The 71,249-nt window shown below is 47.9% G+C and overlaps 2 protein-coding genes and 1 long non-coding RNA gene across 10 annotated transcripts in view; 2 read left to right on the top strand and 1 right to left on the bottom strand.

The window, feature by feature from the left end:
• Positions 1-26,989: 26,989 nt before the first annotated feature.
• On the bottom strand, positions 26,990-47,690 carry cdk12 (cyclin dependent kinase 12). Of its 6 annotated transcripts, none has more exons than XM_023835457.2 (15): positions 46,075-47,690; positions 44,671-45,958; positions 36,542-37,258; positions 35,960-36,172; positions 35,631-35,770; positions 35,333-35,503; positions 34,506-34,695; positions 34,353-34,409; positions 34,076-34,177; positions 33,207-33,284; positions 32,978-33,094; positions 31,921-32,052; positions 31,613-31,842; positions 30,296-30,727; positions 26,990-28,561 (listed from the first exon to the last, which is right to left on the bottom strand). In XM_023835457.2, exons 2-15 carry the CDS (start codon positions 45,918-45,920, stop codon positions 28,002-28,004), a joined length of 4,389 nt encoding a protein of 1,462 aa, XP_023691225.2. In that variant the 5' UTR covers positions 45,921-45,958; positions 46,075-47,690; the 3' UTR covers positions 26,990-28,001. The 6 variants fall into 6 exon arrangements, with proteins under 6 accessions (XP_023691225.2, XP_023691227.2, XP_072561244.1 ...); XM_023835459.2 differs by having other exon boundaries at positions 46,671-47,690; XM_072705143.1 differs by having other exon boundaries at positions 47,401-47,690.
• Positions 47,691-47,744: 54 nt separating this feature from the next.
• Positions 47,745-65,038, top strand: LOC111856016 (F-box/LRR-repeat protein 20-like). Of its 3 annotated transcripts, XM_072705147.1 has the most exons (16): positions 47,745-49,168; positions 49,448-51,165; positions 52,799-52,860; positions 54,657-54,711; positions 54,902-54,976; positions 55,282-55,376; positions 55,455-55,523; positions 57,153-57,248; positions 58,420-58,546; positions 58,636-58,710; positions 59,118-59,248; positions 59,694-59,754; positions 61,324-61,368; positions 61,560-61,616; positions 62,120-62,332; positions 63,605-65,038. In XM_072705147.1, the coding sequence occupies exons 2-16, from the start codon at positions 51,124-51,126 to the stop codon at positions 63,710-63,712; spliced, it is 1,311 nt and encodes a 436-aa protein (XP_072561248.1). In that variant the 5' UTR covers positions 47,745-49,168; positions 49,448-51,123; the 3' UTR covers positions 63,713-65,038. The 3 variants fall into 3 exon arrangements, with proteins under 3 accessions (XP_072561248.1, XP_072561246.1, XP_072561247.1); XM_072705145.1 differs by lacking the exon at positions 49,448-51,165; XM_072705146.1 differs by having other exon boundaries at positions 47,745-51,165.
• A 5,657-nt stretch (positions 65,039-70,695) lies between these two features.
• LOC140581624 (uncharacterized) overlaps positions 70,696-71,249 on the top strand; it is a 1,172-nt gene continuing 618 nt past the window's right edge. The window contains exon 1 of the long non-coding RNA XR_011984727.1: positions 70,696-71,249. This exon is cut by the window's right edge and continues 101 nt beyond it. This is a non-coding gene — a long non-coding RNA (uncharacterized lncRNA).

Genomic DNA, 71,249 nt, shown 5'->3' with positions numbered 1-71,249 from the left:
ATTCACACACTTTTTAGTCGAGAAGCTAAATAATGTAACAAGATGTCTTTGAATGATTTAGTATTTTTAAACCAGTTGATAAATTATCTATTCTTTATTCATCCAGAATGGCCACTATTTACTGCAGTCTAAGCAGGCAAACAATTTCGTTATTTTACATAAGGCTTTAAGCTGAAAATAAGCAAGAAGTTCACTTGTTGTCTTGGGACAATGATCAGTCACATTTCCTTCACACCATTGGATTTGCCGTTATCCCCTGGCATAAAATTGCTGGATGGAATTCTGTATATTCAGGCATGTCGATCCTTTTGGTCAAACAGAGTTTGCGAACCACGAAAGCAAGCCAACGGAAGCGGGGAAAAGGCTTCAGCTGGGACACGACACGTGTTTGAAACTTAAGTTGTTTACAGATTTCAAACGAGCACAAACTGACTAATAGACATTGTTTACTAAAGACCATATGAACAGTGTTGCTGGCGTCCACTGGACTGACAGCTGTCAGAGAGCTCGATTAAGCGGCGATGCAGAAATTTTATCAGTTCGGCTCGTCGTACTTTCTGCTTGGGCCCCGTTTATGAGGTTAAGTACGCGTAGGTTGCGGGGGTGTGTGTGTGTTATAGAGATTGTTGCTGGTTTGCACAGATGGCTCGGATGAATTGCGTGCGTGCATCGTTGGGGGGGGGGGGGGGGTTGGCTGGCACTGGTGCATGGGCAGCGATAATTGGCCCCCATATTGACCAGTTTGCAGTGCTGCAGGGCCAGCCGACTCCCAGCTGGACCAGTCAGTTGGCATTGCATCCAACTCGCTGCTCACCCTGCGAGGGGCCTCTTTTAACCCCCTGCCTCTCTGCAGTCCTCTGTCAGTCTCCCACGTCTGCAGGACAGAGATCGCTACCTCACCACGTCTCAGGATGCGTCTACAGTCAGACCCAATCATCCATGGGAACAAGGCAAAAAAACCTTCAGACTCCATCCTTACGAAACTCCATCACTGTGAGTCAGAAACGAGTTTATGAAAACTATAAATGCCCATTACAGTCTAGTGAATGATAAAGAAGGAATTCAGACAGCAATACCATTCAAACTATCCTCTCATGCACATGGCCAAAAAAAAAAAAGACAACATATAAAAAAATAATATGCACTCATAAATCCTGACCATATATTTCTGAGGTTGATATTTTGGACTTTGTCTGAAATGCTCATGATTTCTCCATGTCCAAGTAAGGGTGCACTCCACAGAAGTGTGGGTGAGGACAGAGATACAGGCGGCCATGACACACTAGACACTAGTTACTTGCTAGAAGGGGCGGAGCTAATGAGGACCGACTGGCATCAAGTCAGGATCTCTCAGTAGAGGGTCATTACAGATCTGACCGTTAACAGGACTGACCGCACATGAAAACATGCACTATTAAACTTCCCCATTTGGTTGAGTTTTTTTTTTTTTTGAGACTAAGGAGTGCTAAGTGAGGCATTCTTGTGGGGAACTCTGGACCAGCCCCAACCCCAACCCACCTCTCACCCCACCTCTCAATGAAGGAGAGGCATCCCAGCCAGCAGCCGGAGGAAGCTAGATGTGGCCGTGGCAGGGAATCACTTGGAAAGAGGCGGTGGAACACCCCACCCCCCCCCCACGCGCCTGCGCCCTGCCGCCGTTGGCCCGAGGGGTGGCGCTGCCCGCGGCCCGGGGCTCGGGGCAGGCTCTGTGAGGATGGCCAATAAATAAATTAAACAGCTCAGGCCTGCAATAACTGGAGGTCTAAATGCACCGTGTTCCCCGTCGTCTCACAGGGACCACGGAGAGCTGGCGGCAGCCAAGGAGGAAGTGTGTGCCAAGTGAAGGGGCACCGAGAAGCTGGGGTGTGTGTGTGTGTGTGTGAGGGAGATGGGTACCTGTGCTAGCGTGAGGCTAACACCGCATGCACGTGTGGGCGTAGGTGTGCGTGACTGTGTGTGCGTAGATGCGTAGGTGTATGCGCATAAGGCAGTGCGAACCAAGGGCCGGAGGTGCCTGATGGGGGTTGTGGGGGGGGGGGGGTGTAAGTGCACGTTCAAATTCAGTGACATCTGTTCATTACAACTGGAGTGTGTTTATTTTTATACAGCCGGCCCCAACCAGATAGCTGAACTGGCACCGCTGGTTAATGTACCAGGGTACTTTCTGCTGCACACCAAATTAAATATTTAGAGCTGAGGGAACGGAAAGATGCGGTAAAGGGGGAAAGGAATAAGGGAATAAGCAGAGGATAAGACAAAGAGGGTGCAAAACAGACAAAGGAATCAGGCAAAACAGACAAAGAGTCTCATTAGCTGGGGAACACGCCATTTTCGGAAACGGAGCAGAAATTAAATTAAGAATATCTGAAATAAAAACATATGCTGAGTACATCTGGGCAGGGACAGACATGGTCTTCGCAGTCTGTCACATATCACAGTCTCCCTCTCTCTTACTCTCTCTCCCACACACATACACACATTAGTAGGCATATTTCCGCCCAGGCTCACACGTGTCCCCCAGTCCCGTCCCGTGCGGAGTGACACTGCGCAGCCAGCCGCCCGCTATCCGGACGTTGTAGGGGGATTCGTTGGTTTTTAGGAGACAGACGCGGCTTTTCCGAGGTGAACGAAGGGCAGGCGGTGACGGCTGAGTCGAAACTCGTCCTGCTAATTGCCGCAAATTCATCCAGCAGCGGCTGGCTGTAGCGAAAGTTGTAGACGCGAGGCGGGGGACGGATTGCGCGCTGCCGGTAAACCCTCAAGCCTCCTGACCTCTAAGCTTACTTTAATCTTTCCGTAACCATCCAGGTTTATATATGGAATATTTATATAATAAATAGTACGTACCTGTTTTCCTTTTTTCCTTGTTTTTAGTACACACCTTCATTGCACCGCTCCTCTGATACCAGATCGGGGGGGGTCTCCCTGCGTTCCCGCACCCGTATCCATAAGCAGACACGCTGACCCCGTTCCCAGCCAAATCGGCCTGCCAGATCATACACAGTTAACATTTAAATAGTTTTTTTTTGTCGACTCGTCGCCGTTATAATTAGGTCTCCTTGGTTGAAATAGCTTATTTTTTTGTGATCCTACAGCAATTATAGGTAATGTCAAGATGTCAAGCGAAGCTAACATAAGGGTAGTTAGGTCGTTAAGTCTCAGCTGGGGTGAAACATGTTTTAATGAGTTTGTAGCTGACTGTTAAAGGGGAACGACTGCAAGCCCTCAAACTTATGGCGGCTGAGCATGAAGGGAAGCGAAACAAAAGGAAACTTATAAAATATTATTCGTGAAAGCTTTAGAAGGGTGCAGGAACCCTGTTGCTAGACACCTCTGCTGACCAGCCCTGCAAATCCCGTCTCCAACTGGGCGGCTGAGTTTATTCCATAAATTATGGGATAAATAATTTATCGTTGAAACGCTGAACCAAAAACAATTAACACTTTTCCCCTTTTACTACACATCAGCTACATCAGCATCAGTTATAAGTGTTCCACCATTTCGATCGTATTGTGAGGGTTAGTTTCTTCGTCTCATCAGCTTGGCCGCGGACTTTGGGGTAGGGGGCGGGCCTCCCCAGGGTCACTTTGCCCACCTCCCACAAGCTCTTTAAGTGTCCCCCTCCGATTGCTCTCATCTCCTGGGGTTCGCTGTTCTGGAATTTCACTCATGGGGAAGAATCTTGCTGCAGGCAGTCAATATGTCGCCTGTGTCTGATTGCAAACGCAGGGAAGGAAAAGCGTTTTATTCCCTACCAAAGCGTCAGTTTATTAGGCAATTTTTTTTTTACACGGATGGTCAGACTTGGAATCTAACGCTCTTCCGAATAACTTTTTTAAATCACTTCTTTCGCTATAACAATCAGGGGGATACGTACAGGTCCACAAATCAGAACATATGCAGCTGCAAAACCTCCAAAACTGTCAGGTGTTTCCTTGCGCGTGGCAGCTCCGCCCACCTAACTAAGCTATGAGCCACTGCAATAGCAGGAACAGATTTTGTTGCCAAAGGGAGATATTTGTACAGCAATCCATTTTCCTGTACAGTTTCATTCACCGTTCTCTATAACGGGGTCTCAGTCAGCCAGAGGCTATCCCATGAGGCATAGGGGGTCAAGGTCCACCATAGATGGGATGTGTCCATTTCAGGGAAGATAAATGTGCATTAGTTAATCTGACCACAATAGAGTTCAATGTCTTATGAAATGCCTGTTAAAGCCATGTTGACCAATGGCTTGGTAGCCATGACCAGCAGGGAGATGAGAGGCTGCTGGAGTGGAACAGTGGAGTGTGGGGCCTCACAGCTGGCACCCCCACAGAGAGAGCCTGAGCCCCAGCCAGGATTTTCAAGCGGGGGGGCGCACCGTGGGGCTCAATCGCTTGGGTGAACCCAGCTGGGAGCAGGGGGCCGACTACTTTCGCCAGAAAAGCAGGATTAAGGGATTATGATTGGAGGCACCCCCCCCCCCCCAACCCCCCCACACACACACAAGCCAGGAAGACGTGGGGCACATGGGACTAGGAATCTCACTTTGTGGAGATGCGAGGCAAGCCTGGTCAATGTTATAGGTGACATAGGCAGCCGCCTAGGGCACCAGCTTCTCAGGGGTGCAGACGTAGCGGGCCGATTTCCCTTGTGCACGGCCTACACAACCATGCTACAATAGGCTACTAAAACAGAACAAATCTGATTTTATAATCTGTATATTCAGTATAGAAATTCAATTCTATAAACAATCTTGTTCATACTATCCTCCTGTTGGGGTATCATAATTAACACAGTTAAAGTATCAATCAAAGAAAAAATCGTGAGTTATGACTTCAAGACAACTGTTTTATTAGATACATCATCATAGTTATTTGTAGCCTAATTGTTTAATTGTTTCATTATATAAAATGTTACATATTATTTATTGCGCTGTTACACACAGTTAAACTATATTAAACGATGAACAATCTTTATTTCTCCACTCGTATCGTTTGCACATATATATTTTGGCATTGGCTGTAGCGGAAAGGGGGGGGGGGGAGATATGGCGGCGATGCCCGCCTTGGCCCACACATGGGACCGGACTGGCCCTGATGTAAGGTGAGCCTGTCGTTTTCCAACTGCGCCATTTTGATCGCCCGTCTAATCGAAGATGGCGCTCTGTCGCATCTAACGCGCCCTTTGAGTCGTGGAAAAGACCCGCTGAGGATGAGCACATGTACAGGAAACTCTCACAGCTGCTGTGGCCCCTTTCAAGTCGGCCACAAAAAAAAAGATCGGCCAAACCTCTTTTATGAATCATCTCTTATCATCTTGGATTTCAGATTTTTTTTTTGAAAAATAATAAAAAAAAAAACAGATGAGATGAAGGATGGGGATGTGGGAACATGGAGCTCCTCTTAATCACTACGAAAGAGATGACATTTTCTGGAATTTTTATACCAAACAGACTTTATTTAATTTCACAACTTTAAAATAACAGACAGATTTTTTCACGGATCATTCAGATCACTTTCTGCGTTGTTGTTTTTTTTTTTTTTTTTTTTTTAGCTTTTATGTGAGACAAAATGTCCTGAAGTGTGTTCCTAGCATCACCATGGCAACCATGCCTTCCAAAATCTTTCCCAAATAGCCACAGACACAAGTTAACACGCCATTTGACTCACACATGAATAGACCAATATGCTCTTCTTGCATTTCTATACAAACGCACCAAATCTTTGTTTTTGCCTTTCAGCTCTACATTTTTCCTGAATTCATGTCATTCAACAAGTTAAGTGTCATTCATGCTACACAATATGCAATTTTCTATGTGTTCTCTGTCTATGGTCGATGTGTAATTGAATCATTCACCTACACTGGTATTTATTACGATGCATCACAGTCTTACTCTGACTCCATCTTGTACTGACCATTTCTTGTTAATCGGTGCTTATATCCTGCATATTCTGCCAGGCTAGCTGTGGATCATAATTTCTTTGCCTGCTTATTCTTAAATGAGGTATTAGAATTCATCTAAATGCTCACCTGAAACAAAACTGACCCATCTCCCCCCTCCCCGTTCGCCACCAAATGGTCTCTCCCTCCTTCTGCCTGTGAATCTGAAGGTCACAATGAATGTCACAACCCCAGCAGAAAATTTCCAGTGGAATTCCACTACAATTTCTAGCTGCTTCCAAAAGGACTTTTCAGACTGGAGAAGGGGAAATTTTAGTCTTCGTCTTCCAGTCATTGTACTGGAGGTCTACTGACCAGTAATAATGACCAGTTTGTAATAGGTGAAATCAACTGATAATGTTTCACCTCGGATTTCCAGCAGGCTTCCAGTGTCTTATTATTATTAAAAGTCAGTTGTTATTATAAATTAAACATAAATATTGTGTAACCTTCCTATGAGCTTAACAAGAGGCCAAATAGATTAATCAAATATAAAAAAAACAGGTACACCTTCGGACACACGTGCGACGCATGTAAACTCGCATTACTGGAGTGACGTTGATCAGTGGCAGGCAATTCATTTGAAAACTGTGAGGTGAAACTTAGTATATTTATAAATGTGATGAGACAGACTTCCTGGTGTTTGCATCACTGTGATGAAGACAAGGCACTGACATTTATTAATGTCCATTTTTCATGTGGAGGACAGAATCCATCTTAAAATCTCAGAATATTAGTACCTCAGGACGCACTTGCAGGGCATCATACAAAAATTGCTATAAATGACAGATAAACCCATAATGATATTATATAAAGTTGTATTCGGCTTTGCTAGCGGTGAGCCATTAGTAATGTCTGACGCGGCACTGCGGCGCAGTGTACAGGCGCAGTGTACAGGCGCAGTGGTGTAAAAGCGGTCTCAGCTCCTATTTCAGCGGGGCGAGAGGACTGGGAAGTAGGACAGCGAACGGGAGAAGATGCCGAGGTGCGGGCCTGCTGTCAGCGGGGGACAATGTGGGGCTGGCACCGACAGAGCGTGGTGCCAAGGGGGGGGGAGGGGGGCGGAGCGCCACATGGTGCCCCCTGTGCTGGGGCCAGCGCTGTGGGGGGGGGTGGGGGTGAGGAGTGAGACAGGTCTGTGTTGGTGGTGGTGGTGGTGGTGGTGGGGGGGGGGGGGGGTTGCATCTTAAATTCCACAACATCTGTTCAGCAGAGGAAGGCTCTGGCAGACACTTTAATTAGCAGACTGAGACTCGTTTTCCGCAGCCCAGGTAACTACCTCCTCGTTATGCCCAAGGCAGCACGAGACGATCCCAGAGACAGAGGTGGGGCGGCTGCCTGAGCGCAGTTAGCCCAGACTAGGGCTACATCTGCAGTATGACTGCTGCATCTGCGTGTACAGTGCAGGAGGACATGTGTTTATGTGTATGGTCAGATTATTATGGGGTGCTACTCTGTTTTATGTAGGAAATCATTCAGTGTGATTTATTACTAATGATTGAATGGCAAATGAATTGGTTGACTGGCATCTGTATTGTTTAAAGGGTTCATTTAAATGGTGGCATGTGTTGTTGTGATTATGGGCAGCCAATGTCAAATGCTTCCATGATTCACAGAACGTGAAGGGTTTTTCTCTGAAAGGCTGCTTCCTCATGCTCCCAAACACATCCTTTTTTTTAATGTTATCACTAGGGGAGTCCCAAGGTCCTACAGTCCCCCAATTTGATGCACAGCTTTGGAAAAAATTAAGAGACCACAGAAATTTTTTTTCTGCAAACTGCAGCCTGGCTCTTCCCTGCTTCTCACTGAAGGGCTTCTTCCTTGCTTTATGGGACTTCAGTCCTGCTTCCAGGAGCCTGATATGAACTGTCCTAGCAGTGCACTTCACACCTGCACTTAATGTTTCCCATTCCTTCTGAAGGTCACTTGAGGTCATCATCCAATTTACGATGCACTGCTGGATAAGTTGACGGTCATCGCTTCCTCCCTCTACCTGACTGGTTTCTGGTCATTCCCAGTGTCTCCAGCTTCGCCTTTTTCTTGTGTGCTGCTGTCTTAGTAACTTTGAGCCTGGAAGCAGCCTGACGCGCAGTGTAGCCTCTGCCAGCAGAACCAGGATTACAAAGTTTGAAATATAGATTTATTTTCTTCCTGAGCCGTATGTTTACTGAATTTCTGACAAAGTCTTCTAGGTGACAGTCAAGGTTATGGGTTCTTACTGGAGCTTCAGGCCTAACTCTGGCCCCGGGAACATGAGGCTTATCCAGTCATTAGCACATAGCTTACATAGCAAAGCGGCTAACAGTCTTACCCGCTCATTCATAACAAAGCTCAGGTTCATGACATTTCATTGGATGGACTCGGATTACACATCAAAGGCAGCCTCTAGGGACGACAAACAGCAGCCGCCAACCGGTAACGGCCGGGTTTTCATCGGGCTTCAAGCTAGCCGTGCTGTACGAAGCCGGCCCACGTGCTAGCTTAGGTCACGCCGCTGGTCCCCCGCCCTCCCCGAACAGGCCGGCCCTCCCGGCCTCGTCATGAAGGGTGATGATTCCACTACACGCAGGGCGCTGACAGTCTCGGCACCTCTATCCCTGTGCTATTTTCCCTCCCTTATCAGAGAACATGGGCGGGGGTGGTGGTGGGGGGTTCTGGAAAAAGTCCATCGTGGTAGATCTATGAATGAGAAGCATGACTTCGAAGTGGCACCACCGGCGAACGCGGCGGTGCGCAAATTTGGCTGCAGCACCAATCAGAAGCTGCCCAGGCGGGTGACTGTCAGGCTGCAGCAGGTAGTAAGGATTTGCATTTATTATCTGAAGGTTGTGGGATCAAGACCCCACAGTGTCCCTGCCGTTAAAACCTTGCTCAAAAAATGCTGAATTGCTTGAGTAATAATATTCAGCAGGTATGTATGAATGAAATACAGTGAGAGGGATAAACAAGAATTTAATGCATTCCAAAAATTATCCAATAGCATAACGTGTTTTCTATTTATCATTATTCCATCCATCCATCCGTTCATCCATCCATCCGTTCATCCATCCATCCGTTCATCCATCCATCCACCTTCTAACCTCATATCCTAGTCTGGGTCAAGGATGTATCGCCTTACTGGTCACAATGTTTCTTGTAAACCATTAATAACCTGGCACACATTTTGAGGTCATCCGTACATTATATGCACTGTGTTTTCCTGCAGGACTCTCTAAAGCCTCAGACACACAGAACAGCTCCACAACTCAAAGTCTATCTCTGGAAAAAAAAGATAAAGCTTAAACTGAAAGTAAAACGTTTGAAAACAAAATAGCGATATATCTTATAGAAAACTAATGAATGCTAATAAAGCCACACTGCAAAGTTAAATATGACGAAAACGGAATTTTAAATGAAAATTTAAGATAATATAAAAATAACAGCTACATAAAAAATGAAAACCATAATAACAATGCCTCAGAACATGCAGTGGCATGGGGCGGGGGGGCTCCCAAACCCATAGGCACCCCTTCACTGGAACCCAGTTCACTGGAGGTGCCCAAAATTCCATAAAGCTTTTGGGGGCCGTCCTCCTCTTCCTTTTATTTATTTCTTTCTTCCACCCCCCCCCCCCCCCCGCCCCCCCAATGCCCGCTGGCACGTCGGGAACTGTGCCCCCTCCCCCCCCCCAGATGCCAGCCGATGGTCCCTCACAGTGTGGCGCACCATCTGCCATTTTCTCCCCGGCTCGGGGACCGCTACCCACAAGCCACCTCTCCCTCCGTCGCCACGCCCGCTGCAGCCAATGGGAAGCTTGTGCATGGATCACCTCGCCACCCTCCCCCCCCCCCCCCCGATACTGCTGGCAGACACGCGCACCGTGCACGCACACACACTCGCACGTGATGCACCCTGTGCACAAGTGTACGTGTGCTGTGGTTTGTGCTTCTTATCTCTGTGGCTATCAACTGTACAAAGCTACAGCCAACGGTCTAAATATCCCTTAAAGCCAGATCTGTGTCCGAACGAAGGGGGGGCGAAAGCAACAGGAGGACATTTCCCTGGTCGTCTTTGTTTACCTGCCTGTGACATGTGATCAGAGACACACAGACACACACACACACACACACACACACACACACACACACACAGAGGCGTGTTACACTGTGACATCTTTGGCCCATTGCTGTCAGGAGGATATTAAAATGAAAGAGAATCACGCTGGGAGAGTGGCACACCGCCCCACACGTAATCTCTCACATAAACACATACACTGATCCCGACATTCATTTTGGGGACGCGGGGTATGTTTGTGCACATGCAAAAGCTGCACTGCTACCCTGTCCGACAGACACACGCCCGCAGATCACACTGCTGGAATCGGCGCACATCGACATCATGAACATTTAACCCCAGGAACGCTAACACGGGGGTGCAGTCACGGAACTGCCAACAATCCCCCCTCCCCACAATCACACTTACACTCTCTCACGCACTCCACTTTTAGGAATAAAAAGATGAATGAGCGCCAAAAGGCTAATTAAATGTTTGTTAAACTGGTTTGCGCCCCACCTCCCCCCCCCCCCCAAGAGTCAAAACGTGTGGAAAGAGGCGTGTGTGTGTGCGTGTGTGTCTGGCTATTTGTACTCTGGCAAGTGTGTAAAGAACGCGGGGAAGGCAGGTGTGTGTGCGTGTGTGTGTCTGAGATCAGAGGGGCAAGACAGATAGATTGGGAGGCTCGTCTTTATTACATTGCCGCAAATTCAATTAATCTGTCCCAGAATTCAATGCCAGCGCCATTCCCGAGCAATATGGCCACCTCCCCCAGAATCCTCAGCGGCAGGGCGCTAACTTCGTTAGCCTCTCGCGCCGCCGTCAGTTTGCGGATGCTAATGAAACGTGTACCGGAGATGATCTGAATACGGGTCCTTTGTGTTCCCCTGAATCGCCCAATTTTAAGACTTGGGGGGGGGGGGATGATAATATTCTTGTACATGTATGTATGTTACTGTGTGTGTGTGTATGTGTTGGGGGGGAGGGGGGGTGGGAGCTCAGTTTTCTCACTTCACTCGTCCACCGTTCATTTTTCCTGCAGCGAGACTCTGAATCGATCCCTACATTGTTCTATGTCCAATTTAAGACGGAAACGGGGGTGTTGTGGATGAGAAGGTGCACAGCAGAGAGTGAGAGAAAGTGAGAGAGGGAGAGTGAGGGAGGGAAAGGAGAGACACAGAGTCCATAGAGACGACGAGCGAATTTTAGGCATGAAAACCACGGAAGGAAGAAAGTACGAAGAAGAAGGTGTTGCCGGGCATCCACATGGCGTTTCCGTGACATCAGCCGTCCGGGGCGGCGACAGACCGGCCAAATCCATCTCTCCATGTTGTCCTCGCCGTCTCTCTCCTCTCTGCCAGATTCTCTGCCTCCCTCCCAGTTCCCAAGGTGATCTCCTGGCACGACACTCTGCATACGGACCCAGCGCATTTTCTGTTTTCCAGTTTCTATTCTCGTTCTCCGTTCACTGCTCCTGTCCTATTATCTGCCTCCCTTTGTCTGAGTCTCGTTCGCCATCTTTCTCCACGTTAATAATTCACCCGTCTCTCCTCCACGCTCCTGGCTCCCTTCCAGGCTTCCACATGTCTCCAGCTCCGCTCTCGGTGCACCTCGGAGGATGCCGCGTGTCAGAGGTCCCAACCTCTACGCCAGGCCTCTGTGAGACTCCCTGTCAGCCATCAAATATATGCCTATGTATGTCTAGATCTCATTGGTGGGGAAACAGCCTCATCGTCAGTAAGGTGGCTTCCGATTGGGCGCCTCAGGGTGCCCCCCGAGGGTGGGTGTCATGGCCGCCATGAATACGGACCATAGCGAGTGTATTAATGCTATTTATTTTCATCCCCTTCTGTCTCATCTTTCAGATTCCACCTACCGCTTCGTATTTATATCCAGTATTATTTACTCAATGGGCAGACGCTTAATGAAGAGTGACTAACAACTCGAAAATAAAATAAACACTGAAAACAATGTGAAAGAAATAAAAGGATGTTCATCTTCCATCTTCTGGAACTCCTTATCCATTTCAGGGTCCAAGTGAAAAGAATAATCACATACCGCCGTGGAAAAAATTAAGAGACCACAGTACAATTTTTTGTTTCACTCATTTCTCAATTTATAGGTGTGCGTCTGTGAATAATGTGTTTTGTTTTTTTGCAAACTGCAGCCTGGCTCTTCCCTGCTTCTCACTGAAGGGCTTCTTCCTTGTTTTATGGGTCTGCAGTCCTGCTTCTAGGAGCCTGTTATGAACTGTCCTAGCAGTGCACTTCACACCTGCACTTGATGTTCCCCATTCCTTCTGAAGGTCAGTGTAGCTTTCTGCCAGCACAATTAAACCAATGCAGATTTGTTTAAAAATATACAGCGGTCTCTTAATTTTTTCCGCGGCTGTGTTTCCACATCCATCAAAATACTCTGTATGTCACTAATATATTGTACATAGTAAACACAGCATGATGCTGTAATCAGTTTACCTAAGAGGCAGACAGAGCTACTTCTTGGGGCCAATGGCTCTCCGAAATCTTTCTATTGAGCACATGGCCTCTAATATATTACCGACATCGTCAAATAAGGAAGCAGACGATGGGCGAAAACATCCAGAATTCGTTAAAGGAACATCAGAGGGAAATCCACGACACAAACACAGTTACCGGTAGGAACTCGACCGCTCCTCGCTAATTTGTGGTACAGTGCGACCCAGCTCTGTCAAGCACATCTCACCTCCCACTGGCACCCCGCTGCCGCCCCCTGCTGGGCCGGGTCTCTCATTACTCAGAATCTCTCACCCACGTCCCGCCGCGGCCGCCTACCGTTCGTCTCAAGCCCCACCGTAGCGCGGCGGGAGCACAAACCCGCTGAGATGCTCACCTGAAGTTCCATCCTGCTGGCTCCGGACGAAACGGCAAAGACGCTCCGGATCTTGGGACTTCCGGGCTCCCTGTCCGCTCTTGTCAGCCGACGGCCCGTTCCTGACAGGATGCGAACTTGCACCCCATCCCCAGGGAGGTGGACATTTGTTTCTGTCCCCTTCAAAAGTGGCAGAAGATCACAGAGGGCGTGCTGAGTTTGACAGGAAGGCATCCTGTAATTCCCCGTAACCTTGCTCAGGATGAGCGACTGAAAAATGGTTGGATGGATGGAAATCTGATTTAAATTAAAAGCCGACCAGTTAGATGCATCGATCCATTTGAATGAGGGAGGAATTCTACTTCAACCAAGATGGCAAGTTTTATCTCTTCATTGGTTTCCTTTACAGCAGTGGTTCGCAAACCATGGGTTACGACCCCCCTGGGGAGGGGGGTCACCAAATAATTTGGAGGGACAGCAATATGCTAACACACACCCCACCCTTGCCCAACAACTTTAGTTACTCACAGTACATCAGCAAATTTTGTCACTAGAGAATACCCCCCCCCCCTGTTTGGCGAATATTATCATATTGAAAGGGGTCATGAGTCTTCACCAGTGTTTTTTTTTGGGGGGGGGAGGGGGGGTTCCAGACAAAAGGTTTGAGAAGCACTGCTTTCCAGAACCTGGCTGCTTCATTGACCTGTTATAACATTTGAGACAATTGACTTAACCTCATCTTGCCTTTGGCGCTGAGTCTCGGGGAGTCGACCCCTGATTTCTATGACCCGCGGCAGATAAACGATGGTTGAAACTGGACAAAGGCGTCACACAGCTGAAGGGTTTAAGCAGGAAAATATATGAGAGTGAATAACAGCACACTAAGAGAGAAACGCTTATATACACATATATGTACCTTAATAGGAGGCAGGCTGAGGAAATGGACAGCGTTCTCTGACAGCAAATTCTCGACACGGACTCTAGTAATAAATCAAAGTACAGATGGGATACTCACATCCCACCATGAGCACAGGAGGAGGGAGGCAGCATTTCGCATCCACTACTGCGATCTTCTACATATTCATGATGCGGCTGGACACCAGTGGACGCTGTGGGTCTCCCAAATCCCAAGCAGACATCTTTCCTGGGTGACAGGCACGGATTGGGTGACAGGCACGGATGACTGTTCGGCTGGCTTGCATCCTGTGGAATAAAGGGCGTCTCTTCCGTGATCGGGCACAAGGAATGGGAGTGGAGGTTTTATCATAAAATTCTGCACGCTGTGTTCTGGCTCAGTTACGTCCATGATTTGTCTCATACTTCCATAGCTTCTGGAAACTTCCGATGAGAAGACATTTATGTAATTATGCCTGCTTCAGACCGGTTCGATTTGTTTCATTTTTTCGAGACCCATTCCTAATATGGTTTCCCAAAGTTCTTACAAAAGAAGCACAGTGTTATACGGTCACAAAATAATTGTATCTTATCCATGTATCTTCATCACATATATTGAACCATAAGGATCACAATGACCCAGGTGAACAAGGTATAAATCCAGAGACAGCTAAGGTGAGATAAGTAACCTTATACAATTCTGGGTAAAAGTGAAGAGCTACTTTAAAGTGGAATGTGGTCAGTGATGCTCAGACAGTCAATCAGCTGTGTTTTTGCACTACAGGCCTTGAGGTTGACACTCAGGTGGCATTTGTGCATCAAAACACATGCAAGAATGTGGCAGTAATTGAAAAAAACAAGATGTGTAACCAACCTACGCACATAGTGTACATGTGTATATATTCATGCATGCAAACATAAAGTACAAAGTATATACAGTATTATACATAAACTAAGACAAACTACATTCTGGGAATTGTTTCGATGTGGGCATCAAGTTAGGTTCGGAGCAATTAACACTCTACTCTCCTCATCTCAGTGCATCCAAATGGGATTGATCACCGCTAAGGATGGTCAACACTGTTCAAACGCCTCTCCCGGTCCGCCTGCCCCCCCGCGTCGCCAACTGAGCCACCCCCGGTGCAGCGGCACCCCCTCGCGCGCCAGGCTAGCGCTGAATCACTCCGCGCCCACGCTCCCAAACACGCCCTCGCGCACCCCTCGGGACTGGATCGCGGCTCCTCTCGTCAAGTGTCAAGTACGCCATCCGCCGCCACCGGCGCGGGCTCATCATTGCCAATTAGTGGGTGGTTAATTGTTACCCAATACCGCGCGGACAGGCGCAATTCGGGGGTGCTATGATACGGGGAACAAGCTCCGTTGCCACGCTCATCCAATGCTTTTGACTGCATTCTATTTTAAAAATAATGTTTTTGTCATTATTACGCTCATTTATTTTAGCGATGCGACTCCATCGACAAAAACAGGTTAAAAAACAATGTCGATATATGAAAATAAACCGTCATGCATGAATATGAATGCTGTATGACTGTGGATAAGTTTTGACTAGTAAGAACTCAAAACTACACAAGAATTGTTGGCAGCAAAAAGTGAATTTCCGCTTCCTGTGCAACTAGCCGCCTGGCCTGTGCCATTAGACTGTTGGAACCTTGGCAGTAATTACATTAAGTACTGTAAACACCCCACGGTGTAAAATCAAAATTATTTTTAATTCCATAGTGGAGCATTATAGGGGAACATGACACAGATTATGTTTCTGAAATTTACATTGCAAATGGGGTCAGGACCTCGTCGAAAAAAAGCTCTAAAAAGAAAGACGGGGAGGAAAACAGTGCAAAGTGAGAGTACATCAGCCAGACAAATATAATGTTTATAATTCTGTATTAAACCAATGTGTTTCGCATATCCGAATACGTTATGTTGACATAAATAGCTTATGTCCATGCATACACCCACAAGCAAAACCACTCACGCGCGCGCAAGTGCGCGCACACGCGCAGGATCGCGCACGCGGCCCTGTAACAAAGCCGCCACCGCAACCACCTCCTGGAACCCGCTCACATGCATGCGCGCAAACGCCCCGTCTGCGTGTGTTCCGCTCTGCTGTACTGAGACAGATGTCTACCCGCCTCCCCCCATCCGAAACCCCCGCGACAGTATGCAAACCCCTAACCTGCGCTGTCAGAATATTCGGAGATCGTTTGTGCGTGTGCGTGCATGTGCACGTCTGTGTGTGTGTGGGTCACCAGTGTTGACAGGTGCCTTTGGTAAAGAGAGGGCTCCAAAGCCCAAGACTGACTGAGTGTGTGTGTATGCATGTGTGCGCATGAGTGTGTGACAGAGAGTGAGGGAGAAGAAATAAAAAAATGGGCGAAAACTCCCAGCAGCTGTCGACCTAATTCCTCTAACACGGTGCTTGTGCTCCGATTAGAAAATGGATCTGACCCCTAATTTACTCCTGACACCGGCTAATGCGCTATATCTCAATCACTCCGTCCCTCATCGCCGCCACTCAGCCAGGCCCTAGCCAGGGATCCGCCTCTGACAGCAGCAGCCAGCCCCTCACCTCCCGCACACTCGCCACCGACTCTCATCACGCGCAAGGACGGTTCAGCGCGGCCGCGGGGTCGGCGCGCGCACGCTGCACACGGAGCCGGTCGGTACGGACACGCGCGTCACTCTGCATGAAGATGAACGCTGATAGGATATACGGACATAACGTCAAGCAAAACTAGTGTGATAATACTAAACACTCACTCTGATTGAGGGTCTCGTTTAAATAATGTGCAACGTGTCCACTGCAAAATCACTACAGTAATTTCTGCGCAGACAGAAAAGCGCATTTCACATGAAAACTGCATCCATCGATGGAAATGTCAATGAAAACTTTTCACATCGCCGATATAAAAATACATCTTCTCTAGCACCCCCTGATGGAGAAACATGTTAATTGCAGCGTGTTTTTAATTTCTACCTAGTGCAAATATAATTCGGGTTGCTATTTTTAATTTAACAGTTTGGACAAACACCAGCGTGAGTAGTCATTATTTTAGCGTCAGCGTGAAAGGGTCAACGTGGGAATTCACGCATGTGCAATTGTGGAGGTGTTGGCTGCCTTTTATAGCAGTACAATGCGAATGTCAAGGTGTGAAAGTGAGTGTGTCGGTTATGAATAACATTTGTGTCCGCATGTGAGTTTCAGTCCAGTCTGTGAGGTACGTCGGTGTGTAAGAGTGGTGTGTGCGAGCTGTTCAGCAGTTCACTTGTCACTATGTACGGTGACATCCGAACATGTGTGAATGCATCACGGGTGTGTCAGGATTTATGCGCATACGCTTGTGTGTATGTGTTTTCATGTGCCGTTTCAGTGCGTATGGCTCTGTTGACCTGCCAGTGTCAGAGTGTCAGTGTGTGCGTGCCGTTTCCGTGCGGCACTGTCAGTACGCGCATGTGTGTGTGTGTGTGTGTGAGTGTGTGTGTGCGCGCGCAGTGCTGTTGCTGGGGCTGCCAGCTTGTGTGCAGCCAGAGGGAGTGGCAGCAGCACCGAGCAGAGCGGGAATCAGAGGTAAGGACCAGTGCCAAGTGGGTCCCTGGAGAGAGATTGAGAGGGACAGAGAGAGAAGAAAGAGGGAATAAACAAGAGGGTTTCTCACACACACACACACACACACACACACACACAGGCACGCGCGCACGGACTGGCAGACAAAGGCACACAAAAAACGCCCAGTCAAACATGCAGTCAAACACACATTCTGACACAAACCCACCCCACGTGTGCGAAAGGAAGGAGACCGCAAAAACAAACACACACACACACACACACACAAACGCAGGTCACACAGATACCACCGTCAAACACCAACAGCGGGTCAGAAATAGAACGATTTGATTAAATTGGGAATAATGGTGCTCAGGTTCATATTGGCGAAGAGCGGGGGGGGGGGGGGGGCAGGCAAATAAAACGCACGGCCCTCAGCACACTGGACAGAAAGGCCACGCCGCGAGGTGGGACGAGCGAATAACGGCGGCAGACCAGCACGCGGACGGGGGGGCGGTGCTGCGCGGGGAGCAGAGAGCGGGCGCAGGACGGTGCCCGGTGCGCTCAGCGGGTCTGTCGCACGGCTCCAGAGATGGCCAGTGGGGGTGGGAATAGATGACAGGGAGGATGTCTGCCTCGTTCCGGCTTCACCTCACGCGCGGCTGCCATATATGTCCACATGGAGCTCCCGGTCTTCCTCGTGCGTTTGCGTTTGCGTTTGCGGCCGTCGCCTCGACCGCTCTACCCTCGAGTGTTTTCGGCATCTCGTTGTGCGAGGATTAAAAAAAAAATAAAAAATTCTTGTACCGTTGTGCGTTATTTGTATTTTATTTATTTTTTTTTCCCGGAGAGCAGTTTGAACGCGCTATGCAAATGAGATGGTTATTACCGCATTGCTCATCAAGCAGCACGTAGGAGACATTAATAGGCTGATGAATATGCATGTGAATTTGTTAATTAAGTTAATTATTCTGCTGAAAATGCATTCGTCTTCCAAGGACATCTTCCCTAGGATTTCAACCTGCTCCTTTCATTAGTCATGCAAAATTTTAAACATGGAGCGGGGGTGTGTGGGGGGGGGGGGGAGAGGAGACAATAGTTTTTAAGTTTTATTGAACAAAAAAAAGCCCCAAAGTCACAGTAGAGGGAAAAATTAAGTTGGCATTTTATACTTGTCTTGGCGCAAGGAGGCCATTTTATATGGTTGAAGAATTAACCAATTTCCTTGTGAAAATTCTCAGTACAGCCCCACCCAGTCCTACCCCCTCAGCTACACCCAGTTTGACTTATTTTCCTTCTCTCCCTCTTTGGTAGTTCTATCTTTCAGTTTTTCCTCTAATTGCTTATTAAAACCTCTTAAATGAACTTTTTGTGCCAACTTTCCAACACATTAATTAATTGTTGTAGCCAATTAAGTGCCGTTGTGCAAATGAGTTTCGGCACAAATGGTCCTGCAGGGCCGCCCTCCTCCCCGCCTGCCTGCTTTCCCACAAGCCCTTGCTCCCTTAAAGAGGCAGCAGAACACACACTCGGGGGGTGCGGACCGTCGGGCCTTCGCCCCCGGGACTGAGCCGGGGTGGGTGTTGGTGTCGTTCACGTGGGGAATCTGGGGTCAGGACCCACTGCTGATGAGGCTGATACCACATAAGCAGACTTTGGAGGTTTCGGGCACTGATGAGAAGCCTGGGAACAAGATCTCACAATGCAGGAGGGGGCTGGTGTGTTTGTGTGTGTGGGGGGGGGGGGGGTTGGGTGCAGGTGCCACATGGCTGCCTCTTGCCCACTGAGCCCGAAGTTTAATGAGATACGGCGCCGGAGAGCGAGCAGCCTGCCAAGCTGTGGCCGCCTCAACCACTGGGTGCGAGATGTGTGGCACGAGGGGGACATACTCGGGGACCGGGAGCAGAGCGCTGCAGCCGTGACCCTGCTTATTGCGGGCACTGCCGCCTTAACCCCCCTAAACCATGTCCTAGTTTAGCGCATCGATCCCCGCGGCTCCCCTGAGCTGCCCGCTGGGCCGGCTCTTACCGTCACCGCGGTAGGGCTGAGTCCCGATTGCCAGCTAGCGGTTAAGTTACAACCAACAGAAGACCGAGGTGAACTCCCATAGTAACGACCTCATGCTCTTGCTAATAGGAGCGATTCTAGAATGTTTAAAGGTGGGAGGCACTAGAGGGGCCAAACTTATCATTAGCCAATGATATGTTTTGAATTGGTGAGTGACGGGGAGGGAGCACTCTGGGGGCCAATCAGCTTTCAGCTGGGGCCAGTGCCTCTGTGGCCCCGCCCCTGCATACACCCCTGTTCACGAAGGCCCTCTGGTGAAGACCTGTACAAGTTGTATCCTGTCAACTTTCAGTTTGCCAGCTGAATTAAGATGTCATTTCCACTTGCACGATTCTTAGTTTTTCAGCCATTTGCGAAGTAGTTTAAGACGAAAAAGTAACAAACTTCGCAAACCAGAAAAGAACATTGTACCACGCACCGCTTCATTTTCTAGACCGGAAAGACTGAATAAAATGACGTAGAATAAAACCATTTAATAAATTTATAGCGGCGCACGTAGTCTGGCGCGTTTGTCCGTTTTTTTTTTACTTTGAGGTCCTTCTTCAAGGTGTCGTCTCAAAGCACAGCCAGCTGGAGAGCCAGCGGCAGGAAGATTGCAGCCCGTCGGACGGCTGCTCGACCCTTCAAAGCCGACGGGCATCAAATCAAACCGGCTGCACTTTCCGCTTTCAGGCCATGCGGACTACGCGTAAACGTGAGACGGGCACAGATGTGCGTCCATCGCGGCTGCGTGTCCCCCAGTATTAAATTCGGCTTCATCCATCCCCTCAATAAACAGAGCTTTGTATTTAAATTATGAAGTTGTGTGCCCCCAATCTCAAACCAGTGTGCAGATGTCCCCAAAATAACGAGACACCTCAGAGTGACCTTCTGCGTGAGGTCCAGCGTGATAATGTCTCGTTGCAAGACCTCGTTTCTGTCATTCTCTCAGCCATGTTATATTCTTACCTCATACTCCAATCACTACACAGTACAGCTGTAATATTTCCGTAGGCTAATTGAACAACGTCATACCACACTGGGGTAACAGAAATTAAACAAGATTAAATAACGATAATTTTCCTTGAACTATCGTACCAAATAGCTATTTTCTCGGTTGGAACAAAATCCGAGATAAGACATGGCCCGGCTGACTACCTTAAGCTAGCTGTAGCTACTACTAGATAACATTAGCCACCAACAGCCATCGCAAACTACCATTAGTACAGTTAGCTACTGCTGCCTACAGTTAGGTACTGCTAACTATCACTACCTACTGTTAGCTACGGTTAGCTATCGCTACCTACTATTAGTTACTGCGAGCTATCGCTACCTACTGTTAGCTACTGCTAGCTATGGCTACTTACTGTTAGCTACTGCAAGCTGCCGCTATCTACTGTTAGCTATACTGCTGGACACCAGTACCTCCCACTAAATATGGTTAATATCCTTAGTAGCTACTTAGATTGAATGAAGATCTATTAGCCTACATTGGGCACCACAATATACCGGAATATTTTCAGGAGGTCCTGGCAAAGGGTATAGCCAGGAGTCTTGGGAACGATGTAGCTGCGATTCTAGGTTGGTGCAGGTGACAGTTGGCACATGGGAGGCTTGGTGTGGCTGCCCCCACTGATCATGGGCACACGAAGGCCCTGATCAAAGAGACTCAGTCATCAAACCTAGGATGAGACGCAGAAGGAGCAGACCTTCGTGTATGCAGGAGCTGACGCGTGTGGAGGCTGTGTCAACTCAGTAACGTTTCCGTCAGCGCAGGAGCCCAGCAAAGGAGCGCTGACCTAAATTTCCTTCGGGATCAATAAACTAAGTTAGTAAGCATTCATTCATCTATCTATCCATCCATTCAACTATTCATCCATCCATCCAGACATGTAGGGAGGAGGAGCTAAGGGCCAAGCAGCACCAAGAGACTGTTGGTTTGAATCCCAGGAGAGACACCAATGGTCTGAAACTCCTTAGGACCACCGGGCAAATAGCTAAATAATGTGTGTAAATATCTACACCCAACATTTTAGTAAGCAGTTGCATTTTTCTATGTGAGCGTGGCACGTTTTTGGGACAGGAAGTTTTAGTGAAGTGTTTTGATGCAGAGACCCCTAGCCGGAAATATTTATGAAGTGCTGAAGAGCTGGCCTGTTTTTACAGCCATGTCTGGGGATTGGGATTTCCTATACATTGCAGTACGACGTATCTCCTACCATGGTACCACAAATATTTACATTATGTGTGCCATGGTTTAGAGAAGCCTTAAAGAACTTACATCACTCACATCCCCCCGATTCTTACCAGTCCACGGTAAACCCCACCCCTTTTCCAGATCACCTGACACTCATCACCCTCATCTCTCCGCCCCCCTACAGAAATACCCGCCCACTTCCTCTATTCCTATTCTTAGAGTCCCACCCCCTGCCAAACTGGCCACACCCCCTCTGTCCCACACCCGTCAAAGATAAAGCCCCCTGCCAACACCCGCCTTTGAGGCTGTCACCCCCCCTCCCGCCGCCCCCGCCCTGCTCAGTGCTAATCACAGCCTTGAGCCTGCTAAGCCTGAGCAGGGGCCCTGCTGATCAGGGGGTCTTTGCCGCCAGCTCTCGGGCCGGCGCTGCTGGGATTATGTTATTCCGCCCACGGATCTCGCATAATCTCACTTTCCACTCGCCGCCACCTGGGGAGCCCCGCCGAGAGGTTGACTCAGCCCCGGATTCGTCCTGGCAGCTCAGGCCCGAGTTACACTCAAACTTTTCACTGGAGGAAGAACTTAGAGCTCGTCCACACGAGCGTTAACTGATACTGCTGCTTTTTTTTTTTTTTTTGTGAAAAGCTTGAAATAGACTAATACATTTCCGGGCTTCTCATGCAAACTTTAAGCACATGTCATGCGGATAAACCTGTCGCGCAGTTATCAAGCGGAGGATTGAGAATCCGTTCCTCTTCATGTGCAGAGTAATACTTTACAGTAGTGATTCCCAATCCGGTCCTCAGGGACTCACTGGCAGCCCGTGTTTTTGCTCCCGGGGAGCTGGGAGGGAGCAAAAAGGTGAACTGTCTGGCATAGAGCTCTGAGGGAGGAAAAACATGGGCCAGCTGTGGGTCCCGGGGAAGCAGATTGGGAAACACTGCTTAACAGAGGACAGCTTCCAGGCTGACCCCGGCCCAGTACTGGATAAGCTGAATGAAGGATGGATGAACAGGCACTTTACAGGGGCACCTCGGGTGATTTTGTCGCAAACACATAGTGACATTTTAAAATGTTTGAATAACTTGGCACCTATGGCCCTCTGTGCTAACACAGTCAGGGACGGACCATTCTCACCGGTTCCTGTGTTGGCAAACTGGCAGGACACCAAGGTCACTGTTGCAGCTAAAAGCATCACTCATAGCTTCTTCTTAACCAAAAACCAAACATGTTTATTTATCTGCTTATTATGTTACCTATGTGTTCATTTACTTTGCCTGCCTGACCGTGAAAATCCTAGGTTAAATCACACAGACAGTGGACACATCCCTCCCCCCCACTTTTCTGTTAGTGGTTTGGTCCGGCCTAGGTGCTCCACCTGATTGACGGCTGCGGGACTCGTCCTCCCTCTTCCCCCGGCCGTAAACCCCGCCTCCTGCTGTATTCCTCCCCCCACGTTGGCACTCTTCCTCGTGTCCTCCCCGGGGTCTCATTAATGACCGCGCCTGGCTCGACACGCACGTACGCGTGCACGCACACGCGCACACAAACACGAAAATAAATAGGAATTAATAAACTAAAAAGTTCCACACGCAGAAATACAGCTCGTCCGCTCAGACTCGCACGTGCACGTGCACATGAATAAACAGTCTCCGAACACGACTGCAGGTGAAGATGCCCTCCGAACTCGGGCTCAGCTGTGCCCGCTGAGGGGCTGGGGGACGGCTGCTCTCTGCCACTCAGACCAAATGCGTCTGGCACGTGCCAAGCCAAGGAAGCCCGTTACCAGGGAGACGGCGTTCCCCGGGTATCCATCCCTGGCATGCATGAATCTGAGGCCCAGCAGGCCCATCATCCAGCTTGAGGGCCTCTTACTCTCTCAGCGTGTCCTTAATGCCCCCTCACGTCACCCCGCTCGTGTCCACCCCGCACACTCACCACCCCGTCAGCCCCCAGCTCCCCATCAAACGGACGACTTCAAAACACCCAGTGTCACAGCGTAGGAGACAACTCAAGGATCTCGCTTACAAGTGACATTGATCCAGGTGAGCCATTACCAGACCGACCTCCTGTGTCGCTAATAGAACTTTCTATGGCTACCTGACAATTATTTTAAGAAGATACAAGAGAGATGTACAGCGCACCGTACAGAAAATGACACAACGGCAACAGCAACCAAAGATGTAGGTCAACGGCGTGGTTAAGGAAATATCTTAGCTTTGACATCCTCATAATTCAATGGAAAAGTCTGACCTTCTCCTTATGGTAGTCCATGGTTGCCAACTCCCATGCATTTGGCGTGACAGGTTTTCAGACTCTCACACTCACGCAAGAAATCTTACGGCGAATTTCTATTATTCCATTATAAAATTAAAATATGCTGCATCGAAAGTATTGAGGTAGTTTGCAAACCCTACAGACCATTGACAAGGTAATAAAACTGTTATATACATGTAAATGAATATGAAGACTTGTCTCGAATTGAAAATCTCACTCCAGCCAGCTGACCGAAGCTGGCAACCCTGTGGTACAGGTAACAATTTTTTTGGTAAGCAGATTAAATCAGTATAAGCTTGTACCTTTTGGAGCTTTGGGTAGAGCTCTGCGCCGCTAATGTCAAACGTACACAGGACATAACAAAACGGGTCTTACTCGCCGTTTCTCGTCTTCAGGCTTTCAGGGATTGTTCGTGGTGCGTGTTTAAACCTGCCCCTTTGTTTTTGTTTTGCTAAGACGTAACATCGCTATGTTTTATTGTTAATGGTTATTAATATAAAAAAAACCCAACCAAACCACTCCTGGTGTAGCTACTAATGATAACACACAACAAATTTGGAACAAAACAACATAAGATCATAATCAAAACATAGGCGTCCCGTGCTTAATAGCAGTTACAGAATAGATTTCTTTGCACCCCGTACGCTTTTGGAGACTAATTGCAATTCATCTACCGCAAATTCGCTTCCCCACCTATATGTTAAACCATGTATAAATAATTAGCACATCTTTAGCAATTATTCCACAAGTCTACAAGCATAGGCATAAGCGAAAGAGATGAATCGAGAGATATTATAGCCGGATCAGGTTGCGCCCGTGTCTGGCAGCTCAGATTAATTATATACATTTCCAGGAGACTGTGATCACGCTGAGGCGGATCCGATCCGCCATTGCACCTCGTCAGGATGTATTGCTCTTGAGCACTTGCGAAAGTGTGAACTTTAATTTGCCGTTTAATTTCCTTCCCCCCTGACGTGCGGAATTCACGCATACGGATACGCACAATATTAAGCGCACTGTAATGTGCGGTAATTACTTTTTATGGACTGAGCAATAACCTTAAATACCAGTTTGGAAAACGGAGATATCCCTCATAACCAAGTTTTTGAAACAACTTTTTAACTTAATCGTTACATTAGAATATATCGAGAGTCCAGTAGGCTATAGAGGTGTATTTGGACAACTTAAGGCTATATTGTATTGCTATTTTCAAATGAACGGGTGTTTCCCTCTAGCGGCGGTTCTTTTCATAGCACGTTAAAGATCGTTTTATTTAAGAACAGTCTTTAAAATACAATAATCAAACTGCTGTTTGCTGAACGAGATCCTATAAAGTCTTCCTTCGAAGCTTTCCAATCCATTTTCCTCGTACTGTATCCGCAAGGCTGCAATTATTCCTGGATTAACTCATTTTGCCTGCACATTCTCTACATGGCAGTTAAAATTAATATATGATAAAATAGTGTCTCCACCCGTCGTCGTGGGAGCCCCACTGTGTATGTTTTCGATCGTAGTGAAATCTTAATTAGATTTGATTAGATCGTTGATTGAATAAGAAAATCTCTAAAGTGTGTTTTTGTTCCGCTTAGAATTATTAGCAGTGTTAAATTACAGTTATCAGAAAAAAATAATTACTTAATAATCCCCTGAACGATCAAATAAGAACATGTCAAATAAGTGATTACGAAGGGCGCAAATGGAGCTCAATTTTAAATGTTTTCCCATTGAATGGCTTTTTAAACATCCTGCTCTTGTTAATAGAAATCCTAGTTTACTCAGTCGCCAGGAATTAACGCAGCATGAAATCGCTCTTCTGAAACAGTTTTAGAGATGAATCTTCGTCAGGTTTAAGACGAGCAAAAGGAGCAGCACGAGCTTTCCCGATTTCTAACGTACCTAGTGGTAATTTACCGGCCAATTTCCATTGTTTTAAACTGCTTCATTGTGCCTTGTCACAATGTTGTTGTTCAGTAAAATAACCAAAAGAGCTCTAAGAAAAAAAAAAAAAACTCTTTCATGATGCCATGAAGCAGAGGTATTTCAGATTAACTCCGATGTATTTCCCGCAGAAAAGGAAACTTCAAAAAAATGTTTCTAAATGTTTGGTCTACTAATTCACCAGGTAAAATGTAGTTTAAGACAATGGGTGTTTCTCAATACCAAGAACGCAAAAAACCGTACTTGTGGTCTTGGCAAGACCGGTCTTGTTAGCTTGTCTCCTAAGAACGAACTTCGGGCGCAATGAATCCTGGATTGGTCTCGTTTGGCGATGGTGCAACCGACGGGAATTTTTATCGTCCTCTATACTTCTGTCCTTGAGTATTGGAATTGGTCTTGCTATGGTCAGGCAATGGATAATGACGTAAACCGGGTACATGAGAACACATGTATGGTCAAGCAGAGATGGAAAGTTTAGCTCCGGAAAGTAAAACTCCAGACCAAGATTTTGTTTCAACCAACCAGTTGAGTACTCAGACAGTGACTCTTTATACTCAACTGGTTGGTTGAAACAAAACCTTGGTCTGGATTTGCGCTTTCTCATTGCCAACTTTGGTCAGATGGCCGGCGTGAGATTTTCAATTCGAGAATTTAGATGTATGCAAGAGTTTTATTACCCAATGCTTTTGATGTAGCTAATTTTAGGTTTATAGTGGAATAATATAGATTTGCCGTAAGATTTCTTGCGTGACCATGACAGTCTGAAAGCTTGAGTGCCAGACCAGATGCGTGAGAGCTGGCAATCCTGCTTTCTGGACCTCAACTTTCCACCTCTGTGGTCAAGTACTGTACGCATATTGAGAAACACCCAGTGTTCCTCAACCTGGTCCTGGTCAACCCTCAGACGACCCATGTTTTGCCAACTCCCAGCTTCCGGTGCGGGAGTCCCCGACGACCGGCTTGAGATTCCTATTAAACCTGTGGAGAATCAGGACAGCCTTACAACCAGTAATTCCTTGGCTCAAAGCGCCACCTGTTGGTAGCACGTAAAACATTTAAGTAAACGCACGAGTGAGGCCTTCGATTTCCTTTAATAAACAGAAAAGAAAACATATTACAAAATATCTTTACAGTCACAGGTGACCCAAAATCTGGCTCCTTATGTTCTACCACTTCTGAGCAGAAACAACAAAATCAATCTCAACTGTCAGCGTTAAACTTAAAAGTAGAAAAGAAAAAAAAACTCACGCACACCAGTGTTTGCTGGGTGGGGGGGGTGGATCTATGGCATGGGACATGAAAGGTTAACGGCCACTTGAGACAGAACATAAATCAGACAAATGCAAAGGGCAGGGGTCTCCTATGCCTTTGTTACCATGGTGATACCGGACAGCTGATAACATGTCCCACAGACATCTGAAAGCAAAGCGGGAGGAGTGGTGGAGCGAACCAACAGGTCAGGAAGCAAGGGGGGAGGGGGGGGGGAGTGACGGACAAACTCCACTGCAGCAACTTTGGCCCGAGACACCGGAAACAAAGAAAAATACAATTATGCTAGCCAAAACGCACTTTTTATATTAGGAGCCTTGCAATCACATGAGATGGGGTGGAGACAAAGTGGCTGGGATTTTCTGAGGATTCAGAAGGAGGCACGTGGACAATCAGGGGAGGTTCTCTGCATTTTTCAGTTGTATGTATTAGTACCCCCTGCAGCCACCCTATCACTCATATCTCCATGCATCCAGACAGACCCAGGGAACAGTGTCAAAACAACTGCCTGTAGAGAGAAGAGGGGAAAAAAGGAGGGGGGGAGGAAAACAAAACAAAGACTCCTGTACTCGACCCCCGCAATGGGAAAACACATTGAGATGCCTCACATCATTCACTCTGTGTGCAAACAATTCATGGCAGGTTACATTCTAGGGCTGCTCTCTGCCTTCGCCTCGATACACACGGATGCTCGCTTTAACCAGGTGCGTGAAGACTGTGGGCGGAGCCTCCTCCCAGGGGCCTTTGTAGGACAGCCCCGCAGCAGCTTGGCTGGGGGGGGGGGGGTGGGCACTTGGGGATTGGGGCTTAGCAGACTGCCCTCTGCAACGTCCCTCCAAAACCTTCGCTGTTTACATGCCCCTCACTGTCCTCTCTTCCCTGGTCCCTTCTTTTTTCATCTCAGGCAAGTGGAGTATGACCAAGTACTAAGCAAGCAGGTGTTCCACACTTGCTGTAACGCCGCCCCTGATTATTCAGGCTGCTCACATAGCGACAGACTCCTTGAGATGCCCGTCAGTAGGGTCCCCCTTTGCCCCTGCCCGTCCCTGGACCCTGTGCCTGGGGTTGGCTGTTACCCGGGAAGCCCTTGCTTCCCTGGTTCCAAGCCTCGTTACTAGGGAACCCAGGGGCCCCAGGCTTGGCTGGGGCCCCGTGAGCGAATCGGAAGTCCTGGTCCCGTGGGAATTGCGCTGCGGTGCTGAGGGTCGGGACGGGCTCACCACAGAGCTGGGTCTCTGGCGACTTTGTAGAGTCTGAGGGCTGAGTCCAGGACACGGGCGCCCCCTGCTGCTGTGAGGACCGTGCCGCAGCCCTGCCCTCCACAAACACCTCGTCTTTGTGGCCCGGCTGGCTGTCCTCTAGAAGCGGCCTGGGATCAGTGTCCGGCTGAGACAGTAACTGGAGGAGGGCAGCCGCTACCGCGGGGTTGATCTCCTCGCCCGCGTGCGACTCACCAGCTGGGTGGAGCGAGCCGAGGAAGGCGGGGGGGGGCCCTGGTGGGGAGGGGGGGCGTCTCTCTGAGGACAGAGCTCCCTGACCCACGCCGAGCGGCTTCCGCCTTCTGACTGCGCCGTCTGAATGGGGTCAAACACAAACACGGGTCAGTCACGCGTCGCCGGACCGAACACGCCTCCATCCTTATCTCACTCCACAATCTCAAGGTCAAGTCAGGCTGCTGAGATACAGACACTCCCTACCAGAAGTGCAAACTAAACACCATTTACACACACACAGGTTCAGGCGCAACACACGCTGTGGCTACAGTCACTCAAGGCATCGCATGAAAACGCAGGCGTCTATTTTAATCACAGCTTGCTAAACTGTGACTAGAATCTGCACTGGATCCTGTTCCATTTACAGCACAACTGACACACTGCAGTCCCCTTAAAATGCAGACATATTACACTGCGCAAAAAGAAAAAAGCACACTGTGAAATTGGTTATGAAGACCGAAGTCCTGTGGTTAAAGTACTAGACCTGGTAAACTAAAAGCACAAATTTCACAGTGTTCAAGACATATACAGAAACCGTAGCAGAATAATGTTCAGTCACATGACAGTAATCTTTTGAACTTAAAAACATGCTTCTGAATTGGATTACCCCCAAGCCACCCAACCCCCCCACCGGAACCGAATTCACCAAGATCGGACATCGATTTATTAATAATAAAAAAAGACCTTTCGCATCAATACACTAGGTGGCAGCACAGGGTTAGAAGAGGACTACGGTGAAGGAGGGTGTATTAGGGGGAGAGTGAACATGCCTGGAGAGGAGTCAGAGTTGGAGGAAAGTGCAGTTGTGGTAGCTCACATTTAACCACCACAGACTAACGGTGGTGATTAAATCGGAGGGGGGGGGGGGGGTCTGACAGCACGTGGTCGTCCCACATAGTATGGGGCAGAAACCTGGGTCATCCAATCACCGGTTGTTAGAAGACTAATCGACATGAACCCCCAAATGCGGATGCGGCGGGCATCTTGTGGGAAGCGTACAGCCACAGAATCGGTGCGAGAAGCTCAGCCTGGCTGCCCTGGGGGGGGGTTGCAGGGGCAGACAGAGGGAACCCCTCACATTTAATCCTAATCCTCACTCTCAAACACAGAAAAGAAAACACATAAAACATGATGAGAATGGAGAATATGGAGGAAAAAAGAAAAGACATGCAGTTGAGATCTATGGTTTAAAACATTTATTTTCAAATTATAATTTATTAGATTTTATGCATATAGACGTACAGACATGTTTTAAAAGAAAAACTTTAATAGAATGGAAAAAAAAAAACAGTGAACCCAGAAGCCTTGAGAGGGTGGGGTCAGGGAGTTAGCAGTACGTGTTTGTACACCCCCACTGGTGCACCGTGCCCCCCCAGCTTCGGACTGCGCCCCTCCCAGTCCACGTGACCGACCCCCACCCCCACCCGACAGGTGTGCAAGTGCTCCGCCTATCGTGACATTGTAGGGAGGGGTGAGTGTATGGGGGGGGGGTGGGCAGAGTGGCTTGATCCCCTAGTTGAACTTCAGCTCCAGCGACAATCAGTTTGCACATTGAAGTGTCCGTTAAAAAAAAAAAAAAAAAGAAAGAAACATTCATTTTAACAGTAGCGGATTTGTGCTTCTTTATAGCTGGAAAAATGTGTTTGCTTCAAAAATGTACAAATTCTAGAAAAGCTGACCCATAAAACATCAGAAGCCAGCATGGGGAGGGGCTGCGACACGCGGCTCCACTCTCGCCCGTCCCTGACCCCCCACGTGCTGGACATCAGTGCCCCGGTGCTCTCAGTGCCCCCTAGAGACTGAAGTCAGACTTGCCCTTGCGATCGGCAGCAGCGGCACCACGGGCGACGGGCTCCTCTGATTGGACGCCATTGCTCTCGTCGGCTTGCTCCGCCCCCTCGCCCGCCGGTTTAATCAGCTGCCCCAGCAGCAGCGCCAGGAAATTGGCCTGGTCCTCCTGGCTAAGGGCCGGGTCGGCCGGCGGGGCGGGCTCCGGGGGTTCGTCGGGCGCTCCCGCGGGCCCCTCCTCGGGCTCGGCTCTGAGCGGCGCCCCCTGCTGTTGGGAGGGCTCGCTGAGTACCGACAGCGACTGACTGAGGCTCTCCAGCTGCTGCTGGCTCTCGGGGTGGGCCGACACGCTGAGCAGCTGGGCCACCTGGGGGAGGCTCAGGTCCGTCTGCCTCTGCAGGAGGTTCAGGAGCACCGCCAGCTCACTCTGGTTCAGCTGCTCCGTGGCCGCGCCCAGACCTGGGGACACATGGGGGACAGAAGGGGGACAGAAGGGGGACAGAAGGGGGACGTCATGGGAGAGTCTCTATATGCCGTGTCCTTATCCGGTCGTGGGTTTCTCACCTGTAACAGGTGTACTGTGCTTCACGTGCTCCAAGGGGGGGGGTCATCAAAACAACCAATATTGCTGGGTTTGACTAAACTCACGGCACAATACTGCCCTCTCCAGCTCCCCCCGCGGCCTTAGCACCCGAATTGTCCTGTAACCCCCGGATAACAGGAATTTCGGGACATGTGTACACCCTGGGGCCCCCGGCCACGCGAGTATGACACCCTGGGGCCCCCGGCCACGCGAGTATGACACCCTGGGGCCCCCGGCCACGCGAGTATGACACCCTGGGGCCCCCGGCCACGCGAGTATGACACCCTGGGGCCCCCGGCCACGCGAGTATGACACCCTGGGGCCCCCGGCCACGCGAGTATGACACCCTGGGGCCCCCGGCCACGCGAGTATGACACCCGGGGCCCCCGGCCACGCGAGTATGACACCCATGGGGCCTCATACCTGGTCATCCTCGCCCTCTTAACGACGTTTGTCATAATGAGCAAAATATTAGGCTGACAGATTTTTTCAGGATTTGGGCCAAAATCCCAGACGCGCACGGCATCAGAAACCGTGGATAGAAGTGTCACCGCCTTCCGGTTACTGTGTCACCGCGGACCAGGCAATGACACATTCGCTAAGGACCTGCTACATGGGGCGAGACAAGTGAAGGAACGACAGACATGCTGGGGCCAGTCTGTCTGGAACCCCCTCCCATTCCTCCCACCTCTAGCTTAAGCGGACCTGCGGAGGCAAATGGGGGGGGGCATGGTGGTCGGGGGGCAGAAAGTGCCGCTCACCTGCCAGCTGATTGTCGCTGGTGCCTGAAGACTGCGAGCGGCCTGGGGCAGGCGCAGGTGGGGGCGCTCCAGCAGGGCTAGCCGGGGGCCGGCTGTTCTCTCCACTGGGGGGCCCAGCGGGGTCCTTGCGGGGCACTTTGGGCGCTGGCACATCCTCAGACAGCCCACTCTGGCGTTGCCGCCTACGCTTCTTGCTCCAGAGCTCATGGCAGTCCTGCCAGTGTGGGAGGCTACAGGGGGAGGGGGCCAGAGGTCATTGGGGGGGCGGCGAGGTCAGGGGTACATGCCACAACAGGTGGGGCACTCACTCGGGCGGGGCCATCTTGCTGGGCTCCACGTCGATCAGGAAGTCGCTGTGGAGGGCCTGTTCTGCCGTGCAGCGCCGCCCGGGGTCAAGGGTCAGCATGTGGTCTAGCAGGTCGAGGGCGGCGGTGGGCAGGCTGCAGGGGGAGGGAACAGGTGAGACACACACACGCACACACACACACACAGGCATGTGTGCTTGAGCACAAACACGTTTTGATTTCAACCCTAACAAAAATCACAAGGCAAAAAAATCTAACCAAAGGGAGAAAAACATTTAAGGAACCTGTTTGACAGGTACAATCTGCCTCCACAAAAAGCAGAAAGGCTCTCGGGAAGAATACCGCTTGTCTTTCGTGAGGATCTAAGTTTTCTGTTTGGACCTTCATGACGTTCATAGGGACAGTGCAGCTTGCAGATGAGACTACAGAAACCGCTCGACACGCGTGCACGTACAGGCATGCACACACTCAGACACGCGTGCGCGTACAGGCATGCACACACTCAGACACGCGTGCGCGTACAGGCATGCACACACTCAGACACGCGTGCGCGTACAGGCATGCACACACTCAGACACGCGTGCGCGTACAGGCATGCACACACTCAGACACGCGTGCGCGTACAGGCATGCACACACTCAGACACGCGTGCGCGTACAGGCATGCACACACTCAGACACGCACACAGAAGTGTTTGCATTCACACCGTTGTAGGGACCATCCATTCATATCTATGGGCAAAGCCGTAATCCTAACTGGCACCCAGCCCTAACCTCACAAACAAAACCCAAGACTTTCTGCCATTTTTGGTATTTGATTGCATTCAAAGATTTTTAGAAAACTGAGTTATCCCTTATGGGGATTGAGAAAATGTCAGTTTTTAGGCTGCGGGGACACTGGGTCCCCACTATGTATTATATACACATACAGATAGACAGACAGGCAGACACAGACAGACCGCCAGGCAGACAGACAGACCGCCAGGCAGACAGACAGACCGCCAGGCAGACAGACAGACCGCCAGGCAGACAGACAGACCGCCAGGCAGACAGACACCCACAAAGCAAACTCCTCGCGTAGCCTCCGCCTATACTGCTTCTTGGGCTTCATGGTGTTGAAGTAGGGTAGCTTGATGACATCGGGCCAGACCGCCGGGCAGGGGCTGCCACACAGGCGACTGCACAGGGGACACAGGGACGGTCACGCCGTGAATCAAATAATATAAACAAAATCACAGACACAATATGTAAACAGAAAAAAGAAGGTTCTTCCACAAGAGGGCGCCGTACCTGATTAGTTCCAGCTGGAGTAGTTCCTGATTGGCCTGGAAAATGGGCTTCTTCGTGAAGAGCTCTCCCAGGATGCAGCTGTAGTGGAACAGGGGGCGGAGTCACGAGCCTTTCACTGACACGCTACTTACCTGTACTGCGGAAAGGATGTTTTTATAAGCAGCTCGAGTGCTGAGGCTGTGAATGGGCAGCAATGGGGGGGGGGGGAATGCCTGTGTGTGTGTTTGGGGGGGGGGGTATTATCCAGCCGCAAGACTTAATAAATGCATTACAGAGGCAACTGGGACTTCAGTTTAAATTATAGAAGACCCCCATCAAATATTTAATTAGCTAAATTAGGGAAACATAGCTAAAAAACAAACCTCATGAGCTGAAACCCAAATAAATTAGTACATTTGTATAAATGGCGGAACAACGGTGACGATGGTGTTAATGTAGAATGAGGAAATTTAATTGGACATTTTAATTATTCAATAACAGATGGCACACAATAGTAAAAAGGTTTAAAGGCCATGATGAAACGCAAACTGCTACTATGTGATTTAAATGTTTGTCCCCCCCCTTGCCCCCCAACAGAGGACAACTGAGACAGGAAATAAAATTTAAATACACAGTGCAGATAAACTAGAGGGGAGATGAACAGATGAGCTAACTGCGAAGGGCACCGCCCACAAACACCTCAGAGAGATTTGATTGGATGTTTCCTAGAAAAAGCATCCAATGAGAAAGAATTATAGTATGCAGCAGTGGCTTGGCGAGCATGGGATTGAGAGTGAGAGGGGAGGCTGTTGATTTGCGTGCATCAGAGAGGACAGGACATGTGCAGGTGGTGTGTGTGTGTGTGTGAGAGAGATGGGGGGGGCACTGACCCGCAGCTCCAGACGTCGATGGCCGGGGAATACCTCTCCTCCCCCAGGAGCAGCTCGGGGGGCCGATACCACAGTGTTATCACCTTGTTAGTGTAAGGTCGGCTGTGGGGGGCAGGAGCGAGGCAGGGACAGTTACACCCGTGACAAACAGCTGAGTGCAGCTGCTCTGAAAGGCGGCACACATGCTTAGCACAGCAGTCAGACGTGGGCGCCCTCGCTGTTTGCTGATCGCTGACCGCGCTGGGAGATCAGCGTACGGTCCGGCCGTAGGACTCACCTCTCCTCCGAGTTGTAGAGGCGGGCCAGACCGAAATCCGCCAGCTTGATCTGACCGCTGCGGAGAAGGGGGAATAAACTCCCGTTAGCCCCCATTTGGGAGACGACGTCCCAACACCCCCCACCCCTCCCCCGCCCGAAATTCAGCTGGCACCTGTTGTTGAGCAGAATGTTGGAGCACTTGATGTCCCGGTGCAGGAAGTTCTTCTTGTGGCAGTAGTCCAGGCCCTCCATCAGCTGCCGCATGAAGCTGCGCACATGCTCGTGCGAGAACTGCACCAGGCCCGACTCCAGCAGCCCCATCAGGTCGTGGTCCATGTACTCGAACACCAGGTAGAAGGCACCTGGAGTGGAGCGGGGCCTGAACTGAGACTGCTAGAACCCCAAAAGCTTTCCTACAGTACGCGCGCGTGTGCGTGTGCGCGTGTGTGTGTGTGTGTTCATTCATTTAGTACTACAGGTGACTGATATTATCTAAAGGCACTTTAACCTATTTATATACAGACAGCTCTCGACTATAAAATTAACTGGACTCGACTAAATATCAGACACACAGAGTTCATGCAAGGCGACATGCATAAATTACATTTCATCCTTTGGTTTAATATGTGTTCTTCAGCAGGTATTGCAATACATTTCTGGCTTACGTGATTTTTGCTACAAGGTGTCTTGAATGGCACGGTGGGTGGGTGGTGGGGGCGGTAAATCTGACGTGCGTAAAATATGACTCTCATGTTTGTGTGCGTTTCCAGTTACTGGAATTTTAACAGGGAAATTCTAGTACGGTGTCCCAAGATACAACAGCAGTGCCCCCTCGCTCAATGAATGATCTGCTCTCAACGCAGAACAGGGGAACGAACACGTAGAATGTAGAATGAACATGGAGAATCAGGAGCCAGCAGCTGTCTTAGGTCTCGTTTACCTGTGAGATACGATGCGATCCCCTCCCCTCCTTAAATACACGAAACAAGCCCCGCCTACCTTTGTCCTTCTTGAAGTCCAGGGCGTCCTGCTTGTCCGTGACGATCTCCTTCATGTTCACCACGCTGCGGTGGTTGAGCTGCCTGAGAATCTTGATCTCGCGGATGGCTGTGATGGGAAAGCCCTCCTTCTCGTTGTCCAGGCGGACCTTCTTCAGGGCTACCAGTTCGCCTGGGGAGGGACGGTGAGAGCGCGGTGACGGCCAGAGCCCGACTGACCCACGGAAGGGTCTGAACAGTCATGCAACTCAACTTCAAGCAAGAGGGGGGGGTGGGAGAATGGTGAGGTGCAGACCTACCCGTGTCCTTGTCCTTGGCCTTGTACACCTGGCCGTACGTTCCCTCTCCGATGATGCCAATGATGTCAAACTTGTCCACACACCGCTTGCCCCAGTCGCTCTGGGTCTGCTTGCGCTCGCCGTAGCGGGGGCAGCAGAACCTGGTTCGCCGGTGATGGGGGAGAGGGTTGTAAGGGTCTGAGGAAGCCACTGGTTTTGCCCAAACCATAAAAGACCAGCTGGAAACTAGCAGTTTGATGGTGTAGCTTCTTGTGTTTGGGTTCAGCCCAGGAGAAGGGCTACTTTTGGTTCCCATGCCATTGACCATACCCCCCCCCCCCCAAACTCACTTTGGTCTCTTCTTGAAAACAGGCTGCAGTGAGGGTGGGGCCTTTTGGACAGGAGACTGAGGGGGTGACGAGTCTCCACCGGCCAGAATGGGGGGTAGCGGAAGGTCGCTCAGTAGCGGCCTGCTCCGCATCTCCTTCTCCTTCTTGTGCGGTCTTTGTGGGGGGGTCTTCTTTGGGCTTCGGGGGTGAGAGAGGGAACATGGAGACGCAACACTGAACAAGAGGAAATGATGGACATTAACACCTAAAACCTAAAACCATTTCATTTCTCCACGTTCCTATTCTGGCTGGAAAATTCTAAACGGGGACCGTCGGCATCTGTGCCGGCAGAACGGGAAGCCGGCATGGAAATCCGGTCCGCGGGACATGTTCTGAGAGAGACACTGCTTTATTTCTGTCGACAGCCACATGGCAGTGCTTGTTGCGGGGGTGGTCGGCGGGGAGCCTGCAGCTTTTGATTCGGCCACACAGATACAGAAAAATCACTAACACTAACAGGCGGGGCTGTTGGTGAGTCAATACAGCAAGGGGCTTATGGAGAGGAGTCAGAGCACGGAGCGAGTCAGCGTGTTGGCGACTCACCTGTCCTGGTCCCCCAGCAGCATGGGCGGCAAGGGCAGGGGGGGCAGCGTGGAGGTCTTCATGGGGGGCGGCTGCCGGGCAGGACTGCGCGCCGGCAGCACCGCTGGGGATTTGGGCTGAGCTGCCGAGGACGAGGAGGAGGAGGAGGAGGAAGGGGTCGTGTGAGTTGAGGCGGGCTGTGCGACCTCTGCGAGGGGCAGAGGTGGTTGATGTAGCGCGGCGGGTGACGGGGGCAGAGGAGGGGGCAGGGGAGGGGTCTGAGAGGGAGGGAGCGGAGGTGGAGGGGAGGAGAAGGGTGGCAAAGGCGGGGCCGAGGTCTTCTCGTCTCCACGCTGATTGGCCGGCTGGAGAGGGGTGGTGGCTGGGGGCGGGGCTTGGGGCGGAGCCTGAGGAGTCGGGTCAGCTGGAGGGGCCTTCTCCCTGTCGGGGGGCTCAGGCTCTGGTTTCACGGGCCGCTTTGCGTTGGGGGAGGATGTGCGGGCGGCTGCCGCCGCGGCGGCCTGCCGCTCCTTCTTCCGCCGGCTGAGCTCGGCACCCAGACTGGAGTTGAGCGGCAGGCAGGAGGTGGATGGGGAGCGGCTGGGGGGGCGGCTGCTGTGGGAGCCGCCCCCGCCCCCCGCCGACGAGTGCTTCTTGTTACGCGAGCGTGAGGAAGAGCGCCGGGAAGAGGACGAGGAGAAGGGGCCCGGTGAGCGGCTCCGGGAGCGAGCAGAGCGCCTGTGAAGACAGAAAGGGAGGCGCGGCACTTAACGGCGTGGCTAGAGGGATTCAAACAAACTGATACACAGTGAAAAGGTTTGGACGACTAGAAACATTTAAGTAGCTGGTCTAGATTTTGGACATATTAGTCATTGTTAAGCAAAAAAAAAAAATTTGTAGACCAATTCTCTACCGTCCTCAGGAAGCCAGTGCCGGCACTCGTACTGGGGGGGTGAATTTCATACCCAGTATTTTAGCATCTCTCCAATCCCCCAGAAACACTAACTGTCAGCCGAGTGCAACAGTCAATCCTGAGAAAGTACATTTTGTTCAAGTTCAACCGCGAATCAAGCAGTAGCCCTTAAAGGGCTATGTGGACTTTATGCTTGTTTTTCACAGAGGGGTGTGGACCCAATGCCTGGTGAGGGATGAGGCCCAGTGAAATAGGGCGACGCCCGTCTCATTCGGCTCCGCACGGCAACAAGAACCTGCAGGTTCCTACTCTCTAGATCAGCAGTTAAATACTTCACAAATTAATTTGTTATATGTCTGAAGAGATTTGGAACACCCAACCACAAAGTTGCGCATATACTCAGCGCAGTGGAAACCAAAGGGCATGCATCGCATTTTATGCACATGCGGCAGCGATCACCAAACACAAGCTATTTTTTTAAAATAAATCAGTTCATCACATTTGTCAAGGTGAACGTCACACTACCGACATCTCATTTCCCCAATTAGAAAATCTAAAATTTGAAGATATTAACACTGATTTGTAAAATGATGCACTGAAATATAAACTGCATTAAAAGAGAACCCCCCCCCCCCCCGGCGACACTTTCGAAGAGGCTTCACAACGTACAGCTTGATGCCGACCGCAGTAACTGAGAGGGACGGCTGCTTTTTAAAAGGCTCTCATGAAACAGCCTCTTATAAAACAGACACCGGTCTTGACATGAAATCAAGCAGGAGGCCTGCAAACCACAATAACATCTTAGTGCTGCCTTCCGCAAGCTCTGCCGTCACCAGTCAAGGTGCCTGCTCCCCCTAGTGGCCACGCTGAGGATGGCCGGGAGTCGGGCTGCATTTGCAAAGTTAGACCACTGCACGATATCACATTCACTGCTTTTTCTTAACTTTCAGACTACAACCAGGTTGAGGCCTTCGCTGCTACTTCGTCCTCACAGTTGGTCTAAAATGCAGGTCTGAAGCATCTCTACACGTGGTCCAGCTGTTCGCATTAAGCAGGCAGTGGGGGGGGGGGGGGGGCGCCATGCTGCATCACTGGGCTCTCACACTGGCTTGGAGGTTTGCATATTTTTGGGCGTGGATTTCTTCACGGTCCTCCGACAATCGGAAGACGTGCAACTAGGCAAACTAACATTTCTAAATTGCCCATAGTATGAGTAAGTGCACCGTGATGGATAAGCATGCTGTCCAGGGGGGGGGGGGGGGGGGGGGGGTGTTCCTTTGCCTTATGCCCTCTGCCATCTCAGAGGGGGACCATCCCAAAACTCCGACCCAGACAAGCAGATTAACTAGGAAGCTGCTGAATTCATGGTCAGCCATCACCTTATTCACAAATGAGAATGACACAGCTAAAAGGTGCTGCAATCAAATTAAGTAATTATGTTTGGCGAGGTTCATCTACAGATGCTTACAAAACCCTCTCTAAACAAAGAACACGTAGACCACAACCTTGGAACTGCTCAAAACAGACCAAAGGAAACTATTTTCTACAAATATAAAGAATAATTCTGAGAAGTAAATATCACTCACTTATTCAGCTCACAAAGGACCCTCTAAACCTATGACATGGAGGTCGTCAGTCTGTACTAGAGAACTGATGGAGGAAAAACTGCTTTGTGAAACATCCAATAGTGTTTGTGCCCTTCAGGGGCGAAAAGTAAAACATTAAAGACATTTTCTCAAAGACATGTAACCCAGCACTGCCTCCCTCTACATCTGAATGGTTGTAAGAAAAAAAAACTACATTTATTTACACAGCTTAAGCAGTGGTCAGTGGTTTGACGCAGCACAAGGTGCCACGGAAATTCACAGAGAAGGTGTGAGGAGGTAAACTAGGGGAAGAAGGAGCTTTCATGAAAGAAACGCTCTTTAAACTGCAGATCACACTACGCCTCTTTTACAGAACACAACGGCAGAAAATATTACTGTGAATTAGTGCTGCACTGTTCACCGGTTTTAATTTCCCGTACGGTATGAATTTTTCATTTCAATTTATCACTGTACTAATTATTAAAATCATGCCAGTTAAGCAAGCATGTTGTCACCATGCTAAATATTTGGTAATAATCAATAAAACGTGTCTATAGAGCTAAATATATGGTTATAATCGATTAAACAATGCGCTATCTAGCTAAATGTACATCATTACATGTCAGTGAAACACTTAATTAGATACATGATTATAACAAAAAAAAAACTTGTTTTTGAACTGACTGTACATTAATAACTTCATAAATCATGTCAGTTATGCCATCAAGCTAAATGAAAATGATTTTTTATAATTAATAGGGGCGGGAAAATATTTCAAAATATTTCAATATTTTATGATTAATTGCGATCCTGGTTGCAATTAAATTTTTATTACCACAAAATTCCAAGAATGATCCACTTAATTTATGCCTTTACCTCGTGACTTGAAAATATTTTTGCTGCATTTTACTTGTATCTGTCCTCTTATCATATAGGTGGCGCTACTTTCTCTCTCACCTACAGGAGAGTTGCAACAGTATTGCAAAATTGCCTTGTGCCGCCATCTTGGTGCATTGTCAGTCATGGTAATGGAGTACTCCGAGCACGTGAATGCAAGCAAGTCAAGTCGGGCTTTATTCTCACACCAGTCACTTTCATTACACTGCTCATGGTGTCGTGAAATACCTAAAAGCTAAATTAATAAAACAAAGCAAATGATGAGACTATTACTGATTATCTGTTTTTTTTCCATTCCCTAAACATCGTGGGTAATTCTGAAGCAAACAAAAGCAGGTATAATTTATTTATTTCTGGCTGGGTTCATGAACTGCAGAGGGAAGTGTGAATTAAATATGTTGGTGCATTTCATGGGTAAGCACAAGAATAAATGTCATACTTATATATTGTTTTTCCTTATCTTATTTTTGTCATGTAATGGCAACAATTACGGTGCTTTGCAATGTCACCCTATAGTGCTGTGCTTGTAGTCGTTTTTACAACAGATCTGGTTTGATTGCACATTAATGAATGCCTTAAACATAGACTGAATGGTCTCAAGACTGAATCCAATCGGGCACTTGAATTGAAATCGAATCTTATTGTGAGATCAGTGGCCAGTACTACGAAGCAGGGTTACTGGCTTATCGGGGTAACTTGTTGGATTTAAGGTACCACAGTTTATATGGACTATATATATTCGTTCACTTACATTTTGCCCAGACTACCTTAAATCCGACAAATTACCCCGATCAGCCAGTAACCCTGCTTCGTAGTACAGGCCCCTGGGCCAATTCCCAGCCATGAACAATTCCTGTATAAGATTCTAATTTATGTCTTGGCACATGTATTTAAGTTAAAGTACTTCTGAAACATGGCATGTGAGTTTTAGACATTTTTATTTTAAGCTATTCTTTTCAGCCAGAAGTCATTTTATGTGCTTTGAAAGACAGATGGTGTTTTTTTTAAAGAAGTATACTCATACATTCTTCAAATAAAAAGATTTTGGTAAACAAGCCTTTGGCCTTTGGTGGTTTTCACAATGTGTCCAGTGACTCAGCATTTGTAAATTTGTGTTCCATTTAGAGCTTTTTAAACATCTCTCCAAATATGAAGAGCTGCTATCACCATTTACCTATCGGATTGATATCTAATCAGAATCTAATTGAATCAGACTGAATCGAATGGTTAGCTTGGGAATCAGAATCGAATTGGGTTATCTGTGCCAATACCCAGCCCTAACAATGTATGAAAACACACCTTTTTAAAAATACTCATAAACGTATTTTATTAATGCAAACACTTGCTGCCGCAATATGGGTGAAATTAGGGGGGGAAAATACAGTGAAAATGTGAGAATCTTAAAAAAATATCGTGATACAAATTTTTGCCCGTACCTCCTAACACTAGTGAATATTCCAGTATATTAAAAAGGCTGCTTGGGTTAATTCATCTTACAGCATTTCATGTTGCTCATATATATAAAAAAAAAAATCCACAGATTAACGGTTCATGGTGATCACACGTGTCCCACACTCCTGTTTATCAGCGACTGCATCGTGCTCCTCTACTAGTAAACAAACTTTGTATTACCTGATAGTGCTGATGCAGATTTAAGCATCTAATTTAAATCACACCGGGGTGTGTTTCTGCATGTCTGGAATAAACTGATGTTACTGCAGCTTCCAGCCTCAGAGCATTTCTTTGTGTGTGAGAATACTCACGGTGACAGTGACATGTTGAAAGCAGCATACCTCCGCGGGCCGACGCAAGGCAGGGGGAAGGAAATGGGCAGGCTGTGATTCACTGTAGTTAACGCGCTAATGCAACAAGCAGCCTTGGTCGGACTGGAAAATGGATGGGGGATTTGCTTCTTGTGAGTCTGCAAAGCAGAGACCGCACGCCCGGCTCGCTGGGGATGACAGAGCAGACGCACGGGTGACTCGTACTGCTCTGGACGGCTGCGGACACTGCAGGCCGCACAGGTGACATGCCCTGTATCCCTCTAACAGGCAGAAAGCTGGTACAACTGTTAGGGCTGAAAGCCTAGACTTGCCCCATAAAGGCCGGACTTTACAGGAATAACTTCCAGAGCAGTGTTTACCATTTCGGCAAAATCGCAGCCGCAGGAAAACAATCGTTCAGCCCCATCAGTTACATTTCAAAGGCTGATCTTTTAAAAAGTACCAACAAAGTGGGAAAACATACAAAGCACTGCACCTTAAATATGGTTTTTGCAAGAGCAAAGCTATCTGCAAAACTGCATGTGAAAGGAGCAGTTTTATGGGTCAGACACAGGTCACGATCCACCGCATCCTGTACAGCCTTTCACCTGTTGGTTAAGTCCGACGCATAATTTTAGTGCTTAAATAATTTATGAACCGGGGTGTAGCTAGAAATTCTGGGGCCCCCCGTTTCGGTTGGCAATTTCAGTCTGAAGAAGGAAGAGTAGACAGACCCCACACAGTGTCGTGCCCCCTGAATCTGCCAGGGCATCCATGACTCTGCGGCAGCCCAGATGGAGAATGACCCTAACCCTTCTATCGACATACCACTAGCCCAAAATGAGAGTGTGACTCACTTCAAGAGAGTCCAAAAATTACAAGCTGCCCTGAACACAACTTCCTGTCAGTACCGTGGATGACATCCAGACCTGGGTTTAGAATAGGGCCGCCAAGACGAGGTGACGGCGGAGGGTTGGGCTGTGAGAGTGACCCCAGTGAGTCACATGCTGGGCTCATGCAGGTCGAACTCTGGTGGGTGGGGCTGCAACACTCAGCCCCCAGACGACTGGTCACATGCACGAAGCTCCTTGAACAGGCAGGCTGGCACGAAACCCCATTTCTCCACTCCCCCCTCCCCCTCAGCCCACTCCGTCTGACATGGGCCGGCCTTAGATCTACATTACGGCAAAGAGCTTAGCTGGAACTCGGAAATGACAGGGGATCGTGTGCGACACTAAAATCACTCCCCGCTTCAGTCTGCTCAAAGGAACCATTTTAGCCCACGGGGGGTTGAGCACAGAGCTGAATGTCCACCAGCATCATAAGAGGCACCATCGTGAGAAGGTAACGGCAATAATAAAACTAATGGAAATCGGTGCAAGATGTTAATTACACTAATAATTTAGCTTCCCCTTCATGGACCTTGAGAGTTGGAAAAAATTTTGGCTGGGGACAATTAGCCCCCAAGGAGTAATTTGATATTTTCAGGGGGGCAACACACTCTCACCTTTTGAGACTATGAAGGTGTAATTATGGAAATTTGGCTAGCTCAACATGTCCCTATGGTTAAAAAGAAAACGAAAAAGAAAAATCAACGCTAATTAAAATCTCCCAAACCAAACAAATGAGTAATTAAATTTCACCTGCTTGTTAGGACATTTTTTCTTTTTTTTAGATATAAAACTCTAGAGTTAGACACATTCTGTGGTCATCAACAACCTGCTGAGAGAGACTGGAAGTAAGCGAACAGCACTGATTACAGCGACTCGTCTCAAGCTGTGGACACGTACTACCGCACCATTAGCGTTACAGTTTTGGACCCGGACGTTTTAACAGTCTGACAGTCTAACTCCTAACCCACGGAGTGTCGTGTTACTAAGCTGCCAGTCCCACTAACCCAGTCACAGTCACTGCCGTGGAGGGTTGGTGTTAGTAATGATTAACCCCCGCCACCGCTGGTCACCCCGTGGTCTCATACCGCCATCCAGTGCTGATGGAACACCGATTCGCGACAGGACAAGAACATACTCCCCTTCCTACAGCCTCTGGTCAAGGTCCAGCAGACCGCCGAGCACAATCAAAATGGCCGACGAGGTGGTTATTGATCTTCCTTCCTATTATGGGGCACTAAATAGAAGTATTTGCAGCCCTTGTAGGATTACATGGAAATGATGCAGCAAATAGTGTGATCTAAAACTTTAGAAATGAAAAGACTTCTGTGTGTCACGACTGTCAACAGCAGGAATAAGTGATACTGAAATTAAACACTAAGCCTCAACAAACCATGTGCTAAACAGCTGCTATTCAACTTACACATCTAAATGTGATTTTCCAGACTGGTTTCCCTAATACTTGAATAAAGACCTAGAACCATCTGAACACATTGTATGTCCTTTATGGCTTATGGGAGAGCCAACCACTGCGAAGCAATGCATGCTGGGAGAACCAACCACTCCAAAGCAATGCATGCTGGGAGAGGCAGCCATGTGCTGCTGACAGTCAGTGACCTCAGTTTTCCCCAAGAGGCCACAGCTGACAACAAATGTCACCCGTCCCAACCCCCCACGTCCGGCCTGCCCTGCAAACACACACCTATCACAAGAATCTAAATCACACCCGAAACATTGAGGGCCCATGTTCAGTTCTGGAAATATCATGACAAAGGTAATGTCACACCTTTCCCACGGTCCTGGGCTGCTACGTGCCACAAAGCACGATCCCACTGCCCTGTGGCACCATGCGGCGGCCTACAGCAATGGCCCACGGATCTCCCCAACTACCTCAGACTATCAAGAACCACAACCTGGACCTTGACGCGAAGACATGTCGGGCGGCATTGAAGCCATGGCATCTTTGTGAAAAGTGTCAAGCGTCGAGTCAAAGCCAACTACCTTGGGTGGTCACCCTACGGCGGACGCAACTTCCTGAAAGACCACATGCCTTGACGGGCGCGAGTAACGACGGAGCGGGATGCGGCTGTGCCGTACTCACCGGGACATGGGGCTGATGCTGGAGGACCTCCGGTTGCCATAGGGACTGAGCGAGGAGCGTTTCCTGGAGGAGTAGGGGCTGCTGTCGCGCTCGTAGCTGGAGGAGCGCTGCCGGCCGCCGTAGGGGCTGTCTGAGCGCTGCCGGCTGCGCCTTGACACCTCCCGGTACGGGCTGGGGCTCTGCTGGGCCTGTCGCCGTCGGTGGTGGTAGCTCTCCTCCACGTCGAGGCTATAGCTCCCACCCAAGGGGCTGTCAGCACCTCCCCCCTTGGGGCTGGGGGACTGGATGGAGGCGAGGGCCTTTCTGCGAGGGCTCCCCCTGGAGGACGGCCGGCCCTTGGGACTGGCCTTGTAGCTCTTAGACGACTTGCGGTGGCTCTTGTCGGCGCGCTCCTTCTGCGAGGAGCCGTGGTCCCCGCGGCCCTCGCGCCGCTGCTGCTTGTCCTTGCGCGGCTTGGCGGAGGGGCCGCCGTCATCCTTGCTGCGCGACGACGAGGACGAGGATGCCGTGCTGCTCACGCTAGCCCCAGGCTGGGCCAGCACACTCTGGGGCAGCTTGGCCCGCTTCAATACCAGGTCCCCCTCTATCTGGCCCGGCTGCCGGGCCCCAGATGACAAGGTGGCCACGGAGGCCACTTTCTCCTTACTTTTCCCTGAACTTCCTTTTTCCCGGTCCTTGCTGCTCTTTTTCTTGGAGCTGCCGCCGGACTCAGCCGAGTCTTTAGCTCTGTGCGAGTCTTTGGACTTCTTACGGGGGTGCCTGTGCTTGTGTCCCCGGCCGTCCCTACTCCCGCCGGCCCCGCCCTCCTCGTCCTTACCGTAATCCAAGTCCGCCTCCAGCCTCTCCCCCCCTCTACGGTCTGCAGAGGGGCGGGATGCGGGGGGGTCCGAGAAGGTGTCCGAGTCCGAGCTGATGTCGTCATACTCAACAAGTGGCTTGATGGCGCTGACGGCAGGAGGCGGTGCGGAGCCCTGCGCCGCAAAGGCGGCCGCTGGGCTCAGCGCCGACGACTCCCGGCCGTGCTTAGACGACTTGTGCCGCTTCCGCTTGGAAGAGGAGGAGGACGACGAGGAGGAGGCGGACGACTTCGAGTGGAGTTTGCCGTCTCTGCTCGTCATGTTGGCGGCCGAGGAGTGCGGCGACAGCAGCGGCTGATAAGCCCCGCCGGTGCCGCTAGCTGGCGGAGGCTGCAGTGAGGCGCTGGGGTCCGGCTTCCTCTTGCTTCCATGGTGTCGGTCTGACCCGGGCATTCCTCACGTCAGCGGCGATCCGTCTCCCAATCGCGGGCCTACGCAGCCGAGACAATACATTAACGGCAGAACTGCACTCCAAAAATCCGGTTAAAAAGATCATTAAACAAAAAAAAACGTTTACAAAGCAAACAACAAAAAAAAGTATGCCCACGTTCCGTCCTTATGCTTTATCCGAGTTAATCCCAGTCAGGTCAGTAGCATGTTTCTGGCGTTTTGTACAGAAAAAAAATCAGCTAGGAACCAAAAAATACGCTACTTAATATGATCGGCTCAGCGTGTTGCAAGTTTTAATAGCCGGTTACAAAGAGACAAGTCGGAGAATGGAGCCCGGTCTCCCCCGTTTCGCTTTGGTTAGCCAGCGCTGCTGTAGCTAGCTAGGTCGCTAGCTTTTCGTAAAAAACGAAAAGGGGGGAAAAAAGCAAACCCCCTTTTCAAACAGCCACCTTTAGCCTTCTGTAAGGCTTTAGCAAAGGTGGCGGCTCCTTCAGTTTACGTTGAGTTCGGAAACAAGTAGTAGTCCATGATGAATGGGCAATATTGTTTCACAGAACTGAAAATGAAAACTTGACCCGGTTGGTACTGTTTACATGTTCGCTTTAATTTTCAATTTTATCTCATTATATTTGATGTTTGGTAAGAAATTATAGTATATTCATGTGCAGAAGATGTCCCAGTTTATTTATAGTGGCCCTGGGAATCGACCAGGCCTGCATTTAGGGCGATGTTTGCGGATATAAGAACACCCACTGCCCCTGCTGTTATGAGGAGAGGACAGTCGCCATTGTGGCTCCTCCTACGAGCTTCAGCTTCTGTACTCCTCTTGCTCGGAAGCCGGAAGTCTCGGTCGCTGTCAGTCTTGACGGTAACTCGGCAACAACCTTTTTTTCCCCCAATGCGACGCCCGCCCTCTGTTCTTGGCGCGCTGCTGTGACAACCCTCAACCTGCAGGGGGCTTCGACATAAACTACTGTAGTTGTGAAAGTTGCACACACAAAAAAAAACCCCGGCTGTCTCACGACAACCGCAATCTTCTATGTAAGACCCCATTCATATTAACCAAGCATCAGTCCAGCATTTGTAATAAAAAAGAAAAGGCTGCTGATAGGGAAATGTTTGTGATTTTATTATAGAAAAGTCCATAAGTCATCGAAGAGTTCCAAACAAAATCAAATTAGCTACCGCGCAAGTTTCCAAATCAGTATTTTAACGTCATTACCACGTTTAAGTGTTACGTATAAGTACACCATTACCAAAAAAATCTCTAATATCTACCTATATATGACACAGCAACGTTGAGCCAGAGACTAAAGAATATTAATCTAGCGCTGAAATTGCAGAGGCCTCAGTCTATCTAAGCCCTACCACAGAAGCAGACTAAAATGATCGAATCAAGTGTCCTTCTTACACGGTAACCGAAACCAATGTATGAAGCGGAGCCCTTCCTAGCTAATTAGCGCAAAAATCCGCAAATACAAACCAGGTGCGAAAAGCTTGCCAGTAACGATCTTTACTCGCTGGCTACCTCTCTACTGTAGCTTGCTGTAACGACGGCGTTCGTTCCTCTCCCACGAAATATAACAATCTAAAAAAAAAGTAAACGTAGGTTAATATCATTACAATCGCACGTTTCACCTTCTATCTTCATCAGTGATGAGTTGTGTCGCCGAGATCTTCCGAAATTAGCTATATCTAGCTTTTTAGAAAAATCACATGATGAGCAAGAAAGCTTGCTAGCTAACTAAAAGCATTCCCTGCAGGCAAGCTTGTTCTTTTGTCGCATGTTGATGACGTACGGGAAGTACTTATATTGGCGACGGAAGAGAAAGGGTTTCCTGTTTATTAATGTGCAGTTTGTATTTTTGTTATTGCGTAAGTGATTATGGGCTTCAGAAGCATGTCGTGTATTTTCCGTATAACTACGATTTTTCCATTCGGGAATAGGAGAATTGTCACGCTCGTAGCCACTGGATTTTAAAGAATATGGAATTTCGTTAACGGGTCACTTGGAGGCGTACAGAATTGCCACGTGAGGTTACGGTTTGACGAAGGTCTGAGTTGCGTTTTGCAGAGGGAGCTCCCTTTTGCTGTAACTCCAGCACAATAGGTGGCGATGTACGCTTTTGCGTTTACTAAGTCGCCATCAACTCCAAAGAAAACCATCAATTAAGTTTTAAAAAGGGACATTTTATTGTTAGAACAATGTGGCTAAATATTGCTGTCTAGACTATGATCACAGTCTTGACTTTAATTTCCTCTTTTCATAATTATGTTAAACTATGTACCATAAAAGGTAAATCTGTCCACAAATATAATTTCTAACATATGACCAACATAACGAAACGAGTTAGGTGAACATGAGAAATGGCATTCATAAATTGATCCTCGCATCTTGTAAATTATGGTATCCTTAGCACTTAATTATACAGTTTTAGGAATCATTCAGTTTCTCTGAAATTGGATGGTGTGAAAGCTGTAATTGCTGATAATAAACCCACATTAATCAGATGTCTGCTGTGGTATGCATACCACAATGCCAACTAAACACTTACATGCCATGAAAATAAAGTTTACATTTTTAATAATAATATAATAATAGCAATACATTTCATTTGTAACACACTTTACATCTGAAGCAAGTGCTACAAAATAACGTCATAATACAAACAACATAAAACACCGTTTTAAAAAATTACTTAAAAGCCATAACTTCTGCTAAAAATAATTGTTTTAAGTCCCTTTTTAAAACACAATAGTCTGTGGTGCCCTCAAATGGTCCAGGAGGACGTTCCATAGTCGAGGGGGGGCAGAACAGAAGGCTCGAACACCCATGGTGCTGAGCTTAGTCTTGGGGAGGAGGCAGCGATTTGAGTCTGTGTTGAGGTTAGTGGGGTAAGACGTTCTTTCAGGTACAGGGGGGCATCGCCATAGATACACTGGTGAGTAAGAAGGGAAACCTTGTCTTCAATCCTGGCAGAGACGGGAAGCCAGTGAAGTGAATGAAGAATGGGTGAATGTGTTCATATTTTCGCACTCTCATCAGGGTCCTTGCTGCTCTGTTCTGAATGTATTGGAGTCTTTAAAGATTCTTCCTAGGGATTCGAATGAGTAGTGCATTGCAGTATGGAAGAGATAAAAGTGTGAACCAGTTTAAAGCATCTGGTAAGGCAAGAGTTGGATGGAGCTTTGCAGTATTTCTAAGGTGGTGGAATGAAATCTTTCAGAGATGCTTGATATGGGATTCAAAGGTGAGTTGAGCTTCAGAGGTAATTTTTATTGCAATTTGTTGCATATTGATATTTCAATGGATCTATTACACTTTAATGTGAAATATTATTATATACAGTTGGGTAATTCAGGTCCAGAGAATAAAAGTCCAGACCGGGATTTTGTTTCAACCAACCAGTTAAGCATAAAGAGTCACAGTCACAGAGAACTCAACTGGTTGGTTGAAACAAAATCCCAGTCTGGTCTCTCTGGACCTGAATTACCCAACTCTAATTATGATTTCATTCTGGGTTGAACAGTATGTCAGTGATAAGAGGTATAGCGAGTCGTCAATAGCCCACCACAGAAAGCAAAAGCTTCTCCTCATTGCATTCAGCGCTGGAGGTAAATATGAAAAATGTATCAGAATCTCTATCATTTAAAACATCCGTGATCATACTCAAACCTTGGCAGTATTTCGGCATATCAACAGTCAACACTGGGAAATAATTTGGAACTTAGCAGCCATTCCATTATCAAACATTTTTAACACAAAATGTGTTTTTGACATTCATGTTCTTACGAGAGAGCAATTTCCCAGAGCTGCAGGAGTGTGAGGCTACAGCAGCTGCCAGGAATGTTGTTCCCAAAAGGGGCCCCTGCTTATTGTTTTGTGCTTTTGGATGACCTGTTGGATGCCGTCTTTTCCTTAGTCATGTGTCAGGTGGAGTGACCTATGGCCTACTCTGATGCCACAAGAAAAGTCAGCAAGGCTCTCCATAGCTTGTGTCTACCAGACTAAGGCACATGTAAATAAATGCTTTTAACACAATACAGCTGTGTGTCTGTTGCTCTTTGTACTTTGTTGTAATAGTATGTACATAATGTTTATGGGAAATCTTTTAAACATGAGATCTTATTAGTGTTAAAAGTTACACGTCAGATCCTTATGGCTTTTTATTTTAATATTAAAGTGCTATATCTGTAAGTGGAAGACTGTGAAAAGGATGAGCAATCATGCCTATAAACCAAGACCACAGGTGAACCAAAAACCTGCATCGATGTTAAACAACTTTGGTGTAAATTCAGTTGTAGATATAATGTTACTCAGAGGAATGTTGACAAGCCACACAGGTGCCGTTTCCAGTTGGTCAGCTGTCACCAAGTCAGACACTGTTGTCTGTCGTTATGGATGTTAGACACCCCCCCGTATTGTTTAGGTTGTTGTGTTCTTCATCTATAGTGGGCGTATATTTCACAGCAGAAGGCAATCCTAATAGAAGCTGCTCAACCTTAGTTTTCCTTTTTACTTGCCAGTGCAGTCTGGATAGTTAAATCCGCCCGAGTTCTCTTACCAAATCCTTACTTCTCAATAAATGTATATTTGATGATAACAGCAAAACTAGGTCTCCTTTTTAAATATCTCTAAGCACAGTCATAGTTATCAATGTAAATTTCTTAGAAATACGACATAATTAATTAATATGCGTCAATAAAAGGATCAGAGAACTGTGCACTTGAATTAAACCTGGCAAAACGAGTTGCAAGTGCAGAGCATTTGCTGTGGTATGTAAACAGCATTTGGGTGCGGGTCACATCACGTGAAGTGATGTAGAGACGAGAAAAAAATAGGAATGACCTCAACTAATCAATTGAGCACTTCTGCCATATCAAAACAAATCCACGCCAGGCAGACATGGTGTCACGTACGATGTTTATGCCCTTATGTATTAGGGTACATAACCAAGATGGTCAAAAAAACTCTATAATGTACTTACAAGAAGGGTGGAGGAGGGAAGGGACAGAGCGATTCTGAGCAAATGAGATAAGAGGGGTTTGTTTTGGCGTCTGAAGGAAAGCCACTGTAACAGCAGCTTCAGAGACATCGGCAGCATGGTGAACCCGAAGCGGGTCCGCGAATCGCTTCTTGCGCGGTACCGCTGTGGTGACACTGGCTTTTCTGTTCTGAATTGGACCGGATAATTCGCTGTCCGAGATGGGGAAGGAGGCGAGCGGGGGCTCGCGCAGCCGATTCGAGGTGAGCACGGTCGCCGGATTAAAAGGCGTGTTAATTGGCGTTAGACTAACAAAGCGGAAATAATTACTCACTTGGGCACAGCTAGGAGAGTTATTGGCATTTCATTAAAACGATTACATTAAATAGACTGCGATAGGTGTTTTTGATTATTAGGTTATTTCGGTCGATTTCGGTTTGGGTCCGATCACGTTGGGAATAATAAGCGCTACTTGCGTTAATACCAGAACATTCTCGCCTGACTGGTTTAGCACAAACATGCGCGTTAATCGCGCTTTTAAAAATAGCCGCAGCTTTTTCACGTTGTCTGCGAAATGTCGGCGTCTGGGTTGTATTACTGCTGGTCGCTTTTTACACAAACACTGACCTTAACTGTTCTCCCCCCCTGTCCGATGTGTTTTTATTAAGTGGAGTATTTCGATGGTGCTCTGTGTTGGAAGTGCCGATTACGGACACTTACTGATACAAACTGACTATAGTAGTATCCTGATGACCAGAGACGCCCAACTCTGAATAGTAAAAGTTGTTTTTCCGTGTTAGTGATGACAGATTAAGCAGGTCACCATAAATAACGGTGACATTGCTTTTCCTTATAACGTCACCTGTTAATGTCCAATGTAACTGTACGATTTATTTAATCCCAACCGTTACTCTGCATTACAATAGCAATTGATTTGTATTCCTTGTATACATTGTGTAATAAACTGTTTTTGTCGTTACTCAAAGTGTGATTGTTAACAGGTTTTCTTTTTTCCCCTAAGCACAATGGAAATTATGTGATTGTTTATTTTAATAGTGCAACAGATGACTGGCAATGAGAGTTGCACCGAACCTTATGCTCTGACAACTTACGGCATGAATGTGCTCAGTAGCTTTTTACCCAATAATTCAATAGCATAGGTTTTGCAGATAAGTTTTTTATTGACAGTAAAAAAGATATCTTCAGGTTTGATCACCAGATTCTCCAATATATCTGAAAACAGAAAGCGGTTAACCGTGTTTAAACTAGGGTACGTGTAAGTTAGGCTACATGTATTCTAAATGGCGATGTATACATTTATGTGGACCTAAGAGCAGGCTGTAGTCTTAGGAGTTGTTACGGACACGAGTCTCCCATCTGTCGCTTTGCTCGCCTCATTTCGTCTTTGCATAAACGCCACCATTGAAGCGAGGGGGACCTAGCAGTGTGGCTTTGTGTGGTATAAGCCAGCAGGGATGCCAGAACACACCGGTCACTGGAGGGAACTGCTAACTAAGGCTTATGCAAATAATTCCTACATGGTTACTACTATGCTGCAGTCTGGTGCTTCCAAATGTATAGAAGTTAATTTACTGGAAAATTGCTTAAAGGTTGGATTATGTTTGATTAGTTGGTTTTGGTATACATGTGTTAAATTAAAAATATTGCTAGTCAGGTCATAATGTATTAAGAAGAAAAATGAAGTATTCATTAGCGTTTATTAGTTATATGCTTTGTGGCTCTTTGACAGGTTTTTAAACAACTTCGTGTTAAACCTGAGCAGTTAACTGAAGGGCGGATGACCGGTATTATGAGTCACACCAGTTGCCCAGAACGGAAAGCGTCTGGTTTAGAATGCCAGGGTGAACTCACAGCCACTTCATCCCCACATCCTAGATGTTCTCGAACATCGACGAGGCGGCCATTAACAGGAAGCTGCCCAAGGAGCTGCTCTTACGGTGAGTATGTTGGGAGTATGTTGGGAGTATGTTGGGAGTATGTTGGGAGTTGTCGCCGTACCAGGGGCCCTCTTTGCCTGCGGTGCCGGATTCTTTTCCAAGCAGGAGTGAACTGTCCGCTTGCATGTTTCTGAAGTGCTTACTGGTTTGTGGATCTCAGCCACACTCTTGGGGCTAAATGCTAATGAGATTAAATGCTCCTTGTCATTTGTGAGTGCAGGTAAGTTGGAAGGCTTGTTTTTGCATCTTACTGTCCATTTAAAGACAGAGATACTATAAATTCAGACACATTATATGTACAGAAGTTCTGCAACACACCTTGTAATAATTGAATTCAGGCCCATTGCCACAGGTGTATAAAATCAAGCACCAAGCCATGCAGTCAGGTTTACAAACATTTGTGGGCTTCCATGGCCGAGCAGCTGCATGCAAGCCTCACGATGCGAAGAGTCAGATGCAGGGGTGTAAAGCACGCCGCCACTGGACTCTGGAGCACTGGAAATGTGTCCTGTGAGGTGACGAATCACGCTTCTCTGTCTGGCAGTCTGATGGATGAGTCTGGGTTTGGCAGATGCCAGAAGAACATTACCAGGTTGGTGAAGGAGGGATAATGGTCCATAAAGACATGGTTGAGTGAGTTTGGTGTGGAAGAACTTGACTGGCCCACACAGAGCCCTGATCTCAGCCACAATGAACACCTTTGGGGTGAACCAGAATGGAGATTGTGAGCCAGGCCGTCACATGCAAAATCAGTACCTGATCTCACAAATGCTCTTCTGGATAAATGGGCAAAAACTCTCACAGACACTCCAAAATCTTGTGGAAATCCTTCCCAGAAGACTGGAAGCTGTTATAGCTGCAAAGGGGGGACCAGCTCCATATTGATGCCTATGGATTTAGAAGGGATGCCATAAAAATCCCTGTAGGTGTGATGGCCAGGCGTCCCGATGCTTTTGTCCATATGGTGTGTTGTTGTGTCTATATATAAAGGAACTGAGAGTGAAGTTTAGGGTCTTGCAGTCACAGGGTCAGGTATCCGGCACCCCTGGAGTATTTTGGCGGGGGGGGGGGGGGGGGTAAGGGCCAAATGGAAATGGCAAGCTTCTGATCACAGACACAGGCACCTAACCCACTACATCATGTCATGTGTAATACTTGACATTTAGCTGCATTTTCCACATAAAGCTAATAGTATAATAGTACAGCACAATAAGACTGGGAGGGCATCAATATTATTAGCAATATCATTAAACTAACCCCCCCCCCACCCCCGGACCCCCCCTTTAACCCCAATGCCTGACGCCACCTCCCGCTTTTGCCAGACACCTGTTCGTCTGCTACTTTAAATCGATGGTGAAGTGTGAATGGACTCTTGCCCTTGTTTTTTTTTAATTTTTTTTATCGCTGGTGCTGACACTGCCTCTCTGGGGGGGGGGGGGGGGGTAACCCGGGGGCAGATTTATGCATGTTTACTCTGGTTCAAAGATGGAGAGGATGCGGTTTAGACCCCCAGGCTTGCGACACCTGAGCCTCTAATGAGGAACTTTCCCGACGAGGAGGGCTTCCTCCTGGTCTGAATTCAGTTTCTATTCTCTGTTAAACATTTACCAGAATAGCTTCATGTGTCGTAGCGTAACATCAGGGCCCTCAGGATGTCCTGAAGATCTCCTGCCACCAGAGATCTGGAATAATCCAGAATCTGTATTTCCTCCAGTCCCCACTAACCCAGATCATTAAAACACAAAGAATCACAACTCACCCCCAACTGTGCCTTGATCATCTCTCTCTCATTCCAGAATCTTCTCCTTCCTGGACGTGGTGTCGCTGTGCCGTTGCGCCCAGGTCTCGCGGGTGAGTGTGTCTGAGAGTGCGGTCGGGGGGGGGGGGGGGGGGCACTCTTGTCATGGTGCAGGGACACCCTGAGTGTGTGTGTGCATAGATGTGAGTGTTTGCGTGGGTTTCTATATGTGCATGGTGAGGGGTGAGATGTTTCATCTAGTTTGACGAAAATAATTTATTTAGCTCTCCCCCCCCCCCCCAGTCCTGGAGCGTTCTTGCCCTGGATGGAAGCACCTGGCAGCAGATCGACCTATTTGACTTTCAGAGAGACATTGAGGTCAGAAAGTCTATCCTTCTTGCCCCCAACCCTCCTGTTCTTAGGATATCAGACCTGTATTCAGGTTTCAGACCAGCAGTGCCATCAAGCCCACCATATTGGGGGGGGGGGGCGACTGGGGAAGTGTGGGAGGGGTTGTGTGTCATGGGGACCTGGGAATTATTATGTGTGGTGGATGTGATGACGGTTCCCGTTTTGATTGTAAATCGGTCGATGCACCACATGCGCTTACGATCACAGTTTACTTTTGGCACGTGTCCTGCTGACCTCACCCCCCCCCCCCCCCCCCCACCCCCCACCCCCAGGGCCGAGTGGTGGAGAACATCTCCAAACGCTGCGGGGGCTTCCTGAGGAAGCTGAGCCTCAGGGGCTGCCTGGGCGTCGGGGACAGTGCGCTGAGGTAGGCAGTGGGGCATGCTGGGTAGAAGGGGGGGGGGCACCCTTGCACATGCTCAGTTCGCGTGTCGCTCTCCAACAGGATCTTCGCCCAGAACTGCAGGAGTATCGAGGTGCTCAGCCTCAACGGGTGCACCAAGATCACCGACACGTGAGTGTGTCTTTGCTTTGTCGGACGGCCCCCTTCCACAGAACCTCAGAGCCAATCAGTGGTTTGGCTTCTTGGATTAGTTGAGTGTTCACTAGTTCTGCACTAAGCATTTGCAGACCCAAGACCCGTTTATGTAGGTTTATTCTAGGATTGGGAGGGACTGGGAAATCTGATTGTGGATCAGCATTGGCTGGTTTTAAAGTGCTTAAATTTCCAACTCTGCCTCACGACCCTTTCAGAACTTGCCGCGACCCAAATCAGCCATGCCCCCCCCTACAATGTGCTGCATTTACATCCCTCTCAGTCCGGGTCCCATCTCCTCAAACCAGTGGTGGTATCCTAATGACCGCCTGTGTCCCCCACCAAAAAAAAAGAAATCACCCAAAGATGCTAAAAATACAAACAAATGATCACGACCTATTGTGCAAGCTCTCCCTTGTCTGCCGGTGCATGACAACTTTTACCCCCCCCCCCCAGTCATCAACTTTTGCAACTTTTATTAAGCCCCCCTTATCAAGTTTACTACTATGCCCCCCCCCTCCCCCCCCAGGCCAGATCCCCATGAACTTCCCCAGCCCTCCTTCTGTGAGTGGGTGCCAATACTGACACAGACATCTTGGCCCCCTTAAGGAAGATGGGCAATTTGTCCCCGTCCTGCCTGCAGTAGAGTCCGGGACACGATCATTTTATTTTGGGGAATTCTGAGACGGCCGGTGATGAAGGGCACCACTGCCTGTCCTCCATACACCAACAGTCATCATCCCAATAAACGGGCTGGCAACCCCAGCTTATGTTACGTCTCCTTGGCACAAATAATAACTGGATGTTTGGAACGGCCACATGGTTACAACAGGAAACTTTATGTCATGCAGTGTTTTAGCCTCCTGTTATTGAGACCATGCAGAATATGCATGTTAACTGCAGAATACTCATGTTAACTACAGAATACTCATGTTAACTGCAGAATACTCATGTTAACTGCAGAATACTAATGTTCACTACAGAATACTCATGACAACAGTTTTCATCATGTCTGTTTTTCCTCATTTCTCTTTAATGGAGTTAAGGATCTTGTCATCAAGTTATCCATTTATTTATATATAAAAGAATGAATTGATACGTAATGTTTGTCCAGTCGTCACCCCAAATGTACTTACATGTGTTAATCGATAAACTACGCACAGTAAGACATTACCAGCATGAACTACAGTAATAAAAGTACAGTACTGTTCTCTCTCGAATGAAAGGGATTCTGACATTTTAGCTTAAATTATCATGAGACAATAGAACAATGAAAAAACTTCATGTATCAAGGGATGAGGGAGCAATGAAAATAATGCTTTTTGTGCCCCTCAAGGGATGGAGGAACATTGTTAAACATTTTACTTTTTTTTTCCGGATGTGGTAAACCATGGATGACTGGAACGGCGGTTACTGTGAATAGAGGGATGCTACTTTGTAACTAATTTTATCTGATTTCTATCTCTATGTGAATATTTATTGACTGAACTGAGGTCTTGCCATGAGACAGCTGACGGAGATGCTGAGATGGCATTAAGTACCTACCTACCTAAGTGGAGTTACCAGGAGTCTCCATAAACCAGCTTGCTCCTCTCCCTCCTCCTCCAGGACCTGCACCAGCCTCAGCAAGTTCTGCCCCAGGCTGAAGCACCTGGACATGTCCTCCTGCACTTCCATCACAAATCTGTCCCTCAAAGCACTCAGGTTAGGGTCTCGCATGTGGGGTTGTGCAGGGTCACACGGGGTCGTGCCCAAAGACACATACGCTCCTTTTGCTGCCTTTATGGGAATCCCCCCCCCCCCCCAACATCCACGTCAATGTAATCTGCATATCCACAACTGATGATATTTAGAAGAAGGTTTTTTTTGTCCTTTTAAAAAAAACAGCTGAGGGGGATAAAATATCTTGTAGTGGCGCCCGCAGGATGTCTGTCTGTAAGAGTTTTTCTCCCTCGTGGGACTGAGAGCGTGTCCTTGAAGTAAGGATGCTGATTGGGGGGGTGGGGGGTGGGCGGGAACTACGGGAGGGGGATCAATCAATCAGATGTCTTAGTGCTGCACATGCAATTACGTACAGTACATAATACTCAATAGTGATAATAGTTACTGGTTTATGTATTTAATATACTGTACTTTTTATCATTACTTAGGCTATACCATTTAGCCTAGGTGCATAGTATGCTACACCATGTAGGTTTGTGTAAGTACTCTGACGTCCTCACAAAGATGAAATCATCGAATGACATTTCTCGGAATGTATCCGTCGTGAGGCATGACTGGATAAGCAGAGATGGAAAGTTCAGGTCTAGGAAGTACAAATTCAGACCAACCAGACTCTGAATGGGAGTCTTTATGATCAGCCGTTTGGTTGAAACAAAATCTCGGTCTGGATTTGTGCTTTCTGGACCTGAACCTCCCACCTCTGCTGTGTGGCGTATGTGACGGGTACGGGCACGATTCCCCAGGCTGCTCACATCTGAGATATTAAAACCCCAAGGGTTTGAATCCCAAGCTCAGGGACCCATCTGCTCCAGGACGCGACCTCACGCTCATTTAATCACGCCGCAGATGCGGGTCGCGCTGGAGGTCATTCTGAATCTGCTAAGCAGTTCTTCCCCCCCCCCCCCTCTACTTGGCCCCATTAAAGGATGCCACATTCTTCATGATACAGACTTAAGCCTTAGTCCAGGATGCATCGTCGGCCAGGGCGTAGCAACCGAGGGGAACGGGGGGTACGTGTATTCCATTTGGATTCACCCCCCCCCATAAATAGATATCTGTATTAAAAACATTAATTTGTGTCCACCCTCAATATCAAACGACCTCCTACTGCATTGATCGAGTTTCAAACTTGGTTCTTTCTGGCCCTGTGCAGTGAGGGCTGCCCCCTGCTGGAGAAGCTGAGCATTTCCTGGTGTGACCAGGTATCCACAGACGGGCTGCAAGTGGTGGCGCGCTGCTGCCCGGGACTCCGCGGACTGTTCCTCAAGGGCTGCACGCAGGTACCGCGACCCCGCCCACCCAGACCAAACTGGCCTGGCCACGCCCATCCTGCACGCCTGACCGCCCCCTCATCCCTGCCCCCCTGCAGGTGGGCGACGAGGCCCTGAAGCACATCGGGGCTCGCTGTGCAAACCTGCTGACCCTCAACCTGCAGACGTGTTCGGTAAGCGCCGGGGCCGGCTTGCCGGAACTTTCCGGGCCGCCCGCCGCCGCCCGGAGTGGGGGTGAATTCACGTCGCGGCCCCCTGCAGGATGCGTTAAGTAACGCTGTGTGAATCCAGCCTGGATGAGTTATTTTAATCTTTTGTTTGTCCTTCCCTCTAGCTTCTCTCTCTCTCTCTTTTTCTGGTTCTTTAAACCCCCCCCCCCCCCCCCCAGACTTTAGTTTCCCTACACCTTCACCCCCCTTCTGTTTAAAATAGTTTTTTTGAGTGTCTCCCTCCCCCAACCACCACCTGAGACGTTGTGTCTTTGTCATCTCCCATCGCCGCTGTACAATCTGCACCCAAAATGCTGACTCTGCGCCCCCCCCCATGTGCTCTGTCCCTGTCTCTGCCCCCCCCGGAGCAGCAGGTCACGGACGAGGGACTGGTCGCCGTCTGCCAGGGCTGCCCCCGGCTGCAGGCCCTCTGCGTATCTGGCTGCAGCAGCCTCACGGATGTCGTCCTCAACGCCTTGGGCCTGAACTGCCCCTATCTGAGGTACCGGCCCCCTCCGCAGCCTCCGGGTACCGCAGACGTTCCTGCTTCGACAGTTTCTATGCTCCCCGCATTAAAAGCCCCAATAGCTTATCTAGGTGCACCAATGTTGTCAGGCCTCACTTTCTGGGAGGGGTCATTCTAGGATTTTTAATGTGGGGAAAAACTCCCAAGAGGGGCTATAATTAATACAGATGTCCCAGCCTTGTCAATAGCCAATGATATTTTTTTAAATAAACGAGTGACAGGGGAGGCAGCACTTTGGGAGCCAATCAGCTTTCATCCCCTGTGGCCCCCGCCCCTGTATACGCCCCTGGCTTTGGGTCCTCACTATGGCCTATGGTGATGTAGTGAGGAAGAGTACACTGTACCATGAAATGGGGGGGGGGGGGGTTCTCTAAGCTCCTGCCTTATGTTTTTGTTGTATTCCCCTTTGCCCCCCACCCAGGATACTGGAGGTGGCCCGCTGCTCCCACCTCACAGACGTGGGCTTCACCACCCTGGCTCGAGTGAGTCTCCCCTAGCGTGCACACGCACACGCACGCGCACGCGCGTACTTATACAGACACACACACACTTGCAGGTTCACTTGGCCGTCATTGAGGGCGATTTCACATTGACTTACACAGCGTAACGGCCCCTAGCACACCATCTCCATCTCTCACACTGTTAGTTTAAAAGGTGAACCTACCGGGTAGAATGGCCTTTAACCTCCATCACAGGTACAAAATCTGTTAGCTTTAGTCATGGCTGGATTATGGGCCGGGCTATTGGGGCTGGAGCCCTGGGGACATAGACTGCAGGGGGCCTCGGAGCACTAGGGACCACGAGCCACAACATTTATAGTGCAAGCTAAACATTACAACCCTCATATACAATGCGAGTCCAACATCGCAGCCCTCTGCATACAGAGCTAGAGATGACCACCAGGGTCCTTTGACATATGCAGTGCAAATTAACCGTCAGGGGCCCCGGGCCCCGGGCCCCTCAACATATACAGTGCAACTTAACCACCAGGGGCCCCAGGCCCCTCAACATGTACAGTGCAACTTAACCACCAGGGGCCCCCAGAGCCTTCTGTATGTAGAGTGCAACTTAACCGCTAGGGGCCCCAGGTCCTCTTGACATATATACTGTAAGTTATCAATGAGGGCCCCCAGCTGTCTAAGGTGCAAGCTGACTGCCGGGGCCCCTGGGGCCCTTTCCACATACAATGAGAGTTAACCACAAGGGCCCCCAGCACGCCCAATATCCAGTATGTGGTTTGTTCACTGTACCTGTACGTCTCTCATCCCCTCCATAACAGGGGTGCCTTTAAATGGCAGGTGCCTCTAAAAGGCAGGTGCCCAGGGACCTCGAAGGACCACAGTCTGGCCCGGACTTCAGCGAGTCTGGCCGTCCTCCTCTGCCCTCCCTCATTAACGAGGTGTTTTCACCTCACAGAACTGACCTCAGTAAACATTACTGTGTTTTTCATATGTTGGAACCGTCACGACCAGCACCATCGATAATCCTACTTTCAGAATTACTGAGATTCTAATACTTACTGGAATAATATCTGATCCTCTTGATCCCGTCTTCATGCTGTATATTTTTTTCTGTAGCCACGTGACTGGGTGTCGTGAGGAACAGACTGTTAGCGTTTAACTAGCTGCTGTATCCTATAAAATGGCTTCTGAGTGTATGTACTGTATAGCTCACTTGACAAGTGCCATCCACACAGGGAGGGGCAGTCGTAAAGGAAGGGGTGGGGTCTCCCCCGTACCGTGTCATCCCCCATTTATGTAATCGCTCTGTATTGTGTTCAGACCAATTGGCTTCGTGCTCACGGGTGACCACGCGCTGAGTCATTCGGATGCACGCTTATGGAAACCGACGCACTCTCTCGCTTTCTTTACCGCGACACCTGCCTGCCGTCGCCAGTGCAATTATAGCTGCATTGATGAGTTACAGAGTCATGTTAGGCGTTTTACAGACCAGCCACTCACTCATGACTAAATCCCCAAAGCAGAAAGGAAGTGGTTATCGGCTCATTTGGGCCTTTGTTGTGCTAAACCTCACTCTTTCTACCCCGTCAGAACTGTCACGAGCTGGAGAAGATGGACCTGGAGGAGTGCGTGCAGGTAAGTGGCCTGGAAAATCCCCCCAAGATGCCCCCTGCAAATCTGAGATCCACACCAATGAGAAACCTTGCCTTCAAACTTGACTCCACCCCTGCTCAATGAAACCCCACCCACCAAAATGACTCCACCCCCTGCTCTGTATAAACACTGCCTCTTAGACTGACCCTACCCCTCCATCTCTCTGCCCCCAGATCACAGACGCCACGCTAATCCAGCTGTCTATCCACTGCCCCCGGTTGCAGGTCCTGGTGAGCGGACACCGGTCTGTCCCTCACACACACACACACCCATTGCGATGCGCCAGTTGACACATAGCTCACCTAAATGGAAGCCCTCACCATTCACTTGTTTATTTAGCAACCCCTGTCATCTAGGGCAACATGAAAAAAGGAGGATACTATGTGGCTGACAGATCTGGTAATTGCTTTGACTGCCGTGTCTATTGGGAATATGTGTCTGACTGAATCAGAAAAACACCGCTGACCTGAATGAAAGAGAGGAGATACAGAACAACACGTCCCACACGGCACTGTAAGTCAGCTGCTCCACTTTGGGGGCTGAGTAGAAGTGATAGAGCAGTGAGCTTTGATCTTGAAATATACTGGTAGCTTTATTATGGAAATTACACAGCAGCCTGTACTTTAAATATCTGCGCCGCGAATGGTGGCTGACGTACAGAACAACGGGGAATTATTTGGAAAATCATGCGTGCTATTCCGGGAATGACATCGGTGTGCTCACTGGCCCCCAGAGCCTGTCCCACTGCGAGCTGATCACGGACGACGGCATCAGACACCTGGGCAGCGGGCCATGCGCCCACGATCGGCTGGAGGTGGTGGAGTTGGACAACTGCCCTCTGATCACCGACGCCTCCCTGGAGCATCTGAAGGTCTGCCACAGCCTGGACCGCATTGAGCTCTACGACTGCCAGCAGATCACCCGCGCCGGGATCAAGAGGCTCCGGGTGGGTGACTGTCACTTGCTACGGGAACACATGCCCTCGATGTGCTGTCGAAACCCTCACACTCACCTGGTGTTACTGAAATACTTGCCAACGCATTGCCAAACACTTTCCTGTGCTGCACAAATACTCACATTAATGCAGTGTCAAGTGCTTTCCTGTGCTGCACAAATACTCACATTAATGCAGTGTCAAGTGCTTTCCTGTGCTGTACAAATACTCACATTAATGCAGTGTCAAGTGCTTTCCTGTGCTGTACAAATACTCACGCTCATCCAGTGTGAAGTACTTTTATACATTGGACAAATACGTTCATTCAGTGTGAAATGCGCTGTATTAATACTCATATTCATTGTGTCACACTTTCCCACACTGTACAAATACTCACACTTAATTCAATGTGAAGAGCTTCCCCACAAAACTTGCATGCAGGCTGCCTCTAGAATTCCCAGTGATTGCATATGTTGCCTTGTTGTCACAGTGTTATGAAAATGTATAAAAAGCATGATTTTCATCACTTCATCATCCCTTGATACATATTTTTTTCATCTCTCTACCATCTCTTGAGAATTAGGCTGAAATGTGAGAATCCCTTTCATCTGAGGGAGCACAGTACTGTACTTTAATTAACTAATTAGGAATTTACTATTACTGTAATGTAATGTCTTAGATTGCATAGTTTATGAATATGTACGTGCATGAAAATCATGTTATATATGGGGTCCGCGGATGGTTCACGGTTATCGGCGGATGGTTCGCGGTTATCGGCGGATGGTTCACGGCGGATGGTTATCGGCGGATGGTTCGCGGTTATCGGCGGATGGTTCGCGGTTATCGGCGGATGGTTCACGGCGGATGGTTATCGGCGGATGGTTCGCGGTTATCGCCGGATGGTTCGCGGTTATCGGCGGATGGTTCGCGGTTATCGGCTGTAGGTCTTGGAACGCATCACTTGCAGATACCGGGGGACTGCTGTACTCTAACATTCCGCCCTGTGCTGAACAAACACTTCAACGTGGTGTTGCACACCCACATGTAACACATTAATACACCGACCTGCATGGTTTCACATGCCGTCATACACTCCTAGCCTTATAAATTTCACCTCATTGATTGTTAATTTATTTTGTTTTGGTCCGTATTTTCAAGTAAACAGCAACATAAGGTTTTTGGTGTGAGTTAGCGAATCGTTTAGTCTGTACCAGTACACCACACCATCTCCTGCTGGCCTACAGACTCTCCAACTCCTCCTTCCCATGTCTCTGTCTTCCTCAGACCCATTTGCCAAACATCAAAGTGCATGCCTACTTCGCTCCTGTCACTCCGCCCCCGTCCGTCGGGGGAAGCCGTCAGAGGTTCTGCCGCTGCTGTGTTCTGCTGTGAAGGACCACTCCTACCGCCAGAGACCCAGAGGACTGACTGCGTGCATGCACATACGCTGGGCTTCCGGACCTGGTCACGCCCGACCCTGTGAGCGCTGTGACGCTGCCCATTGGGTGCTCAAGAACAGCAACTGGGTTCATTCCTTTGTTTACTTTTCAGTCCAACTTCAAAATTTCTTATTCTTTAGGGGCAACGAACTGCGGGGTCATTAGAGTCACCTACAGGAAGTACTTACCTCTACTTTCAAAATTCTGCTGACCACCTTTACTGTGTGGAATCTTCCGGCAAATTTGATGACGGAGAATGTGCTTTCACCTCACATGCTGGCTTCCTGACAAGAAAGAAGAAAAAATATATAGAAATACAAACATGGACTAGAGCGTTCTAGTTATTTTTGTTCTAAGGTTAAACGTATGGATGCAAGTACTGTAGGACTATTCTAGGGCCCATGCTGTAATCGGAAATGACTTCACTCTGGCATCTACATACAAAGAAGAGCTGGAGATGTAACTGCAGAAATGTGCAGCTGCTGGATGGTCATGGAGTGTTTAAGATGAGACATTGCTGCTAGAGATACATTGGTGGGGGGTGGGGATTTTTGCACAATTATCACATAATGAGGTATATTGGAACCCATTGCTTATTTGAGGGAGGGTGAGAAAACTTGTTAAAGCAAATCAGTGTTTTAGGATTTGCTGCAAAAATGGAGGATTACGGAATGACAAGTTGCTCATGATGTACCTCAGGGGAGAGCGACTGTCCAACCTGGGCGCGCATCCCACTAAATCCAGGCAGGAGATAACCAATCAGATTGTAGAGGAGGTGGGACCAACCAATCATATCTTGGTCCCGCCTCCTCTAGTTGCTTGGACCCACCTCCTCTTCAATCTGATTGGTTATCTCCCTGAACCAATCATTTTCCCTTCTGCCCTCAGAACAATTTTATGCAAGTAAAACTCCCATGAGCTGGATCTTGACAGAGGAACATGAGGCAGATCCGTAACTCTGCCATGTCCACAGCTTCGTCGGTTCAGCTGTGGAAATTTCACCCCCACTCCTCATTCCCCGAGGGTCCACCACTCAATGAGGGTTTTTTGTTGCCCCCTCATTGACTTATTTTCCAGGTGTTCTCCTGATGCAGTGTCACTTCCCTTCAGTACTGAATGTCTGAATTTCTCTTCTTTGTTTCTCTCAGCCAGCACTATATTACTTGAAATACCATCTTAACTCTACTGAGGGTGGATGCAATTAGAAGGAAATTAATTTATCCGGGGCTGATGTTTTATCTTCGAGCACCAGACTTTTCCCGTTTAGGAAATTATTCTCAAACACTTGACCTCAATTTCTCCAGCATAATCAAATAAATAGGATAAAGTGACTAATTTTCATTGGATAAAATATATCAGTTCCTAAGCCAATAAACAGAATATAAACGGTCTATAATCAACAACTTTCCCTTACATTGTGAACATTGTGACCAGTTCTTTAACTGGCCCAAAATTCAGCTATGAAATGCCATAATTATGCACTTGTTGAGAAGCTGGGCATGTTGTTGTACATTCATTCCCCCAAGACAGAAAGCACAAAGTGCTGACTCCTACTGGTGGGAGGTGGTACTGCCTGCACTTTGTGTGTCAGCTCTTCTCAGGAATTCCGAATTTAATGAAGATGACTTAAAATGGAAAAAATGGTTCAAATTCCTTTATCTGAACATGATTTCATCTTTTTTTAAGAATGTATGTAATACATGATGCATATATTGTACATGCATTATAAATATTAAAACTTTTTTTTCTGTGCATCATACTGATGATACTAAGTAGAGCATCTCTTTGAACAAAAAAACTGAGAAAAACACTTTCTCCCCATGGAACCAGGATCTTTATCAGTGGAAGCTGTGACTCAGTGTTTATCCATGTTGGATTCTTTCTATCACTTGCATGTTTACTGGACTGAATAGCATTTACATTTAATTAGCAGATGCTTTCGTCCAAAGAAACATACAAGTGCTACTGGAGCAGCTGCGGTTAAGGGCCTTGCTGAAGGGCTCAGATGTGATTTGATTACTGCGCCAGCTACGGGATTCAAACCCACAACCTTCCGGATACACCCCAGATCCCAAACATACTGAGCAACACACCGGAACGTAGATGCTATACATCTAACCTTCCGCTGTGCCGCTGGTCTCGCAGCTGAATACATTTCTATACTCAAAATCAGAAAGAACTTCATTGGCTCTGCCCTCCACGTGCGGCCAATAGCAAGAGCCGGGCCTGAAGTTATGATAAATATGCCAGGAATCTATCTTGGTGGTTGTGCCCTGGTACAACATTTAACATGCAAGACAATACAGGACAATGTACATGTTTGAACACATATAATTTCGCACACAGTTTAACACGAGGCTCTCTACCAACATTGAGAAGCAGCCATGAGATGGAATGGTGGATGGAGGGATGGATGAGTTTTAACAACACAGCTGACTAAAGTGCAAAGTATCTGTTAGAACCTGCATGTACTGGACACAAAAACCTCAGATGATTCATTCTACCTGCAGACAGAAGGTGCAGATTCAGTTCTTCATACCAGGTTCTGCCTGTGGGGTCTATATCCTGACTTTGACACCTGCCCTGCAGAACAGGCTCCAGATCACGGTTAACCTGGATCCGAAAAGGTGGATGGATTACATTTTCAGAGCAAAGACTGTATATGGCTGGAGGAATAGGAAGACATAAGAAAAACAGAATTATATTCTGTGCGGTGCTTTTCATAATGCTATATAATATACCTCTTCTAACCTATCAAGCAATATATGAACATTTCATTTTTCCAGTCACTCATCCTCGCTTGCATTACAGAGCTGGTTTATCGATCTTCATTCTTATCCACATTATCCGCCTCATGGGATAACAGGGAAGCAGCTTACAAAGATTTCTCTTTGGGCTTGAAACCACCAGATGTGTTCCATTTTACAAATCTAGTTTACTTTAATGACTGCTCGTAAATTGTGTCGGGTCTGGTTTTTAGTGTGAATAAAAAAAATTAATCAGTATTTAATGATCCAAGGGGGTATAATCATCTGTGACAATTTCCAGGGCTGTTTTACTTATTGCATTTTTCCTTGTCACATGCTATAATAAATATAAAATTAGGTATTTAGAAATACATTCATGAAATATATTTATATATTTTAAGACATTTGTTATGTGCATGGAACTCGTTAAACAGATAAATCGGTGTCATGGGAAATGAAAACTGCACCACAATTTATAAGCTAGTATAAAATACAGAGGATGCTACTAGGCTAATTTGAGGCCAAAATAATGATGACTGTGCATTTATCTGCCAGGAATGGTTTGTAATTAAAATACGGACCTGCTTATATCAAACATCAACGGTTATTAACGGGGGTTACGTTTTAATTCGTGCTGTAGCTGAAAAGTTAACGCCGCTTGCGTAATTCACTAACTGTCCACGTGGTGGTAGCAGTGGGTTACATTATGGCACCCTCATAAACTCCTTAAGTGTTTCTTGGGGGTACCGGAGATCCGAGGGGCATGAGTCATGACAGGATGACTCTCATGTTAAAGCGTCTTGTGGCGCTGATGAGCAAAAGACAGTGAGAGGAAAACCGAAACGTTTCTAGGCAGACATCCGTATTACGATGGGCGCTGGCACGTGAAATGAGCAGAAAAGAGCAGAAAAACAGCCTGAGGGAGAGCGTCGTCTAGTTGTCATGGTGACATCGGCGGGACAAGTCCAAATAAGTTAAAGCCCTCTGGTGTCGCTGCGCTATCGCCTACATGACTCCTCATCTCAGTCTCCTGTTTCTCTACATAACACAGCCGGGCTTCATTTTGGCTTTTTGTTTAGATATTTTTAGTTCGCCATGAATCACATTTCCAAAATCCGACTCCCTGTGTTTTTTTTTAAACTTCAGTCACTGAAACGAATTCACCTGATCAAGCGTTAGCATTCGCCAGTCAAAGGAACGTGGAGATGATCTGTGCGGGGGGGGTTGAGGTGTTTTTTCACAAGCTTTGAAGCCATGCATAAATGTATTTCTGCTTGGCTCAACGCGTTGAAAGAACACGATGAGACTGCTCAGCGATTCGCCTCGTGCGAGTTTTCATATTTACACTGATAATTTATGTTAACATTCTTTTAAAAAGCATGCTTATAAAACAGCAAAACAAAATTTTGTGTTGATAACCTTTGAAATGTTCAACACTGTGAGGGGGATCATCCGCGAACGTTTTCTCCTCCTCTGATTTGAATCTGAACTTTAGGCACGTCAATACCACACTAAAAAATGTATCTGTTGTCCAGTTCCCTAACATGTTTAATCACACCATCGTCAAACTACAGTCTGGTGTGGCAGGTCACGCCTGTACAAGGTCAAATGCAATTTCACCAGTGTTGGTAGTGTATATTGATTAATTTGCTGGTGCCACCATGCAAGTAAACTGTATACTATTCCAAATTTAAACAGGCATTTAGAAGAAGTGGCAAAGAGAGGAATATTTGGCACATATTCCTCTGCGAGTCCAAACAGTACGGGCCGATATCTGAACACATCCTCTGGGTGCCTTTGGGGGAGGCATCCGTGGATAAGGACGCGTTACAGAGTCCAGAGCCAGCGGCGCGTTATTGCAGCGATCCTTATCTCACTCTTCCAGGCGTCTGGGGTCCTCGAAGCCCCCCGTGACACTTTCCAGTGGGACGGCTGTGTGAAGTGGCTACGGTCCGAAGGAGGGTGACGGTTGCAGGAGCCACCCATAGAAGACAAGCTTGAGACTTTAGCGAGGTGTCTGGGCCACTGCGGGCTATGGGGGTCACCTCTGGTCAAGTCCCCCCTACCTCCCACCTGCACTCTCTGGTCATCCAGCATGAATCGCTCATGAGGCTGTTACCGCTACTCCGTACAGCATAATTTTAGGGAAATATGTCTTGGCCAGCCTAACATGGAGTCCCACGGCTCGGTAAGCAATGATCGGGCAGCACAATGCAGCTCTTGTCTCTTCAGAGTCCACTTGAATTTTGATACGCCGCTCGGATGTCTTGGTTTAACGTGCGAGCAGGAGATGCATTATGGAAAACACTACCATTGACACCCCCCCCCCCCCCCCCCGCACCCCCACGACTCTCTCAGCTAATGCACTCGGATGTTAGCCTTTACTCACGGCTGTAACTTAAAGCAAAGAGCAACACACCTATCCCGACTGGACCACAGAACTGCACACTAGATGCAACATTTCAATTACGTTAACATCAGTGGGTCATTCGTATATAATCATTTATATAAGGATTTTGTTATTTTAATTCTGTCTGCTGAAGCCTGTATAGTACTTTAATAACATATAATGGAAGGTACTTTAACCTACTATCTATAATTATAGCAGGCTTTATATTCTTGATTAAATCCAGTGCCATTTCTATTTGTGTGATTAAAGAGGAACAAAAATGCGATAGACAGACAGACATACAAGCTAAATATCATAAACCAGTACACAAGCCAGTAGCTCTGAAATAACATGAACATCGCAGTGTTGTTGCAGAACACATGTCGCATTTGAAGTAATCTTTTAAATATGTAAATAATTCATCTCCAAAAAACATTAAAGCACTGGGAGATGTCAGATGCTTTTGGAATCTGGCTTGGGGGTGTGTGCGTTTGACTTTTTAAAATGCTTAAATACTTCGTGTGTGTGAATGAATGAAACCCTATTGTTTCTGATGACAAAAACGGCAGCGCTTTTATGTTGAAATGATGATTGCAATACAACAACTCTCATAATGTGTCTTGTGTTGCTGTGTATATTTCTGGTGTCTTCTGTTTATGATCCAGTTCACGGTTTTGTTAAATATGTATCCCAAATAAAGCATCCAGGCACGCCCACGCCGCACAGTTCGGTTTATTGATCTTACATGGTTTTTCCAGTCAAAATTTAGAAAACCCGTTAAGTGATGCCAAGGTTTCAACTCCCAAGATGTGGGATGTAGGAGATGCGAGAGCTACTAGGAACAGTTTAACTACAAACCACACATTTGCGTGGGGTCCCAGAGGTTTGTCCCCCTGTTGGGCAAAACAGTCACTACACTGAATAATAAATAAACGTTCCTTATTCGGGAGCTGCTGAAGCCGCATGATCTCCTAGCCGTCTAGCTACGACCTGCTAGCTATTTGTTTAGCTTTTTAACCATCTGGGGGACGGGGAAGGGCAGAAATAAAAATTCTACCCCTGATTATGAGGGCACCAGGGGGTAGCAGTCCGGGGGTGTGATGATAAAGACACGTTGCTGTCGTTCATATTGACAGATCACTGTGGACGGAAGACTGTAATCTCCCGTACAAAACTTCAGTTTATGCAAATCATTAATGCTGCTTTTCCACTGGTCTACTTACACAGAACTTAACAAAATCTTACTCTACCATTTTACCCTCCTTTATTTCACTCGTTCCTGTTATTTCCCACGTCGACAATTCTATTTTTCTTTTACAAGCAGCACACAGCGTGAAATATTTAAATCTCAGTTATGTTGTCAGAGGATCTTATTTCCCATCCTGTTCAAATGGGATGGGGGCGTCACTGATGAGAATGGAAAAGATGACGAGGTTTTAAAAAAAAAAAAAAAAAAAAAAATCTGATTACCTGTCACGCGGCAGCTTCCCGTGACAGGGGGGGAAGAACGCGATACCCTGAAACTTGCTACCACCCTCCTGTTTATTCAGACTAAACGGTGATAAATGGACACCCAGTGATGTGAATTACAGGAATCTACAGCTGTCCCCTGACACACGTGGGGTAAGACGAGTTATCGGTGAGCGTGGCTCGTAGGCTATATTATGGATTCATCTATCCACTGCTTCTGATTGGTCGATTAATCTAAACCATTAATTTTCCTCCAGAAAATCAGATAGACCGTTTGAGTTAATTTTATTTGACAATAAACTATGTTATTGCAGAGCTTTAGGTACCCAGCTGGCATTCGACCGACCTTAAACGTTTAAATGTGGTTGAAATAATGTCAGTTTATAAAAAAACATTCATTCAACGTCAAAACAACGTTGAATACCAAATGGTTGAAATGGTGTTGTTAACTAACTATGGATTCAACATAGAAATATAAATAAAATTTGAGTTGTACGTCAAATCAACATTATTTTTACAACCAGAGGATGCAGAGGATAGGGTTAGATGGAGGCAAATGATTCGCTGTGGCAACACCTGAAAGGGAACAGCCGAAAGACAAAGAAGAAGAAATAATAAAATAGAAGGATTGGTGCTGACCTAAAGTAAAAATTGCATTGTAATCCTATGTAATTTTTATAATAAATATTTATTTCTTTTTTTTATGTTCTTCTTGTTGAGGTATGTGAATATTTTTTTTTATATGACATATGACACATACTGTTGTTGACAATATAAAAGCATAAAAAAGCCCTTTTTTACTGAGAGCAATACAAGGACTTGATTGCAGGACGGCGGGTGTCCATCACACAATGGCAGTGACTAGAACTGGATTTTATTGGCTC

This window comes from Paramormyrops kingsleyae, chromosome 22, assembly GCF_048594095.1.
Source record: "Paramormyrops kingsleyae isolate MSU_618 chromosome 22, PKINGS_0.4, whole genome shotgun sequence".
NCBI lineage: Eukaryota > Metazoa > Chordata > Actinopteri > Osteoglossiformes > Mormyridae > Paramormyrops > Paramormyrops kingsleyae.
Note: the sequence above shows the minus strand (reverse complement) of the source record. Positions and strands in the feature narration are given on the sequence as shown.

Excerpts from the sequence above, each read along its gene's own strand:
- LOC111856016 (XM_072705145.1), top strand. The coding sequence starts at position 49,025 with ATGAGTAGTGCATTGCAGTATGGAAGAGATAAAAGTGTGAACCAGTTT. Across the intron at positions 54,712-54,901 it reads GTTGCGCCCAGGTCTCGCGG|TCCTGGAGCGTTCTTGCCCT; the intron begins GTGAGTGTGTCT and ends CCCCCCCCCCAG. Across the intron at positions 58,547-58,635 it reads TCCTCAAGGGCTGCACGCAG|GTGGGCGACGAGGCCCTGAA; the intron begins GTACCGCGACCC and ends GCCCCCCTGCAG.
- cdk12 (XM_023835457.2), bottom strand. The coding sequence starts at position 45,920 with ATGCCCGGGTCAGACCGACACCATGGAAGCAAGAGGAAGCCGGACCCC. Across the intron at positions 35,771-35,959 it reads GTTTTCAAGAAGAGACCAAA|GTTCTGCTGCCCCCGCTACG; the intron begins GTGAGTTTGGGG and ends CCGGCGAACCAG. Across the intron at positions 35,504-35,630 it reads GGCCAAGGACAAGGACACGG|GCGAACTGGTAGCCCTGAAG; the intron begins GTAGGTCTGCAC and ends GTCCCTCCCCAG.